General features: G+C 54.5%; 3 protein-coding genes and 1 long non-coding RNA gene across 4 annotated transcripts; 1 reads left to right on the top strand and 3 right to left on the bottom strand.

Annotated features, from left to right (window-relative positions):
- Positions 1–9,828: 9,828 nt before the first annotated feature.
- Positions 9,829–29,661, bottom strand: RRP1 (ribosomal RNA processing 1). Its single transcript, XM_090272086.1, has 13 exons — positions 29,451–29,661; positions 28,059–28,141; positions 26,809–26,866; positions 24,661–24,746; positions 22,907–22,968; positions 20,101–20,230; positions 19,926–19,990; positions 19,515–19,702; positions 13,349–13,428; positions 12,626–12,723; positions 12,392–12,411; positions 11,331–11,444; positions 9,829–10,363 (listed from the first exon to the last, which is right to left on the bottom strand). Exons 1-13 carry the CDS (start codon positions 29,581–29,583, stop codon positions 10,134–10,136), a joined length of 1,347 nt encoding a protein of 448 aa, XP_090128212.1. The 5' UTR covers positions 29,584–29,661; the 3' UTR covers positions 9,829–10,133.
- A 299-nt stretch (positions 29,662–29,960) lies between these two features.
- Positions 29,961–32,573, bottom strand: LOC150020610 (uncharacterized). The gene is made up of 3 exons (XR_016510088.1): positions 32,469–32,573; positions 31,764–31,830; positions 29,961–30,716 (listed from the first exon to the last, which is right to left on the bottom strand). It is a non-coding gene; the product is annotated as an uncharacterized LOC150020610 (long non-coding RNA).
- A 191-nt stretch (positions 32,574–32,764) lies between these two features.
- CSTB (cystatin B) lies at positions 32,765–36,864 on the top strand. Its single transcript, XM_090272079.1, has 3 exons — positions 32,765–32,956; positions 36,123–36,224; positions 36,634–36,864. The coding sequence occupies exons 1-3, from the start codon at positions 32,876–32,878 to the stop codon at positions 36,760–36,762; spliced, it is 312 nt and encodes a 103-aa protein (XP_090128205.1). The 5' UTR covers positions 32,765–32,875; the 3' UTR covers positions 36,763–36,864.
- A 7,740-nt stretch (positions 36,865–44,604) lies between these two features.
- Positions 44,605–68,956, bottom strand: PDXK (pyridoxal kinase). Its single transcript, XM_090272075.1, has 11 exons — positions 68,661–68,956; positions 57,326–57,380; positions 51,857–51,961; positions 51,191–51,274; positions 50,656–50,702; positions 49,897–49,982; positions 48,809–48,854; positions 47,120–47,231; positions 46,024–46,160; positions 45,181–45,247; positions 44,605–44,911 (listed from the first exon to the last, which is right to left on the bottom strand). Exons 1-11 carry the CDS (start codon positions 68,745–68,747, stop codon positions 44,799–44,801), a joined length of 939 nt encoding a protein of 312 aa, XP_090128201.1. The 5' UTR covers positions 68,748–68,956; the 3' UTR covers positions 44,605–44,798.
- Between the last annotated feature and the right edge of the window lie 291 nt (positions 68,957–69,247).

The following is a 69,247-nucleotide window of genomic DNA, read 5'->3' as shown; positions in this document are numbered from 1 at the left end:
GAGCCACAGCTCTGGTCCCCACCCCCTGCCACCAGGTGCAGGCCCAGGCCCCAGCCCTAATTGGGGTGGGCATCTGAAGGACCATCGTGTTTGTGGGTGCAGATGGGCTGCGCTGTTTTAGGAGCACAGCGTCCAGGGTCAGGGAGGATAGAAGTGCATCAGGAACATTCCTGGTTCAGTGCACAGCAGCAGGGCATCCTGGTGGGCCAAATCTCGGCAAGGTTGGGCTGTTCTGGAAGCTTCTCTGGCCTTCCCACAGGTCCTACGCTCCCTTCAAACTGAACTAGTGAGTTCCTACTGCTGTCAGCTGAGGACCCCGACTGGTGTGCCCACTTCTCCAGAGATCAGACAGGTGTCAGGCCCAGCCAGTCCTGAATGCACCTGCACGAGCACCCAGGGCGGGGGGCGAGGTTCAGAGGAGGAAGCACTGAGCAAGGAGCCCACGCAGGTCTCCTCGGCTAAGCAAGACGACACACGTCACACCACATCCAGTGCCCATCGTCGCCTCAGTTCTGCTCAGTGAAGCCTGGGTCTGGCTGCGAGGCTGTTATTAGAATGGAGAGACGTTCCCCCAAGGAGACGGTGTTTCACTGCGGGTTCTCTCGGGGCTCCTCTCCGCTGCCTTTCTCTTTCCCTCCCCAGCACACGCTCACACACACTCACACGTACTCTCACTCCCACACACTCACATGCTCTTACACGCATGCTGACACACTCACACTCACACACTCACATGCTCTTACACACATGCTCGCTCACACTCACATGCTTTACACACATGCTCACACTCACACACTCACATGCTCTTACACACATGCTCGCTCACACTCACATGCTTTACACACATGCTCACACACTCACACGTACTCTCACTCCTACACACTCACATGCTCTTACACACATGCTCACACTCACACACTCACTCAAATACGCTTATATTCACACACACATGCTCACTCATTCACATGCTCACTCACACGTGCTCACACTTGCACACACACTCAGGATGTGAGCTCACACTCTAGCCCTTTATCCTCCTTGGCTTTGACACTCAAAGATGAGCTCAAGGCAGGAAAAAGAGGAAGAAAATGAAGTCTGCTCTTCGCCTGCTGTTTAACTGCTTAGTCTTTGCTGCTTCTGCCTGTCACCTGACAAGGCGCTCACCCAGTTTTTGTTTTATTTCTCCTTCTTAGGAGATGGAACTGATGAGCCCAGCACTGAAGCCGCCGGCAGGCATCTGAGGACAGCGGGAGTCACCGCCCTTCCCCAGTGGGGTGCGGTGACTGCAGGGTCCTCTCTTCCTGCGCCTCCCATCTTGCTAAGCCCCGGGGTGTGGCCATGTCACAAACTGTGTGTAAAGGACAAAAACTTCGATGCCAGGGAGGGAGGGTTGGCTGGGCTGGCGTCCTCGGGGCCAGGTGTAGGGAAGGTGAGGCTGAGCAGGGGAGCCTTGCTCATTTGGGCAAAAAATTTAAGAGGCACTAAAAACTTGGCAATTGAGATCAACAATACGTTAACACAATATTTTAACAAATCATAACCGATGCCAAAAAATTAACAATAAACAGCCCTGGTTGGTGTCAGTCAATTGGTTGGAGCATAGTCCCATGGATCAAAGGGTCGCAGGTTCAATTCCTGGTGAGGACACATACCCAGGTTGCGGGTTCGATCCCCGGTTGGGGCGCATATGGGCAGCAACCAATCGATGTTTCTCTGTCTCATCGATGCTTCCCCCTCCACCATTCCTCTTTCTCTAGAGCAATGAAATGATGTCCTCAGGTGAGGATTAAAAATCAACAATAAACATCCAAATATTAAATAAACACAAAATCTGGCCCTGACCCTACCGACTCATCTCAGTTACCTCCCCTTGACCCCTGCCTTGCCTGTGGGGAGCTTGTCCCTGCAAAGCAAGAAAAAAAGGAGGGGTCGGGGCTCCCCAGGTGGATTAGGGTTCTCTGTAGTCAGCCTTCTGCATGTCTCCCAACAGACGCTGCTGAGACGGCCCTGGGTACACCAGGATCCTCCAGCCACCCTGCTGTTCAAGCCAGGGGTATCCCTTTGCTATGCAATCTGTCCCTGGGAAGCCCACGGTGTTGGGTGGACTATGGTCTGGTATAGGGCTTGGTCACCTGGCTCTTCAGGGCCTTGGGGACCAGAACTGCACCCTCACCAGTCCTAGGGCAGGCACGATCTAAGAGCAAAGGTGGCTCCATGGCACCGTGCATGCTGGGTCGGCCACCGCACTGCCAGGCTGGTCGTGCCTGACTCTTTCAGGGGCTGGAGCAGCAGGGACAGAAGTGGCCTTGCCCTCGCGTCCCCTCCAGCAGCCATCAGTCACCTCTGACTCATTCATTCTGTGGGTTAACTGCTATTCCAAGCACCTTTCCTTGTCCCTTGCTGATTCTAGCTGTCTGTCTTATTTATAGTTGACTATTGAAGAGACGCAAATTACTAGTGTAACACGATCTTTAAATTTCGAGAGAGCACTGAAGAAGACAGGCCTGAAACGTGGGCTCGTGGGCCGCATGTCTCTGGCAGGTTAAGTGGTAAAACTGCCTCTTGTCTCTTAAGCAATGAGTGTACTTCTATGTTGCAAGAGGCCTCTCCAGAAATATTAGTTCCTTGAAATAAACCACTAATTGCATGTCCCTGGGGGTGGGGGTGACGATCCTCGGTCCTCCTCACCCATCACAGGGGGGGTAGGCCGCCTCTCCTCACACAGGTTTAGGAAGCGGCCCCAATGTCTCCAGTTCCATGTTCACCCCTGATGTCCTCCTAAAGCTCGGGGGCCTTTGTTCAGCACAAGCAGAGAGAAAAACATGATTTAAAAAATCAGATCGCTGATGCTTGCCCACAGCTGCTCGGTCATGGCGTGCTTCCAAATAGTTGACACACTTTCATCGACTCAATCTCCAAACCACCTTGGAGGCAGGCCCTATTGCCAGTCCCTGTGTGACAGACGGGGAAACCGGGGTCGGCTGTCTGGTTCCTGTCCACAGTCTGACAGCCCAGAGACCTGCGCTGGGCCAGCAGCTCGGGCCGGGGGCAAAATGTGCTGAGGCCCAATCTCTGCTGCATGCTCAAGTGCCTTACCAGAAAGTCCCAGGGTCTCTGGGCCGCCTAATAGGTAAGTACCTAAGCTGTGTGGTTTGTCCTCTGAAGTCCAAGGAGGAGCTTCTGAGGACTCGCAACAGGAGAGGATCAGCTGGCAAGAGGTGGCTTCAGCCCTGGGATAGAGACACGCAGTTTTGAATCAGGTAGAACTGGGGGTTTCCCGAGACGCCCAGGTGGGGCCTCTGAGAGGTGGGGGGAGGACAGCCTGGGAGCAGAACCAGCAGGGAGCGGCCAGCAAGGAAGCCTGGGGTCCTGCCCAGGCCCCGGCCTGGTGGGCGCAGAGCTGAGGGGCGTGGGGAACACCCAGGTCCCCTGGCTACCCACGTGGGATGTCACACAGTGTGAGGGCACCCAGCAAACGGGTCAGGGTGAATGGTGGCCCTCCAGGCCGTGACCGCGGTGGTGATACTGAGAGTAGGGGTGTGGTGGTGAGGAAGGAGGGAGGCAGGAAGAAGGAATTAATATTACTAAACACTAAAAATGTTTATATTTCTCTCCAGGTCAGGTCTGGGGAAGGAGAAGGCTGCCTGCCAGGGTACAAGCCCCCACAGGCTCCCTCTCCAGGGGAGCCCCAGGTGTGTGTATGGTGCATTCATATGTAAGCCAGGGCAAGGCCGTGGGAGACACGTATGTTGCATCTGGATTTAGACTTCCTATTTGTATAAACCAGAACAGGATAACTTACAGCAAAACTATCTAAATTTTACAACATAATTTAATTTTTGTTCTCATATAAAAATGCTGGGCTTTTTAAACACCTCCCATTTCTAAAGCCCTAAAGGGTGGCAATAAAATGGAAATCATAATGATAATCTTTTCCAAAGATTTCTTTTGTTTTCTTTTACTTTGTGTAGGAAAGCATGTTTTATCTCAAACACAGATAAAAGGAGAAAGAATCGTATACGCCGACCACCGTCACCAACCTAAAGGATCCCCACCCTCAAGTACTTGCCTGCGTGTCCTTCAAATAAGGACACTGTCCCACCTCCCCACACCACAGCCTCAGGTAGGGGACACGGATGCACTGTCACCACTAGCCCTCACTCCCAGGGCCAGTGGCGTCCGTGAGAGCAAACTGTCCACCTCAGAACTGGGTCTCCGGTCTCCCCTTTATAAACAGCAGCCTCCTCACACCCCCAAACTGGGAGTAACTCCTCAATATCATCAAATACCCCTGAGACCATCACACTCCCTGCACTGTTCCAGCAACGTTTTCAGTTTTCCTGTTTGTTTGCTTCTTTAACTCTTAATTTAAACAAACACACACTTCCGTCTGCTAGTTGCTCTTTTTTGCGATATTAACGCCTGTTTCATCCTTGAGACCCCTTCATTCACTGGGAGTGGCACAAAGGTGACTTCATTCAGGTTTTCTCTGAAGAGAAGCGCACCTTCATTGATTCTTGACTGCAGGGAAGGTCTGGGAGCATCCGGGCAGGAGGGGCAGGTCAATGGGTGACCTTGCCCTTGGTTGAGGTGAAGACTTGGGTTTCCTGCTTGGGAAACCCCAGGTGGGAGAGATGGCAGACGCCATAGGTCACCTGCCCCTGTTCACATGGCGTTTGGCATCCTCTGACTAGGAGGTGGGTCAGGGCAGCGTGGCCCTTATCCAGGTGAGCCTCTTGGAGGAAGTGAGTGCAGGCACAGGAGCCCTGAGAGCTGCTGCTCAGCAGGTGGAAAAGGGACCTGGTTGTTGGTGACCTCACCTGAGGCCAGCACTTCCAGAATCCTCTGGGGCTGAGAGCCCATGACTTCTGTCCTGCTGAGGCCAGTTTGCGTCCGGGCTGTTCGCTGAAGCATTCAGATTCACAGTGGCCCCACTTTTGAAATTCAAGCCCATCTTGGCTTCGTATCAGGGCAGAACCTTATTATAACTATTACCATCATGAAAACAAACCAACAACTGTCCATCAGGAGGCCATAGACATCTGGCTGCCAAGCAGAGGGTAGAGCTGCTCCTCTGCCCCCAGGATCCCTGCACGTCCGGAGAAAAGGACACAAAGTCGCTGACACTAAAAGCCCACCACTGTCACCACTGAATAATGGAGTCTGCTCCCTGACCCCCACGACGGAGAACAGGGAGTGAAATCCCAGGACTGGGAGGAGTGGGGGCTTCAGGCCAATGGGAATGAAGCAGCATTTTGATTGGTGCAAAGTGAAGGGGCCATGAGAAAGTTGGCAGCTTGGAAACCCCACAGCTGAGAGCAGTGGAGGGGAAGGGAGCCAGCCTGGCCAGGGGGTGGGAAGCCCTGCTCCCCACGGGCTCCCTTGGACGGAGCTGTGGGGTATCTGTTCTCAGAGTGCAGGGGCTGCCAGGATCAGCGCTGACCAGACAGTCCATCCCCACCCTCCCACCCAGGGAGAGAAACACCCCAGGACAAGGCCCAGGCAGCTCAAGTGCCTCAGAGCAGAGAGGGTGCCCGGCGGTAAAGGGGGACGACCCAACACGCGATGGCCCCGGGCCCATAAGGGAGGCGCAGGCAGAGACTGAGGGGTGCAGGGCACAGAGGCGGGACTGCGAGCTCAGCCCTGTGCGTGGCTGGGCCCTCCAGCCTGGAGACGGGATCCACGCAGGAAGCTCAGGTCACGGTCGGTGACAGAAAGGAGCCAGCACAGGAGCACACCTAGCGCACTCCGGCGAGACAACAGGGCCGGCCACGAGCAGCTTGGTCACACGCTTTCCTCCTGCGGACATGGGCCCACACCCAGGAGACCGGGCTGCAGGGCCACAATGAAATCAGGTGGCAAACAGGCCCAGGCACCATTTGTCCTGCACTCGTCATGAGCTCCGACATGAGCTCTTACCTGCCCCCTGCTGGCCCAGCCAGGGCTGGATGCCCAAGGCTTGGTCAGCACAAGCACCACTCCCCCCCCCCCCCGCCCCCCCACCTCGGGGATAGAAGGCAGGGACAGTCAGGGCAGACCTGGGAGCATTGCAGGGTGACGGTGAGCAGGGAAGTGCTGACTTGGACGGGGCTGTGGAGCTGCGGGTAAGTCGAGTATCCCCTCCCCACTGCCTGGCCGCTGGTCAAAGAAATCAGCAGCATGGCTCGGCAAGGCAGACCAGCTTGGGCATCCAGGGAGTTTGTGGCCACTTTCTGGCTTTGTTGGTCCTAATGCCCCCGGGGCTCCCAACATTCCTTCACTCTCTGGCAAACCTTCCAGAGCATGGAATTATCCAAGGGCAGAAGAGGGAAAGGGCCCCTGGGGCTTCCGCTTTGGGTCAGGTTCTGAGGCTAAGGAGAGGAGGACGAGACATAGCGACCTGGGGCAGGACTCTCAGGGGGCCCCAAGATGCCCACTCCTGACACGGCCCACGTGATCCCCTCCCCACCTTGGGTGGACCGGACCGAACCAGGCACGCTCAGACGCTGCGGGAGTACAGAAGTAGAGAGTTTCTCCTGCTAGCTAGCCTTGGGACAAGGCAGGGGACTGTGCATGGCCAGGGGAGCTCAGAGGGACCCTGGGTGACAGCCAGGAAGAAAAGGGGAACTTTAGACCCACAGGTGCAAAGAACTGAATTCTGTAACTGGTGAGCTGAGAAGGGGATCCTGAGCCTCATGCATGACGGCAGCGTCTCCAGGTTGGGCCTCAAGTGTTCAGTCACCGGTTATGCAGCAGACATCTAACTGGGACTGAATCAACACTTAGAAAGGAAAGGAGAGAAGGGGGAGGGAACAAGAGGGAGAGGCAACTGCAGGGAGGGACAGCGAGCTAGGCTACCAGGGGTATGGGACACCTGAAGGCCCAGGATCTAGCCAGAGACCGCAAACCACCTGCTGTCATAATGTGAAATTCTGCAGTTCAGACTCCTGAATGAGACCCATGGAAGGTGCGCCCAAGTGGGAAGGACCCGGCTAGGCAGGCAGCTGATAGATGAGTGACAGGTAGGGAAGTCGGTGAGCAGCTAGAGAGGTCGACAAAGGGACAGAGTGAGGTCACTCTGTGTCCATTTGCAAACACACCCCACACAGTGCTGTGGGAACAACTATCTGTAGCTCAACCTGAGTGGACACGTCCGGCTGGTCACCAGCTCCAAGCAACGAAACTCAGCTCAGAAAGGAACCGTGCCCAATGAAGCCCCAGCGCCAAGAGGCTGGGTCTCAGAAGGAAGCCTCCAAAGCACCACTGGATACAGCCCCTTCCAGCCGAAGCTGGTGTGGGAAATAGTTGGCCCAGTTTACAGGCTGAGTGTCCCGGCAATCTAGTCCCCCAGCCTGACCCAGGTCGTCAGCTGACTGGCCTTCCCTTTACGCAGAAGCCCATTTGGGGAAACATTCCCATTCAAGATTTAACTGATCCTCCCAGACTGCAGGCTGGGCCCCCTGCTTAGGTCCTTCCCATTTGGGCTGGGGCTGGCCATGTGACATGGATTTCCACTGGGGCCCTCCCGCTGGCACACTGGACTAAACAGGTATGTGTGTGTCCTTTACGTGCCCCTCCCCTGCCGCCACCAGTCTAGGCCTCAACATGGACCATCTGGAGGTTGGGTCCCCTGTCTTGCTGCTCAATTAACTTCTGGGCAAAGGATGAGGAGACAGCCCCTTGCTGCCAGGTCCTAAGTGATCAAGAGGCTATTTTTATAAGGCAGTTTGCTGGAGCTCCCTGAAACACTGGGGACACAGGGATCAGCCATGTCGCTTCTGCAGTGTTCCTGCCAAGAGGTGTCACTTGAGTCTAGACAAGGGGCACCCGCAAAAATGCACAAAAGGGGACGTGCTGCAACATCACCAGCCTGAGATGGAACCACTGCCTGGTCCTGAGTGTCAGGCAGAGAGAGGAACGGGTGCAGGTGGAAGGGGACTAAAGACCTGTGCCCACACGAGGGCGATTCCTAATGGGGAAAGGACTGAGTGTGAAGGGCGCCCCTCAACAGGCCTGAAGCTGCGCCCATCAGGAGGTCACCCTCAGAGAGGACACCCCCCACCCCCCACAGTGGGAACATAAAGTGGTGTGACACTGTGACAGTCCGGCAGCCCTTCCAACTTAGACACGGTTACCTCCTCCCTGCTGGCCCAGCAACTGCACTCGGCCACCCTGAGACATGGAGCGAACCCCCACACACACCGGACTGCGGACGTTCGCAGCAGCACTATTCCCAGGAACAGGGGTGGGAAGGATGAGGGGACAATCCCCCGGGCAGATGAACAAACATGCGGTCCATCCCCACAGCGGACTGCCATGCAGGCGGGAGGGAGTGCGATGCTGGCACACGCCACAAGGTGAACGCTGAAAGCGTGCCGGGGGGAAGAGGCCAGACACGAACACCGTGCTGTGTGACCCCTTTTAAAGGCCAAACCGGGTGGCCTGTAGAGACTGAAAGATTAGTGATCCCCAGGGACGGGGAGAGTGACAGCTAAAGATGTCTTTGGGGGTGAAGATGTTCTAAAATCGACTGTGGTGATGGTTACACAACTCGGAATACACTAAAAAACACTGATTCGTCCGCTTTAAGCAGGTGAACTGCATGGTACGTGACCTCTTCCTCAATAAAGCATTTTCAAAAGACACAGGAAATAAAATCAACGCCAACTTCTGAACACAAGCGTTCCTGAAGGACAGTGGTTGGCGGTCACGTTCAACTTCCTCTCAGGGTTCACCACTTGGCCCAGTGAGCACATTTCCTCAGGCGAAGCCGCCGTCGGTGGGACGGAGCGCCTGCTGTCAGTCACCTGCTGGCAGGCGTCCTGCAGGTCACGTCACGTCACGTCAGGAGCACAACGCGGTTAAACGTGGTTCCAGTTCAGAGTCCAAGGGGAGGACAGCAACAGCTGTGGTGCCGACGCCGCAGGGAAGGACTCTGGTTTAGGAGCTGCGATCAGCTGACGGTTCCTGCGCCCCCCGAAATTTCTGTGCTACGGCTCTGCCCTTTATCTAGAGTGGCGATTCATTTTGGGGAAAGGGAACTGGGAACCCAGATGACTCGGCCACTGCATTCCCTTCTTCCTGTCCGCTAGCCTTGCCCCCCCTGCCAGCCCCACCCCCCCAGCAGCTAAACTGAAAGGGGGTCCATATGGCGCTGGCGTCTCCTGGGCAGGGGGCATGCTCAGGCAGCCGGGACTTGGGAACTGGGGTCCAGGTCACGCCTCTGTGGGCCCTCTGGGGCGGTCCTCTCGCTGGGCTCACCCACACCTTGGCTGAGCAGTGGCCCAAATGCAGGATGTGGCTACACCTGAGATGGCGCCTACCTGTCACCTCTGCAGCCACGGCTGCAGCACTGCGACTGGCTGCCCCACCGCACTATGTCACATTCCCGTTTCCCCTCTAACTGGGACTCTGGGGCCAGGGGGTCCCCAGAGCACTCTCCATCTGGTAGTTGCCCCACCACGGCCCTTGGCCAGGGCCCAGCGCACGGGCAGCTGCTCAGGCCCCGCCCCGGGACGATCACAGGGTTGAGACTGAATTTGAAGGCGCTGAGAGAGGTGTGGGGAACGGCGGATCTGCCCACTGGACATCAGTCCTGTTCTGCCTGTGCGTCACAGAAGACGGAGGTGAGCAGAGAAGCTGCCCTACCCGCCTTGGGCAAGTCAACCCAAAGCACAGGCGTCCACTGTCAACTCAGACTTGGCCTCCTCTTCCAGAGTGTGAGAAATGTATAAACAGACTTTCTCCACAAAAACAGGTATAAAGTATAAGCACTATTCAGGAACTGGCACCTGCCGATCCCCCCAACCAGAACCCTTCCGGCGGAAGCCCAAGGTGGGCAGAACTCCATTTCTAGAACCACGTAGCATTTTATTTACAGCCATCTCGGCATGCAGCCAGTCCCCTGCCTTGCCAGGGAGGATTGTTTTCGGGGAGCTCAAGTCTCAGGGTTCCCCTAACCAAGTTCGGCACAGCAGCAGCACTCCCTAGCGCATGGCACTGGGTGACAGCCAAGTTCATTTAGTGCTGACCTTCTGACTGTGCCCAGAGTCTTGGGAGCATCGCGCACCTGACCTGTTCGCTCACTCAGCGGGGCGCAGACTGGGAGGGGCCACGAGGACCACGCTGTCCTGCCCAGGCCGGGCCTGGTGGCGTCATTTCCTGCTCTCCCAAGTCTTCTTTTTCATGCCTGGCTGCTGGCTGCGAGGCACCTTCGCTCTGGCCTCTGCCCGGGGCCACCGCCTCCTCTTGCACGCCCCTCTCTTGCCACGGCTCCCACGCTGCTCCTGGGGTGCAGCAGGGTCAGCCCCTGATCTCTGCCGCTGCCTCGTCGTCGATGATCTGGAACTCAGGCCTGCCCTTGGGTCCTCCTGTTCACCTCTCCCTGAAACAGCAAGGCCAGGTGAATGAAGGGCTGCTTCACACTAATACAGACTGTAGGTGGCAGCCCCGGGGCAGCACAGAGGACATGAGAGCACTGGACACAGAAGCGCAGACAGCCTCAGTGGCAGACACCTAACGGCCAGCCGGGGCCTTGGCCCAGTCTGGACACACTGGCTCCCGACCCCAGAAAGACAGCCTTAGGAAGAGCAGCGTGAGGACAGGATCAGGGAAAAGACGTGGCAGAGGGCGCTAGAGGTGATGCTGGGCAGAAGGGGCAGGCTCGGAAGCAGGGCTGGGAGCTGTGACTGGGCTTGGTGCGCACAGAGCCATGAGCTGGCGTTCGGGGGCTGGCCTGGAAAAGGTGTGCAGGCTGGGCCCGTGCCTGCCACAAGGCCCGGGTGTAAAACCGCACGGACAAAGGTGGCCTGGGTCGGAGCGGGGGTGAATGGAGAGACCCTGCTGCAGGCAGCCCTGAGCCCTGGTGGTCTGCGGTGGGCGCAGGACCCAGGGTGATCAGGTCACAGAGCAGCCCTTAGTGAGGCTGTCACATTCTCCCCACACTTGTGTGGAGAAGCTGAGGAAGGAGGAAAGGAGGCAGGGACAGAGGGAGGCCTCTGAAATCGAGGAGAGCACAGTGAGGTGAACCGTGTCAGAGGCTGAGGAGTGGATGGGTCCAAACCCACCAGACGGACACAGATCGGAGATGGAAAAGAATCAGGAAGCAGCAGCCCAGACGGACACTGCAGACAAGAGCGGGAAGACGGCAAGTGGCCCCAAGCAGCCAGACAAGCCTGAGGCCGGCACACAGGGCAGCCCTGCTGCTGCCGGGCATCTGGTCTAGGCCACCGCCTCTCCAGGACACGTGCGCTGGGGGTGGCCAGCGTGGGGAGGAGGGATCACACCTGCAGGCGTGCTCCCCATGAGTACGGTGGGTAAGCCCCGACACGGTCAGCAGGCAGCAGTCCTACCTGTCTTGTTTTGCAGCCAGGATTTGGGCAAACGTTTCTTTGCCTTCCTCTCCCGCCTCCCTCGTTTCAGTTTCCTGTAGGCCTTTTCTGGGATGTTATCCTCGGGGAAGAAGCCTAAGGATCAAGGCAAACAGACGGTCAGGGGCTAAGGGCAGGCCTGGTGCGGTTTTGAGTTCCCTGCTTCACATGAAATAGTAAGCAGCCCCTCCCTTCCCAAGCTTTGTGCCTGGAGGCCCATTCGAGAGCCCACAACAGCTCAGCCAGCTCCAAGCCATGCTCAGCACAATGCAGAAGAGCCTCTTAATGAAGCATTTAGGGCACGCCAAGGCCTACTTCTTAAAAATGCCTATCCTGGGAAGGGGCTCGGGAGAGCTCTCTAGGGCAATGGTGATGGTCTGTCTCCCGATGGGGTTTGAGTCACAAAGGCTGGGGCACCAGTGAAATCCTTCAGATGCTCAGAATATCCATACATTTCACTATGTGTAAATTTCACCTAAAACATGAAGTATTCTGGGGTCCGGCCTCATGGAGGGAGGGAGCGCTCAATGGGCAGAATCCCAATAGAACAAGGACAGTGGAGTGCTGATGGCCGAGGTGAGGTGGTAAATATGCAGGTCTTCACAGTAAAACCCCTTCAACTCTGCTGCATGTGTAAAACTGTTTATAATAAAATGTCGGGGGAAAAATGCTACATCCCCAATCATAAACCTTCCAGAAAACTGTCTTCAGAATACACAGTACCAGTTCCACCAACCACACAACGAGGTGTGGTTGCTGCAGACCAGCAGCCTTAGTGGGCCTGGGAACGCACTAGAAGTGCAGATTCCCGAGCCCCACCTGCCCTGGGCCCAGCAGGGAGTCTTCTCGTGCTCAGACCTGCGAACCACCGCCCTTAACTAAGACGAGCCGCAGAGTCCCGGCCCGCGTCTCTCCCAAAGAAACAGACACCACTCTGCAGACTATCGAGTTGGGAGGGTGAACCGACGTTCCCACGCTCTCCTGGAGAAGGGGGAAAACGCCTTCTCCTCGGGGCCAGTCTCCGTGTGTGGCCCAGCACTCACCTTCTGCGAGGTCCTGCAACCTGCAAGGAAGACAAGCAGTCACTCACCGCAGCTGTGGCCCCCGCAACCTCCCGCCTCCTGTGCCGGGGACATGGCGGCCACTGGGAAGCCCCACCCGGCCCGAGCACGGGCGCTGAGGGCTGCCCCTCTCCATTAGCAGAGGCCACCTGGGAGGGAAGGGGCGGCCCGGGGGCGGTGGAAGAGCAGGCCAGCCACCTTAAGAGAAACACTTACTTTCTGATCACTTTGTAGAGACGCTTCCTGTTCGGAGAAGGGGTGCTCTGCTGACTGGCCATTTCAAACAGTCTGTTGGCAATGGCCTCATAGTCAAACTGTTTCACAAAGAGACACCGTGGAGGCGAACAGTCAGTCCCCACCCAGGTGCTGCCAGAATGTGAACCAAGCAGAGAAAAGCCCCTGGACCACAGGGGCACACGCTGATGTCCGCCAGCTGTCCCCTCAGTGAAGGTGGCTGCCTATACCTCACCCCAGGGCAGCACTGCCCAAAGCAAGTGTCAGGGAGAGCGAGCCTCTCTGCAAATTTAATTCTTCCGGTAGCCACATGAAAACAAGTTAATTCTGACGAATTTTATTTAACCCAAGGTATCTAAAATCTATCTGATTCACAAGTAATCAACAGCTTAAAGTTATAAGTATTCCCCATTCCCTGTTCACCTGAGATCACGGGTCCTGTCCGCTGACCTCTGACTCCCAGCAGGGACCCCACTCCCGGCCCCCAGGCACGCACCACCTCATTTGTCCCAGCACCCCAGGAGGCAGCAGGAGCAGTCCTGGGGTGGCTGACAAATGGTGAAGCCTCTGAACCCACTCTCCTGGGGCCGGCCCCCAACCCTGCGCTCCTGCAGACGAGGAGACCCCCGAGTCTCAGCCAACAGCTGCCATCCTGCTCAGGGCACCTCTCCCCTTCCAGCTCCGCCCACAGGCCAGGCCACCCACCTGAAGGACAGTGCCCACGCTGTCCTCGTCATCTCCGGCCTGCTCCTCACCCACGTCCGCTTCAGTCCCCCAGGAGGAGCCTAGAATGAAAGGGCTCCGTGAACTCAAAAGACACACTCCGTGTCGCAGGCCCCCAGCACACACCTGGGGACCAACCCCATCTGCCGGGGCCCACAACCTGGGCAGAGTGCCCTGGTACAGGCTGGGGAACCGACAGCATGAGACGGTAGGGCACCCTGTGGGGGCCCCCAAGGGCCTCACGCTGAGGGGAGCGGGACCACCACAGGCCGAAACAAGGGAGGCGTCCCAGAGGATGCAAAGCCTGACCAGTGCTTAAGAATGGAATTAAGAGGAACTTATGAGTGGGCATCTTAGGCAAATGTGGTGTCAGAAGTTCTAGCTAAAGGGTAGCGAGTCCAGCCACGGCGTGGGCCTGCTGGAGACAATGTTTCAGATCATCTGGGGCTTTGCTGTCCCTGCCTCCAGAAGAAAACGCCTGGACTCCAGGTGGCCATGAGGGTCAGGTGTGGTGCCTGTGACAGGGTGACTCAGTGCTGAAGTGAAAGAGAGGGGCAGGTGGGACACGGGATGGCCAGAGAACATGCTGGGGGTGGGGGAGGGGGCTGCCTAGTAAGAAAGCTGAGAAGCCATCCAGGGAGGGCATTGACAGTTGGAGGAGAGCCCTGACTGGTGTGGCTCAGTTGGTTGGGCGTCATTCTACAAAGCGAAAGGTCATTGGTTCAATTCCTGGTCAGGGCACGTGCCTGGATTCAGGATTCAGTCCCTGGTTGGGGCGTGGACAAGAGGTAAAAGAGTGAAGTTGGATCCTTCCATAACACCACATACAAAAATTAACTCAAAATAGATCAACGAGCCCTGGCCGGGTGGCTCAGTTGGTTGAAGCGTCATCCTGTACACCAAAAGGTTGCAGGTTTGGTTGCTGCTCAGGGCACATATTACGTTGCAGGTTTGATCCCCAGTCGGGGTGCATACAGGAGTCAAGCAATCCGTGTTTCTCTTTCACATGAATATTGCTCTCTCCCTCCCTTTCTCTCCATAAGCAATAAACATATCTATAGGTGAGGTTTAAAAAAAAAAAACTAGATGAACAACCTAAATATAAACCTAAACCAGTAAGACTCTTAGGAGAAAACAAGATAAAAGCTTCATGACATTGGATGTCACAATGGTTTCTTGGATGTGACATGAAAGGCACAACTAACAAGAGGAAAAAAGAGACAAAATAGACTTAATGAAAAGTTTTTAATTTTGTGCATCAAAAGGGACTATCAACAGAGTAAAAACACAATTCATAATGGGAGAAGTTATCTGTAAATCATACATAAGATGAGGGGTTAGTATCTCGAACATAGAGAGGACTCCAAAAATTAAACAAAAAACCAACAAGTTCAAAAAACAGACAAAAGACTTGACTTGACCTTTTTCCAAAGACATATAAATGGCCAACAAGCACATAAAAAGATGTTCAATGTCAATAAGCATTAGGCAAATGCAACTCAAAACCACACCCACATACCGCCTCACACCCATTAGAATCACACTATCAAAAATAAACAGGAGCCCTGGCTAGTATAGCTCAGTGGACTGAGCGCCAGCCTGCAAACTGAAAGGTCGCTGATTCGATTCCCAGTCAGGGCACAGGCCTGGGTTGCGAGCCAGATCCCCAGTTGGGAGTGTGTGAGAGGCAACCACACATTCATATTTCTCTCCCTCTCTTCCCCTCTCTCTAGAAATGAATAAAATCTTTAAAAACTAAAATAAATAAAAAAACAAAAAGGAACTTCCGGCAAGATGGAGGTTTATGTAGAAATGCTGCGTCTCCCTCCACAACTAAGAAGGAATACATCTACCTCAACACTGGAGACAACCAGAAGTTCCAAAAAATCAGGCTGCATGGAAGTCCAACAAGCAAAGATATAAAGAAGAAATACTCATCCAGACAGACAGGAGGGGCGGAGCCAGGGCAGAGAGGATGCGGTGTGGAGGTGGTGGTGACAGCGACAGTAGCTATGGCTGTGGGTTGAAAGCACAGTCACACATTTAAAAAAGTCGGGAGGGACACCTGGGGAGTACTCCCAGCATAAGACCAGACCACAAAGCTCACGGTACCAGCTCTGGGGAAAATAAAGCCTCATTGTTTTTGATTGTGCAAACCAGTGGGGGTTGGGGAAAAGGAAAAAACTGCAAGTCTCTCAGCAGAGTCCACTTGTTTAAAGGGCCCCCACGGTCCTAGAACATCCACTGATCCACCCACTCTGGGAATGAGGGCCAGGACAACAGCTAGAGAGGCTTCATACAAACATGGGAGAAGTGCCTAGAAAAGGGGTGAGTGCTAAAGAGCAGCATTGTTCCCTCTCAAACCCCTCTCACACATACAGCGCCACAACGTGGTGAAATGGGTTGCCCATACTGACAAATACCTAAGGCTCCACCCCTTGCAATGTAACAGGTGCAACAGCTCTACCTAAGACACAGAGGCAAACAAATGCAGGAGCCTGTAGAATGAGGAGACAGAGAAGTATGGCCCAAAAGAGGGAACAGATCAAGGTTCAGTAAAATAACTACGTGACGAGGAGATAGCCAACCTAACAAGCGAGGAGACAGATAACCTAACAGACTCAGAGTTCAAAACATTGGTGATAAAGAATAAAGATGCTCACAGATTTGACAGATATGCTTGAGTACGGCAAATGCAGAAGGGAATAAGTGAAGGCTATGCTAAGTGAAATAAAGGAAAATCCACACAAAACCAGTGGTGAAGGGAGGAAAACCAGGGTTCAAGTCAGTGATTTGGAACATAAAGAAGAAATAAACAGTCAACCAGTCAACCAGTACAGAACGAAGAAACAAGAATTGAAATAAACGAGGAGAGGCTGAAGAATCTCTGGGAAAACTTTAAATGTACCAACATCCGAATCATAGGGGTACCAGAAGGAGAAGAGCAAGAAATTGAAAACTTATGTGAAAAAATAAGAAAACGTCCCAAATATGGTGATGGAAATAGACACACAAGTCCAGGAAGCACAGAGCGTCCCAAACAAGCTAGACCCAAAGAGGACCACACCAAGGCACATCATAATTAAAATGACAAAAGTTAAAGATAAAGAATCTTAAAAGCAGCAAGAGAAAAGCAGAGTTACCTACAAAGGGGTGCCTATAAGACTATCAGCTGATTTCTCAAAAGAAACTGCAGGCAAGAAGGGACGGGCAAGAAGTATTCAAAGTGATGAAAAGCAAGGATCTACAGCTAAGATTATTCTATCCAGCAAAGCTATTATTCAGAATGGAAGGGCAGATAAAGTGCTTCCCAGACAAGGTAAAGCTAAAGAAATTAAGCATCACCAAGCCGTTATTATATGCAATGTTAAAGGGACTTACTTAAGAAAAAGATCAAAACTACGAACATTAAAATGACAACTCACAACTATCAACAACAGAACCTAAAAAAATAAAAACAAAAACTAAGCAAAAAACCAGAACAGGAACAGAATCCTAGGTATGAGGATCATTTGGAGGGTTATCAGCTGGGAGGTGGAAGGGGGAGAAAGGGGGAAACGGTGCAGGGACTAAGAAGCATAATCGGTTGGTACAAAATAGACAGGGGGAAGTTAATAATAACATAGGAAAGGGTGAAGCCAAAGAACTTATATGCATGACCCATGGACATGAACTAAAGGGGGTGGGACTGCTGGAGGGAAGTAGGGTACTGGGCAGAGGGGAGCAAAGGGAAAATAAATTGGGGACAACTGTAACAGCATAATCAGTACAATATACTTAAAAAAATAATAAACAGAAAATGATAAGTGCTAGCGAGAACGTGGAGAAATATGAACCTTGGGCACTGTGGGTGGGAACATAAAATGGTGCAGAGGCTGCAGAAGAAGTACAGTGGTTCCTCAAAAACTTAAAAATATAATTACCATGTGATCCCGTAAGCCCACTTCTGGGTATACGCCCAAAATAACTGAAAGCAGAATTTCAAAGAAGTACACTGTGTTTCCATCTGATCTCAGTGGGTAAATTCAGAGAAGCCTGAATGGAGAACAGCAGGAAGCGGTCCTGGAACAGCGCTAAGCAGCAATTCCGCACAGAAACTTCGGGAGATGCTGTTTCCCGTGGTCTGCCTGCAGCTGGGACAAAACTGAACCACGGTAAGCTTGGTGCTTCTGAAAGTGCGAGAGCTGCTAGCGAACCTTATTCTCCTCTATCAGGAGGAGGAACTGAAATTATTGAAGCTCCTGCAGAAAATCCAGGACTGTCAGCAAATCCTGCTGTGGGGACGGCTGGCTGGCCCAGATGACAGAGTAACTCTTAAGAACTAGAAGCACGTGAAAAACGCATAAAATCTACCGAAGAGTGAAAACCCCTAAATACAGTATGAAACTTCTTCTAGCATAGTTGTTTTAAATTAATGCTGGATAGAAGGTTTAAAATAGTAACCTTTAGTAACAACAATAAAAAAAAGAAACAATTATACTGCTGTAAGAAAATACCCCTTAACTTTCTAATGATTTTGCGGGTAAACACAAAGTGCCTCTTTTTCACAGCACCCTATGAGTTTAGGCTAGGTGACAGTTATAACACTCAGAACTCCTGAAATTATCTGTGGTAAACTCTACTCATAAAAATTACGTGATTCAAGGATAACATTGTTACCTTAAGCCTTATACAATATTGTAACTGGCTTACATTTGCCTCTGTGGTGCGGTCAAAATAATTAAAGATCTTCCCAGTGGAAATAACCGGCAGTGGAGGAAAGTTTTTTGTTAGTTGTTACAGTGTCGCATGATGAACAATGCATCTCAATTTTGCAATATACTGAGTTTACTTGTGCTATTTTTATACAGTGAAACAGCCTTGCAGCAAAAAAGTTTACTAAAACCTTCAACTTGTTCATTAAAAAAGAGCTACACTGTACACCCGTGTTCACAGCATCATTATTCACACAGATAAAATGTGGAAAGGACCCAAGTGTCGATCAACAGATGAACAGATAGGCAACACGTGGTCCATGCACACAACAGAACACGATTCAGCCGTAAAAAGGAACAAAATCCTGAGACAGGCTCCAACATGGATGAACCTTGAGGACATTACGCTGAGTGGACTAAATCACAAAAGACAAATAGCCTAAGACCCACTAATAAGAGGTTCATAAAGCAGTAAACTTCATAAAGGCAGAGTAGGGTCGTGGGTGCCAAGGACTGGAAAGGGGAATGGGAACAGAGTTTCAGTCTGGGAAGAGGGACAGTTCTGAGATGGGACAGTGGGGATGGTGGCACATGAGTGTGCTTAATGCCAATGAACTATGTACTTAAAGATGATTCACACTGTAAACTCTTATGTGTATTTACTACCAAAAAATGTCGGAGGTGGGTAAGAGTCCTGAAGCTGGTGAGCGATGACACGCCGGCCACAGCCGCAGGACACGGTGTGCAGTGCGCACAGCACAGGCCACCCAGCAGGATGGCTGAGGTCCCACGAGGACTAAGACTGGCCAGGCTGGCCACCACCGCTGCCAAGCACCACAGACCCTGCCCCCGCAGCCCTCCGTGGGACACTCACTCGGGGGATGTTCTGTTCGCCCGTGCATTCACTCACTGACACAGAAACCCATTCACTCGCGCGCTCATTCCCTCTGCTGAGACCCCCGGCCTCTGCGCTGATGCTGGCGCCGGGGCTGCAGCGGTGACCAACAGAGCTCCGTGTCCTGCTGAGGTCGACGTGCAGAGGGGAAGGTGGGCCAGAAGCCACGAACAAGTGGTTTCGGTAACTGTATGTGACTCATGCCAGGAGGTGGACAGCGAGCGAGGGAGGCAGGGTTGGGCTGGCAGGCTTTGCTTTAAGCAGGGGGGTCAGGGCAGGGCCCCCAGAGTGACAGAGGGCAGAGACCAGTGAGATGAGAGGAGCCAGGGGAGTCAGGATAGCGACCACTAAGGGCGGGCCAGGAGAGTGAATGACGTGTGCGCTTGTTTTTAAAGAACACATGCTGCTGGGCCAAGCAGACTCCAGGGGCAAGGGCAGAAACAAGGGGACCAGAAGGAGGCGAGTGCAGGGACCCTCTGAGACACACTGCGGGCTCCAACCAGGGCAGGCTGGCGCAGAGGTGGCCAACACGCCCTGCTGAATGCACTATAATCCTCACCTTTACGTGGCTTCTCAAACAGCTTCTTGGATGGCACATCCTCGTCCTGCCCGTCACCCTCTGACATCTCTTCCTCCTCCTCCTCCTCCTCCTCCTCCATTTCATTCAGTAGCTCTTCAATGGCAAACGGGGCCTGCTCCACAATAGTTCCAAAGATGCCTCCAGCGATGTTATGCAAAACCAGGGAGCTGAAGGGGAGGCGGGCAGTGAGGTGGGACCCCCAAGGGAAGAAACTCTGACTCCTGGGACCATCTTCCCCCACCCACCCCCCAGTAGCCCCTCCGGTGATTTTGTCATTGGACGCGACTCATCCCCTCTTCCCAAAAGCGTACAGCAATGTCCCAAAGACAATGCCCCGAAGAACTCAGTGAAAAAGAAAGAGACCAGCCAGGGGGAGCCCCTGCCACTTACTCCTTGGTCTGGGCAGCAATTCTGCAGAAGGGCTCGATGAACTTGAGGTTCTGGTCTGCTGTCAGCTATAGGGGAAGAGAGGTGGGAGCTGCCTTGGTCCCTCACTCACACACACCCAGGGAGAAGCTCAGCCGCCAGAGCCGCCAGCCCGCTGCCCACGCTCCCGCCCCCTCACCTCGTGGGCGCCCACTTTGGCCAGCTCCTCCAGGAAGATCTCGATGAAGTGGCTCTTCACCCCGTTGGGGGCCTGGCTGTCAGGGTGCAGTATCTCCGTGGTCAGCAGCTCCATCAGCTGCTCGATCTGCCTGAAGAAAGAAATGGACAAATACAGCAGCAGCCACGACAGGCACCAGGGCAGTGGCTTTCTCTGCCGACATGGAGCAGACGCCCCGTCTCCCACCACACCGACTTCCCACTGCGCACGTGTGCGTCCCGGCCCACAGGGCCCTTGCAGTTACCGATTTACGCGACCTGCCAGCACAGAACATACAGGACTGAAGCTCAGCTAGAAAGCACAGGATGCGTCAGCACTCACGGGCCTTCCGTCTGGCCTTTTCCAAACAAGAGCAGGGGAGGCCTGGAGCAACGGCAGGGTCCAGACGCCACCAGCACCGTGTCTCATGGCCCTCCCTGCTGTCCTCCCTGGGAACCGCGAGGGAAGGCAAGCAGGACCCAGCAAACACCGAGAAGGGAGCTGGAGGCCACAGCAGGCGGAGGGACTTGCGCCTCGTTCTGCTGCACTGAGCGCGTGGCCTGTGGAGGTCCCGACAGGCCTCCCCCGGCATGGTGGCCTCAGCGGTCTCAGAGGCCTGGGCTTCCAGGTCAGAGAGCCCCAGAGACCAGCCCTCAGTGGTCTAGGTGCATCTGAACTCCTGGGTACCTGGACACGCAGGTCCCTACACCTGAGCAGGAAAGTGCCTCGGTGACGTGGTGCAGCAACGGTGGGGACTCACTGACTAGGGAAGGAAAAGCGAGGCCTGGGACAAACGAGCCAAGGCCGGAGCAGGAGCAGGAGCCTCCTCCCGGGGCTGCTGAGAATGCTCGCCAACATTCACCAAAACACAGACTGGCCACAGATGCTGCACGAGGACAAAGGGTAGACGCGATCACACCGGCAGCACAGGGCACCCCTGGGCAGCTGGAGGGGCCCAGCACTTCAGAATGATCTCTGCGCTGAACTACCAGCAACAATGAGGACGAAACCGCCTCCGTAACCAATAAAAAGTTAACTAAAATGCAGCCGTTGCTTTAACACTTAATTCTGCTTCAGTAACTAGCTACCTCCTGGGTAACCCACCGCCCAAGGTCCTGGGACGAGTGACACCCCAGCCCCAAGGTCCTCATGGGGACTGAAGGATGGAAACCACTCAAACCTGAGGCACTCCCGCCCCCCAAAAAAGTCGCCCACAGAGATTCTAAACGTGGAAAAATTCAGGTAACTGCAGTCCAGTTCTAACTGGTCTTTTTATATGGGGGGCGTGGGGAGTGGGCCAGGCCCCGACCGGTGTGGCCCAGTTGGTTTGGGCCTCATTCCGCAAACTGAGGGACACATGCCTGGGTTGCAGGCCAGGCCCCGGCTGGGGCACGTGTAGGAGGCAGCCAATCGATGTCTTGCTCCCTCTCTTTCTCCCTCCCTTCCCCTCTCTAAATATAAATAATAAATAAAAACTTTAAAAAATAATAATAAGGCCAGGGCCACCAGTTGGTTACGTTGGCTTTCTGAGGACAGAAAGTCCTGCCATTCCTTGGGCTGTAAGCTGCATTGTCTGGTGCAGTAGCTATTCTACCATGAGGACTAGGTTAAGCATCCTTATACCTGAAATAAACTCCTTTAATGTACACCTTTTAACTATAAATCAATTCAAAATACACTGTTTTGCCCTGGCTGGTGTGGCTCAGTGGATTGAGCCCCAGGCCTGCAGCCTTCGAATCAAAAGGTTGCCAATTCCCGGTCAGGGCGCAAGCCTGGGTGGAGGGCCAGGTCCCCCCAGTTGGGGGCAACTGATACATGGATCTCTCATTCACTGATGTTTCTCTCCCTCCCTCCCTCTCTCTCTCTAAAAGTAAATAAAATCTTTTTAAAAAAAATACATTGTTTCCAAGCCCCTTTCGTCCTGCGACAGCCACCCCCCCCCCCACCACCACGCAGCAGCAGACCACTGACACAGATGTCTCTGATGCATCAGCAGTAAAATAAAAGGCAGTCTTGCAAACGTCATGTGCCACTTTCAGACCATGTGCACAGAACAAGGCAACATCTTAAAAATTATCTGTTAAAATTGCTTTTTAATGTCTTAAAAATTCTCTTGAGTTCTTTCGATTGAACATACATCACTCAAAATTAGAAAAAAATATAAAGAAACCCAATTTTAAATTAATTTAAAAAAATTTTTAATGTGAACATTCAGAAACCCACCTAGTATTGTGGATCTCAAACTGGCCCACCCCCACCCTGGGAGGTTTGGGAACCTGCTCAGGCCAGGCAGCAGGAGCCCCTCTCCACCCCTTGCTTGGTCCCTGGGGTCTTCAAGAGAGGCTGAGGGAGCAGCTAAGACCCAGCAGAGCCCAGAAGCCCAGCCCCCACCCCACGGCAGCGGAGCCGCTCTGCTGGTGGCAGCAGAAATGCAGGCCCCTTGCAGTTTGGGGCACACAGATTAGCCCACCACAAGCACCACTGTCAAAAGTGACAAGTCTGGACGAATTAAATATTTAGAACTGGAAACAATGACCACTGATAACAGAGCTAAACACACTAACACAATATATATTACAATGAGAGGACTCATTTCTAATTTGCAGAACTTACCATCGAGGTTGAAAACAAACATTTCCATGAAGACATGCAAACTACAATTTTTAAAACACCTTCATTTTAAGCACCATCGGGCCACCCTTTAACGTAAAGGCCAACATCTCTGAACGACAAATAATGCAAAGAGAACACATGAGAAGCAGCCTCAGGACACGCTGCGAGTACCGACCTTTCTTCCCATCCCCGCGTTCTCAGGGCCGTCAAGGACTCCTTCAGGACCAGCCGCATGAGCTGTGGCACAAAAGGAGACCCCGTTAGGGGAGCCCAACCCAGACTTTCCCAGATAGCTCCTCTGTCCCGTGGTCATCTTCGTGCCCCCCACGCACAGCAGGTCCCCTGAAGCTGTTGGTGGACAGGACGGCAAGCCCTCAGGACCCTGGGCCTGGGCTCTCCGCTGCTGCCCCAAATTCCCAAGCGCACCAGGAAGCCAGGCTTACGGAGGCCACCCAGGCAGCAACTGCAGTGCCATGAGCAAGAGCTGAAGGGACCGGTCCCTGTTTCAGGAGTGAGAACTGGCAGTGACGCACAGGTTCCCCACAGGAGGCAGGGGCCCCACAGAAACAGGGTCTGACAACTAGAACGTCTTCTCCCCATGACAGAGAGGAAAGGTTTGCTTTCTCTCTTGATCTGTGTGCAGCAAACAATCCCCCTAAGCCTCGTCATTTAAATCAAGCCCCAGTGCCTGCCTTGCAATCCCCAACTCCCCAGTCCCATGATTCACAGCACTTCCGGCCCGGCTCTCCTCCCTTCTGCATATTAACCCAACATGCCTGCAGAGGGGCCACTTGTAGTCAAAGGCGAAGAGGACAGGACAGAGCACACCGGGAGCCAGGACTCCTGTTCCCAGGACAGTGGAGGCCTGTCCTACATGGGGACACCTGGGAAATGGGCCTCAAAAAGCAACAGAATCCATCCTACCCAAGGGTCCAGTGAACACACCAAAGGGCAACAGTGAGCTGACTCACGTAAGAGCTCCTCTGTCTTATTTATAAACCTGAATTTTGTAAAAGGGCAGTGCCTGGCCCTGGGCCCCGCTTCCCTGCCCGTTGCCTTAAGTGTCCATCCTCCATCCCTTCTCTGCTCTGTGCCTGGCTGGCATACAGTGTCCACATAACCTTGATCCAAGCCTGAGCAGGTGGCTGATCTGACAGATCACAATTCACTGCCACCCAGAGGGGACCAGTCCTTACGTGAGGCCTGCTCACTGCTTTGGTCAGTGTGCCCAATGGGTCACCTGCTCTCACAGAGCAATACTGTCCCTGCATCTGGAGACTGTCCCAAGTCCCAGTGAACACCACTGCAGAACAAGACAGCAGTTCAACCTGGCAGATGCAGCCCAGCATTTCTGAGGAGAAACCAGTAACCCCAATTCCCAGGAACACAGCATCGGAAGCAGAAAAGGGGATGCCGCAGACAATTACATTACTGTCCTCGCCCAGAAGACGTCGGCTCAGAGGCTGGCAGCCCAAGAGCCTCTGTCTAGGCACGAGCCCCACACGGCTCAGCTGGCATTCCCAGCTTCACCACAATTCTGCCCCGGAGGGCCATGGCAATCCTCCTCCTCTGAACTGAGAGTCTGCGTGGTATTTCAAGGACTGAATGCCTTGCCCACCTGCCAACCCTCAGAGGCGGGCAAACATTACACGGCCCCAGGCACGAGCACCCTGAACAAGACCTAGGCTCCCCGCACAGCGCACCCAGCTTATGGGTCGCAGTCGTCAGGGTGGCTACACTGCTCAGGGGCCTTCACCTCTACCCTGTCGGGCGGGAGGCTGAGGCCAGACCACTCTCTGCTGCACCCCCAGCCCCCCCCCAACTCCGCGGGACAGCCCAATGGGGTGCTGGATGCTCAGGCCTGCCCCCGACACCTGCCACCCCTGCACCGCAGGGGGCCCTGCAGAGGGGCGCCAGCAGCTTCCTCACCATGTAGAACTTATCCAGGCGCAGTCTGTCTACGCCCTCCCACTCGCGATTCATGGTCTGCCAGAAAGTCTGAAGGAACAGGTGCTCTGGAAGAGAAAAAAGGCCAGGAGAGAATCACGGAGGAGCGCGGACGCCGCTGTGGGGAGCAAAGTGGAAGACTATAAAGAAGCCTCGTAAGGATGACACGCGCAACCAAAGCCCGGGCTCTCGGCCCGAGTCTGCCGAGCCGTGAAGCAGGGCCACAAATCTGGCCCGGGAACGGGGCTACGAGGAGCCTCAGAGAGAAGAGCGGAGCTCACCACAACCCTGACCCACAGCCGCATTCTCTGCAGAACAGGCGCAAGGAGCAGGCAAAGCCACTGGCAAGAAAGAAAGGAGGCTGCTCAGGACCCTTCCTCCCCACGTCCTCAGCCTCCCCGTGGCTGGGGCCGAGGCCCTGCCCGACACCCCTGCCTGACCTCGCTGCTTGCCCCACTAGCTGCACTAGCCAACCCAGCACAAAGCCCTGCTGCTAAGGGCCATGCCAGAGTGCCAGGGGCTGAGCTGTGTTTCTCAGACTCCTGTGCTGGAGCCCTAACCCCCATACCTTGGAATGCGACTTTATTTGAACTTACGGTCTTTAAAGAGGTAACTAAGAAATGCACAGCCCTGACTGTGTGGCTCAGTGGATTGAGCTCTGGCCTGTGAACCTAAAGGTCACCAGTTCGATTCCCAGTCAGTGCGCATGCCTGGGTTGTGGCCCGGTCCCCAGCTGGGGGGTATGGGAAGGCAACTGATCGATGTTTCTCTCACACATGGATGTTTCTCTCCCTCCCTTCCCCTCTCTCTAAAAATAAGTAAATAAAATGTTTTTTAAAGAAGAAAAAGAAATGGGCAGTGGCAGCTTGTCCTGGGCTAACCCCCAAACCTGTCTCCAAGACCCCTTTTCCTCTGACTTCTCAGTGAGCCAAGGCAGTCCACCGGCTCTCTCTGCTGTTGCTGCCTCTGTCTGAAGCCCTTCCTTGTCTCACTGTCCTCAGCTTTAATAAATGTACTCGCAAAATCAAAAAAATAAGTAAGTAAAGATGCCATTAAAATTAGCAGAAGGTCCCTGGTGTGGGGCCTCACCCAATCTGACGTTCTTATAAGAGGAGATGGGGACATAGGCAGACACAGAGGGACGGCTACGTGAGGACACGGGGAGAAGACGGCATCTACATGCCAAGGAGAGAAGCCCTGCCCACGCCTTGACCTCGGGACATAAGGTGGCATCTCTGCTCTCCTGTCAGCGGCTCCTCCTACGGGAGACGGTTGGTTAGATGGCTCAGTCATGGACGGGCCTGTGTTCACTGCCTCATTCAAGTGTCACCAGGGGAACGCTCTATACTTGGCCTTTTGCTGAACACAAAGGCTCTTCTGCAGGCTCTTAGAAGGCAAAAAGTATGGATGACAGCCGGGTGAGGATTGAAAACAAAAACTAAAACAGAGGCTAGATCCCCTCCTCCACTAATTACTCCAATGCAGTCAGAGACTCACCTGAGTTGAGAACGTCGTTTGTGTGACTATTTGTGCACCTCCTCCAATTTTGATCCTTTGCCTACTTGGGTGTAACTGAACTAAACCCACCCCCATAGTTTAAGCCTCACCAGTAGTGGTCTTAGTGCCTAGGCCAGTGACACTGCCCGGCCCTGGCTACCCTCAGGGCAGTGTGGGAAGGTCGAATGTGCTGGTTCCCAGGCCCTGCCCTCAGCACTGGACTTAAGGCGACCAGGGTCTGGACATAAAGACTTCTAAAGACTCCCAAGTGACCCCAATAGGGAGGTAGCAGGGTAGTGAACTACTGACCTTGGTCAGAACAGAAACAAGAGTTAGGAAAGCGCACTGAGGAACTTCACAGCAGATGAAGTTCAATCAAGCAGCTTGGCAACACCACACTAGCTTGCCATTTCACTTCTAAAACGTAAGAAATCAGCCCTTTAGACTTCTGAGCAGGTGTATTTTAGGTAAACAATTTAATCCATGTTGAAGTGTTTCACACAGAAGCCCCAGAGGACACCAGCTACAACGGGACCTCTCTTGTGCTCTAGACCCTAGAACCCAGGCCTTCTGTGTGTGGTAGCAGATTGACTCCCAGCGATTCGGGCCTTACCAAAGAGTAAGGATACTCACGTGCCTCTGTGGTCTGAAAAGCATGGATGAGCTGCGAAATGGTCCTTCCTAGTTCCTCCTGTGCAGGAAACAATAAAAAACTCCCTCAGTCACTGAAGAAGCAGAAAGACGAACACACTCAACTGTCCACTCACCACGAGAACAGGTTTCCACCAGCCTCTGCAGCCCAGCGTGTGTGAGATCTGCAAGCTGCACCCCTACTGTGAAAGACCTCCCCCCACAGCCAGGGCCAGCAGGACCTGGCAAAAAGGGCAGTGACTGCCCTCATGATCAAGGCTGAGCTCCAAGCAACAGAGGTTGACTGTCAAAGGAGGGGACAAGAGAGGGCAGGACAGAGCAGGGAGCCTCAGGATGTGCAGCCACCTGACCAGCGGAAAGAGGGCCAACCAGACCCCTGTAAATTACTCACTGCCTGCCTGCGTCACTGGCCAAGCACCACCTACTGCACTTGCTGAACAGGTCATTCCAAAGCCTCCCCTGAGGCTCTAGTATAGTAGGCATGGAATACAGTACGTTTTAAATACTACCCCCACCACCCAGGGAATCTTGAAGAAGAATAAACAATTCATACTCTAAGAAACACTGTTCTAAAAAGGCTAGCATTTTAGGGCAGTAGAGCTGCTTTGGAAGATACCATAGTAATATATATACATGTCATTACATATCTGTCCAAACCCACAGAAAACACAACACCAGGGGTGACCCTGCAGGTAAACTATCGACCCTGGGTGACAATGATGTGTCAATGTTGGTTCATCGATTATAACATATATACCTTCTGGTGGGGGATGTTGATAAGAGGCAGCTGTGCATATATGTGGTGTGGGGCAGAAGGTAATGGTAAATATCTATACCTTCCTCTCAATGTTGCTGTGAATTAATGTCCTGAAAAGTAAAAGTTTGTTCCTTAAAAAGACAATAAAAAAGGCTACAAGAGAAATCTGTGTCTCAGAAGACTTGGACCCTCTCCTTTAGTTTCTATCATTTCAGGGCTCAATTTGTGATGTCTCACAAACACAAGACATAACCCAGGCTTCACCCATGTGATGACCTGCCCTGGTGATCACCTGTGTGACTGTGGCGCTCATAGCAAGTATTAACACTCACTCTAACCAAAGGCTTTGGCCCTCCAGCCATTAAAAAAAAAAAAGCATCAAAGCTGTAAGACTTCACCCAGGGTCAACCACATGCCCATCTGCCCTCCTACTAACACTGCTGCTCCAGCTTCTTCTGCCTTTCCATACACTCACCTGGAGGAGCGGCTTGTCCTGCATCCACATGCAGTAGAACAGTCCTTTCCACACCTTCAGCAGCTCGTCATGAGTGAAACCGCCTGCACCAAAAACGCAACACTCAGACTAAGTGAGCCAGGAACAAAGCCAAAGAAATGTCAATGCCTGAATGTTATGGAGCATTCGCGAGTAAAGAGGACACGAGGCAATTTAGAAGTAAATCTGTGGCTTTTATTTATCCGGCCAGGGACGGGTCTTCCCACTTTCAGAAGCAGAAGATGGGAGAGCCACCCCACCTTACAGACTAAAAGGTTTTTAAAGGCAAAAAACTACACTCATGTCCTTGGAGCTGCCAGATAAAAGCAGCGGTCAGGGGAAACTACACATACACACACTTTCTAATTTAGAAGGGGCTTCAGCTGATAAACACTTGGCACACCTGGGGTTGAGATAACAGCCAGGGTGAGCTAGCAAAGGGGGCCTCAAGGTTGCTGGGATAAGTGAGCAAAAAATAACCTGCCACTGGAGTAAAAAGCAAAAATGGCAAAAATAGCAAAAAGAGTAAAAAATGACCTATCACATGAACTAGACCAAAGTGCTATTACTGCCAAGGTACCCCTTCCAAGTCATCCTCCTAACTCACTACCCCAGTCCTAACCCACTGGGCCTGTGGCTGTAGGGACACCCGCAGGTAACTGTCATTTCATTCTTTCAATAAAAACCGAGAATCTACAAGCATCAGGCACTGCACCCCGTTTTGGGGGATTCAAAATTGAATGAGTCACCACTCCCTGAGCTGGCTGGTGGCTGGCTACACAGGTGAAATCTGTCCGTGATGTCATCCAGCGTTACACTTGGGATTTAATGCCCTTTTCTGTTATTATACTTCAAAATTCAAAAGAAAACGCAAACTCATCAGGCCAGTAAGGGAGGAAAATATATGTAAAGTCATTCAAAATACTTACTGAGTGCCTCACTGTGTCGGGCACCCTGTTCTGCGAGCAGTGGTTCTCATAGACTTTAGCACTAGCATTGGAATAACTGGGAGAATTTCGTAACACAGAGACTGCGGACCCCGCCGCCAGTTTCTAATTCAGCAGGGCTGCGACGAGACCAAGAATTGGCATTCCTGCCAAACGTCCAGGGGATACTGAAGCTGCTGATGGCGTACCACAGTTTCAGAACCACTGTTACAGACACCAGTTAACGAGCATGTTCTCTGCCCGCGCCGAGAGTGCACGACAGTGAAACTCACACAATCCAAAGATTACACAGAGAATTACAGTGACAAATGCCGCTGGGGGCAGTGGGAAGCACCGCCCGCAGCCCCGCCGGGCCACGTGGAGGCTCCACGCGACTCGGAGGCTGCCCAGCCCGGACTGCCCCCGCCCCCGCCAGCCACGCGCCGACCTGCAGCCCGCTGAGTCCTGGCGACGATGTATTTCCGGAGCTTCCTCACCGCCCGGTCCCGGGTCACCTGCTCGTTCCCTGCCAGGCGCTGTGCCAGCTGGATCTCTGGGGGTAGCTGCACCCGCGAAACCATGGTGACCGTCCCCGAGAGTCCCCGGGACGTGCGACAGCACCGCTTCCCCTGGGCGCGCGGGTGTGACGTCACATCGCGCAGGCCTCGACCAGGCGCGCCATGACGTCATGCGCCCGCGCCGACCTCGCCCGGACCGCACGCCACTGCCGCCTAGTGGCCGGACCGGCAATGACAGCGTCAGACAGTTGTAATGAAAGGAAGGTCCCTAAGCCTGTGCTCTAACCCGGTCGATGACAGAAGGCTCTTCTATTTAGCAAAGAATACCAGCGAGCACAGGCAGAGGAATGGCAGAACTGGATAAAACCCTGTGCAGCCCCCCCCCCCGCAAATGGCCTGCCACCACTGGCGCGGGCGCCCCCTCCCACGTAGCAGCATCCCCTGTGGGTAGTCTAGGCTGACCCTCATCCAGCTTTCAGGTCGGCAATCCTGGCTTTCAGGACACAGAGGAAGGCGGCGCAGGTGCACAAGAAGACAATCGCTACCCGACCCGTTCTGGGATAGTCCGCAAGACTACTGTCCTGATATCTTCACAGAGTTAATGTCATGGATGAAGGAATGGATGAATGGCTATATAAAGGAGAGGATACACAAATGCATACAGAAATCTTGATTGGATCTTGGTTCAAAGGAAAAGCTATAAATGTCATTTTGGGGGCAACTGGGAAAGCTTGCATATAGACTAGATGTTAGACTACAGTGCAGAATAGTTGTTTATGTTCTTAGATGTGTCTGCACAGTGTTTATGCAGTATGGACTCAGCAGACTTTTTCTGTGAAGAGCCACATGCTAGGGAACGCCAAGCCCAGGCTCTTTGATCTGCTAGGCTAGGAGGATGCAGGGCTACGATTTATTATGGAGCAAGGATACAAAGCAAAATCAGCACAGGGGAAAGGCAGGACACCAGGAGGAAGCTTCCAGAATCCTCTCCAGGTGAAGTCACACAGGCCCTGCTTAACTCCCCAATAACACATGTGAGGGAGCAAAATGGAGAAACACATACTTCTTTTACATTAGTGAAGCACAGGGTAGTTAACATTTAACATTTACAGTAAATAGAGATAGTATGTGGACAAGAAGGTAACAGGGCTTTTGGGTCATCCACCGGCGCCAGTGTGATTACGCCTCCAAGGGATCTGGGAAAGAAAATAAGTCTGACTTTCCAAAGTATGTTATCCTAGGTGCATGAGAACAATGGATAAGGCTTGGGGAAGGGAAAGATTGGCCTTTTACTAAGGAAGCTATATACCTGCAATGTGATTACCCACATGACCTGCCCAGCCAGGAATTTATGATCAGATTAACCTGTGTGGTTACTTTCAGGCACTGAGCTGCCAGGCCCACCATGTAGCCCCATGAGCTTGTCAGGTCTGCTATGTAGTCCCTTTTTTGTTCACACATTCATTAATTATGAGTGAATTGTGGGGGTCTCTCCATCCCCTCTCCCCAGAGCTCCCCCACATCTGGCCTCCCATGCTTCCCTAAAGTTACAGACCAGGCTCTTCCCTGGCAGGTACCAGAAAGGCTTGCTCCCTGACACACCTGCTCATGGGCCACTCCTGCTGGGGCTCTGCCCTGGAGCCCCCAGGAAGCAAGGCTGGGCCTGCTCCTGCAGTCAGCACCCAGTGGTAGGAGAGGCCCAGCATCCACTGGGGTGCAGCCCTGGGGTGGGGGAAGAGGGTGCAGCTGGAATGCCGCTCCCACCTCAGCCCAAGGCCCTGAGGTCACCTGTGACTCCTCTGTTGACCTATGTCAGCCTTTCACTATTTCCCTTAGTCACTTGGTGGTGACATCCAGAACGGCTGGCACAACAGGGGTTGCTGGGCCGGGCCCTGCAGATGAGGGGCACAAGGCAGTCCAATACACTCGGGAGTGGGTCAGGCAGGGCATGATTCTAGACTCTAGGATGCCTTGGCAGCTCCTGCCCCTGTTCCCTGGCTACTCCTGGTGCCCACTGGTCATAGGCTTCTCTCCCTTCTGCCCTCTGTGGCTCACAGGTCCAGCTCCCACTTGTCTCTGGGTCCCCGGCCCCCGACCTGGGAATCTTCCCTGCACAGGGCCAGGGCCACTCAAGGCTTCTCCAGGGCCCACCCCTACCCCCAGTCATGGGGTGACTCCTGATCTCCTCTACAAAACAACCCCCACCCCCCCACCCCCACTTAAAGCTACGATCGCCAACTTACCCTGCAGGGCCATGCCCATCTCAGCACCAGAACAGATACCATCTCCCCTGCTCATCCCTCATGAGGCCTAGGGAGCAAAACGAAGAAACACACACTCCTTTTACATTGGTGGGTACAGGATAGTTAACATTTCTCCTGCAGGGCCCTATAGAAGAGGGAAATTTCCCCCTTCTTCCTTTCTAGGTTTTTTTGGCTGGTCTAATAATTAATTGGACATAGGACAGATTAACAGGAGAAAAACAAATTTAATCTCATGCATATGGAACCCCATAAAGATAAGAGACCCAAAGACTGTCAGGCAGCTGATGTCTGTAACCACCCAGAGCTAAGGTCCGGATTCAGGTCTGTGGAGAGGAGGGCCAATCACAGGAAGATGGGAAGAGAAGATGTTTTATAGTCTGATGTCTGCCCTGCTCTGCAGGTGAATTTCAGGTTAAAAAATATCTATCATCTATTTACCTATCTATCTATCTATATTTCCCTGAACCAGACTCCCTATCTAAATGCTTTCAGGCAATTGAGAGGTGAAAAAGTTCCCTCGCCCCACATTGGCTGGGTCTCGATTGCCTTCTGCTGAAAAGTAATCTACAAGTCAAAGTGGCACATTTTGGGGTGGCCTATTCTGCTCCCCTTCAGCCCCCACACACATCCAGGGGTTCAGATTGGTGACAGCCCCCAACACTATCCCTGCCCCCTCCCCCATACCCGTGCGCGCAGAGCCCGATAAACCCCCATCGTCCAGGGCACCCCACCACCTCCCCAGATCGTGACTCCGCGGCCAAGAAGACCGACACCAAAGCCTTGGTCGGAGGGGACACGCACTCAGCACATCACCCCGGGTCCCTAGACAGTGCTTTGTGCGCAGCTCCCAGGTTGCGCAGTGCGCGCGCCCCTCACCCAGAATCTCCCCGTTCCTCTCCCCAAACCCCGCGTGCACCCGGCGTTCGAGTCCCGCCTCTCCCACTAGACCGCGCCCTCCCTCCGCCCACGCGTGGCTCCGCCCGTGCGTCACGTGACCTCGCAAATTTATGGCGGAGGGCTGTGTGCGCCCCTAGCCACAGTTGCGTTAAGCTGCTCCGAGTCTGCTGCTCCACTGTGTCCGCTGCCCAGCCATGAGCGGTAGAGGGATGATGTGCGGCGGGAGCTCCGCCACCAAGCCCGCCACGGCTGAGGTCCAGGCCGTCGCCGACCAGGTAGGCGGGCAGGGTCCTACCGAACCCGGGGTCGATCCGGCGCTGTCCGCAGAGGGGCAGCGCCCGCCGGGACGCGGAGATCGGGGCTGAAATGCGCGCATTTCGGACGTGGCCAGTGGGTCTAGGCTGAGACAGGGACAAAAGGCCCTTAGTTTTGGGGGGCCAATCCCTGAGGCGCTCAGAGGGAAGGTTTGTTGGTCCTCAGGCGCTTCAGGGAAAACTCATAGAGACCAGGAAATAGAGCAGGTGGGGTGGAAGTTAACAGTCAGTGAACCAGCGGAAAGGTATGCAGGGATCCTAAGCTTATACTCCTTGTGGAAGTTTGAAATTATCTCCAATTAAACGTTTTAAAACAAAACAGAAACCAGGTTGGGATGCAGAGGAAGAGCCTGGTTCAGAGCCTGGTTCAGACCCTGGGCAGCACTTGAGTCCCGTCCCTTGGTTTCCTTGTCTGTAAAGTGGGCATCACTAAGGTACCTTCACAGAAGGTTCTGGGGAAGGTGGAATGTTGGGGCCACAGTAAGGCTGGGGAGAAGTCGAAAAGTAAAACAAACCTCTTTCTCCCGTAAGTCGCCTCCCCGGCTTTCTCTTCCCTAACCCCGAGGGCGTGTGGTCCCCTGTCTTTGCTCTGGTGTTTTAGATCATCTGACCACAGTGCAGGGTGGTGAGTCAGTCCCACAAGACTTTAACAATGAGGAATTTGCAGGGACTGCATGGCAAGCCAACTTGGACAGAGGTGCACCCCAACACTGCTCACAGAGCCCGCCTCTTCCTTGCCGTTTCTGGTTCCCCAAGCCTAAGAAATTTCTCACCTGTTTCCTGAACTTTGTGCATCTCATTCAGGAGCGAAGAGTTGCTGTCCTGGGGCTCCTTCATTTGGTGTTGGTCACTTGAAAGTGACAAGTAAGAGAGCAGTCATTCTTACTGCTGGGAGTCAGTTCTTGAGGGTGGGCCATTGGCTGGTGGCTCTTAGAGGACTGGGGCAGGGACACCGTCTTGTGGCCATTTGTACTGACCCCTCCTCAGATGCTCTGGGCTGCAGGTGAGGAGCAGAGAAGTCACAGAGAGAGCCCCATCCAGAAGGATGTCAGCCCTGACTTCTGTCTCAGCCTCCCCGAGGAGAGTCCATCAGTCCTGACTTCGGTCTTCCCCGGCCCGCTGCCCCGCCCAGGTCCCCTGAGGGTTGGTAACTGGCAGCTTCCTAACCATCCCAGGGCCTTCTATGCTCCCCTTGGCTGTAGTCAGCCCGTCTTTCTCCTGGTCAACAGCAGTGCACCGTCACTGCAGGCAGTGGCCTCGCCTGGCCTGGCCTTGGAGGCTGTCACACTCACAGTCCCACCACCTACATTTGGGCTGTCTCACCATTCCTTGCAAACGGCTGGGGCTTTCCTGCCTCCACGCCAGAAACAAGCCAAGAGGGAAGTGATGCCTTCCCAGACTCCCTTGGGCTTGTCCGTTGTCTGCAGAGTTAGATCCCTGCAGACCAAACATGGCATTTGGCACGGACAAGGTAAGCCTTCAGACACAGGTAGGCCCGAAATGAGAACCCTGCCCCAGGCATGGAGAGGGCAGAGGAAGGGCAGGATGGGCCTGCCCTTGCCCTGACTCACCCTCCCTCCTGTCCTTAGCTGCCCCTCCCCATTCTAATCCCCAAGAAGGGCCCCTCCCTGAAGGTGCAGGACAGTCATGGTGACTCATGGGCTTGTGTGAGGGTGATTGATCCCCCTTGGCTCCCACCAGATGGCCTACTCCCTGCAGCTGCTTTAACTAAAATCCCCTGACCCTCCAGAACTGGTCTAGTCACTCCAGCCAAAGTCAACATGCTCCTGTGCCTACTAGTTAATCAAGATAGCAGATTAGACTTTAAATACATTAAGAAAAAATACATTAAGAAAACAAACCTGCTTTCTCCTTCCTCCATAAAGATGCTTGGTTAATAAGAGGCCAAGATCCTGGGGGACAGGATTGAACAGGATTGATTCCTGTTTGAGATTTAGGATTAGGATCAGCCTCTGCCCAAAGGCACGATGTCCTCGAGGAAGTCACCTAAAAATGCCAGACAACACCCTTTACCCGCAGAGTGCCTTCTCTGCCACCTTATCTGTTACAGGAGAATTTAGGAACAGCCTAAGTGCCCAGCAGGGGAAAGTTAAGAAAACTAAAGCACATGTATAAAATGGAAAATTGAATCTAAAAATAAAATTAACTTAAAATTTTTAAACTGTTTTTAAGTTTTTAATTTTAAAAGTAACTGCATGCATGTTCAGTAAAAAAGAAAAACACGGTATAAACTTATATAGGGTTGGCCTTAAAGTCCACTTAGTTTTTTCTGTAAAATAAAAGACCCATTTTTCATTTTCACCAATAACTTTATTGATTTGGATATTTTGAGGGTGTCAGCTGTCTCTCCTGCATGGTAGGACATTGATCTCAATTAATGTCTCAATTTGATCGCTATCAACTACAACTGGTCCACCCGACGGTGGAGCAACGTCCAGCGAGAAATCTCCAGCACGAAACTTCGCAAACCACGTTTGACACGTTCAGTCAGTCACAGCACCTTCTTCGTACACTAATCTTTTTTTTGCATTTCAGTTGCGTTTTTACCTTTCTTGAAATAATAAAGCATAATATGCTGAAAATGTTGCATACCTTCTTCCATCTTCAGTATTAAAATGGCTGCACAAAACTTCACCAATTTTAATAAGTTTTTTTAATGCACGCTGATAAGACAGCTGTTACAATCCAATCTAACAAAATTGTTTCGAATGGAGTTAAAGACAACTAAGTGCTACTAGAGCCATCTTACAGAAAAAAAAAAAAAATGAACTTTTTAGCTAACCCAATATATAGTGTCATAATGATGAAAATGTAAAGATTTCCCACACCTAGAGAAGAAAGGGCAAGTGAGGTGCTGAAATCATACCTTTGAAACTTCGGTGGAATTAAGAAATCGTTTGCCGTACTCGATCATTAGTGTGAACAGTGTAACATGTCTCCCTACATTGCAAGGAACAACGGCATCATATAAAAATCTGTAAAGGGCCGGCCTTAGAGGTCAATTTGTAACATTTAATGTGAGAAAGAAACAAGCTCATGCGTCAGTCATTGATTGACTCTTGCAGGAAGGGAGCCACTGAGTTCTTCCTTCTGTCCCATCCCCTAGGTGAAGTCCCAGCTGGAGGAGAAGGAAAACAAGAAGTACCCCGTTTTTAAGGCTGTGGAGTACCAGAGCCAGCTGGTTGCGGGGACTAACTACTTCATCAAGGTGGGGTGTCAGCTACCTGGGTGCTCATGCAGACCTGGGTGGCAGGGGACTTGTAGGTGACAGGACAGGGGTGCTTTTAAATGGGGTTCTGTGGCAGTCCCCGGCTGCAGGGCGTTTGTCCCCTCTAAAATGAGTGTGCATGCTTGCATGCAGGCCTCCATGGAGGAAGGGACTGAGCCTTGCGGGCAGCTCAGGGCTCTGATGGAGCAAGTATGGGGTGCCAAGGGTCTGGTTGGGGTGATGGGTGTCTGCTACGCCCAAAGGAGGAAGGTGGGAATGTCATCAACCTAGTTGCTGAGGCCCTGAAGGGACGCGGCCTCCGCGCACCCCGGGCCTTTCTCAGTCCAGGCGAGCCCGGGGACTTAGGTCAGAGGCAGCACCTGCCTTGCTCACTCGATTCTCTCTGCAGGTTCAAGTTGACGATGATGACTTCATACACATTCGAGTGTTTCAAAGTCTCCCACACGAAAAGAAGCCCTTGGCCTTGCACAGCTATCAGACCAACAAGACCAGGCAGGATGAGCTGAGCTATTTCTAGTTCTGGATTTTGAACTGAGCCCATCGTCCTTGTGGTTCTCTGTCCTCTCTGACCACGTGTCTGGAATCCTAAACGAACGATGTCGCTACACTGTGCCACGTCTGATGGGGAGGGGCTGTTCCTCACCAGTCTGGTGTCTCTGTTTCTGACTTTATTAGTGTGATTTTCTTCCCAATCAATGATCTTAACTAAATTGCTTTCAAAGAGGGCTTAGATTTATCTCTAAATACATATATTTTAAGTCTTTATACGTTTCCTTCTTTGTTTTGGATGTTTTTCTTCGTCTGAAACCACAATCACCATATAGAAGTATCCAGACATGTTTACAAAGTTCTTTCACAGCCACTCGCTGGCCTGAGCCAGCTGGAGACCCCTTCCGCCTGGGGAGGAGAGTACAGCCAAGTTGCTCCACATCACAGGAAGTGGGTGTTAGACCCAGGATGCCGGGAGTTTGTTCTAACTACAGCTCTGCACACTATTGCCTGGACTCCGTGTCCTGTCTCCAGGCCTTGGACTCCCCCATAAATAAAAGGATTCGCATAAACCCAATTCTAGACCATTAGCTCTAGAGCTGCTCAGGCAAGTCGCACACTTGACGTTTCTGTAGCAATGCGATACACAGATGCAGTGACATTGCAGGTACCAAAGTGTCGTGCAAACCAGCTGTGCAGCTGTCCCGGACACGGTCAGCCTGGAAGGCTGTCCAGTTCATCCACCGGGCAGTGCCCATCAGTGAAAACAATCCACTTGTTGGTTTACCCTGTTTGTATAAAATAGAATTAAAAAGGGTGCCCCCGATGTAAGAGTGATGGCTGATGAAATGTCTATGTGGCTCAGGGTCAAGGTAGAAAATGTGTTCCTGAGGGTCAGGGTGGGTCTGACACTGCTGAGACCCCCACCCAGCTTCTCTGCACTGTGCGGCATTTTGAGCTCAGGCCAGGCTGCCTGGGTCGTGCGGCCGTGAACAGCAGGGAAGGGCGGACTGGTGAGCACGCACAGCCTAGAAGGCGGCAGTGAGACATCTCTGTGTGTATCCTAATCTCTCCAGGAACTGTGAGAATAAAACACTTCTTAAAAAAAAAGATTTTCTTATTTTTAGAGGGGAAGGGAGGGAGAGAAACATCAATGTGAGAGAGGAACATCGATCGGTTGCCTCTCACACACCCTGAACCAGGGACCTGGCCCACACCCCAATCCAATCGCTGACCTTTCGCTTTGCGGGACAATGCCCAGCCCCTGAGCCACACCAGTCAGGGCAAGAATAAAACTTTCATAACACACCCTTAGTTCTGGTGAACAGTAAAGCAGTTGTGCACTGACGCCCGCACACTGCCCCCGTGGTGATGAGACACTGGTGGTGGCAGTTGCACAACAGGAGGCATTAATGCCGCCCGGCTGTGCACCTGAAGATGGTTAGGTGTGTGTCGTGTGAATTTCACCTCAATAAAAACAGTGCAGGACAGTAAACCAGAGCCAGTTTGGGAGACACCTTTGGCAGAGGCTTTGGGGGACAAACGCTGGGCTGGATGGAGCTCTTCCATCTGCCTACCAGGCCCAGACTTTCCTCTGCCTGCCCTGGGCTCTGGGCATTGACCTGTGGGGACACCATAGCCCATTGTCCCCCAGGCTCTTGCTGCAGGGCTGAGGTTCTGGTAACTGAACTGGCCTGCCAGTTAGCACTTCACGCTAAGATGGTAATAGCTCCCTTTCCCTCTATGTGCCCTTTGGGGTGCTGACCAACGCCCCCTCCCGCTTCCCTTTCTGCATGCTTGTAAGTGGCCCCTTTACGAAGCATTCAAGTCACAGGTCAGTGCCATCTCGTTCCCCAGCACCAGGAAGACAGGGATCAAGGCACCTGCCCCACCCCCGAGAGTCACAGGCGGGTTTCTCCAGCTGTCCAGGTTACCTGGGGATGACCTGAGGGTTGATCTACGAAAGTGTGGGAGGGTGGAACCCGAGCTGCCACTACCCAGGTGTGAAGGAATTGGAACCCAGAAGGGGCAGTGACACCTGAACAATGACCATAACTGGTTCTCAGAATCTGGCAGGGATGGGCCAGGAAAGGGAGCCCTGCCCTCCTCTGATCCCTGGGATGATCTAGTGGGAACCCTGAGGGCTGGGAGCCCGCTGCCTGGGGCATACAGGGCAGGGCCCAGAACGGAGCCCAACCAGGGCGGGTCAGGCGAGAGGGGGCACGGAGGGCAGGGCAGGGCAGGGCGGGCCCTTTTTCTAAGAGGGGCGCATTAAGAGACAGCAGTGACTATGGCTTGGTTAATGTAGCGCAGGTATTGCACAGATAATTAACAAAAGGGAATCGTGTGGAGAAAAGCAATCCTCATGCTTCACCACAATTGCCATGAAAATATTTATTTGTGGAGAATCATAAGTCGACAGGAGCAGCACACAGACAGGCCTCTACAATGCTGACCAGCCTTTTACACTTACAGACACGTCCAGACACGCAGTGCGCAGGGCCGGTCACCACGGGGCTAATGGAACCATCGCCTGAACCTCACAGAGATCGTTCCCCTCACAGCCGGGACCCAGGGGCCATGTGCCTCGTTCCCAGGCTGCATGGTACCCCCTGAAAAGCCTCCAGAATCTTCTAAGTTCCTACCCAGGAAAGACCAGGATCACACTGGCTGGGCTCCGAGTCAGCACCTCAGTACTCCTCTTGGTCCAGTTTTGCAATCGTTGGTTGAAATGCCAGCTAAAATTCCAAATTAGCCATAGCGTTAAAAGCATTCAAAACACCACTCGGCCTGCATGGAGGCTGAGGATTCTTTTCCAGTTCCTCAAATATCAACATCAACATCCCATCACCAAGCCAGTGACTGCGGCGTCGGCTCAGGGCGGCGCCACTGCGAAGGGCTGGCCGCCTCTCTCCAGCTGACTTGCAGGCCACAATGTCCCCTCCAGGGCAAGTGACTCAAGGCCTAGGGAAGGCGTTCCCTACAGAATGGGCTTCCTGTCACACGAAGACTGGAACTGGCCCATCATGGGGAGGAAGGGAGGCTGCAGGTTGGAGGCGTCATTCACCATGACACCCTGAAGCAGGGCTCAGAGACTGGGCGGGAAGCCTCGCTCTGAGCACGGGGCTCTGCCTGGCTCAGAGGGATAGCTTTTATTTTATTTTATTTTTTTTTTAAGATTTTATTTACTTATTTTAGAGAGAGAAGGGAGGGAAAGAAACATCAATGGGAGAAACAGTTGGTTGCCTCTCATACGCACCCCGACTGGGGACTGAACCTACAACCCAGGCATGTGCCCTGACGGGGAGTCGAACTGGAGACCCTTTGCTTTGTGGGATGACACCCATCCAAACCACACTGGTCAGGGCCAGTGAGAAAGCTTTTCAAACACCTGTTTACTCTGCCAGCATTTAAAAAGAAAATTCTAGAAGAAGGCTTCCATTAATATAGTTTGAAAATATTCTCTAAGCCGGACCTAAAGTTACTCATTGATCTGTCTTGCGAACAGAATGGATACATTGTGTTGTGAGCTCAGACCTCTAAATGAAAGGCAGGAATGTCGTTTGTAAGACATTGTTTTTTAATCAGTTAAAACAGAAAACATTTTGCACCGAGAATAAACTGCAGATGTTCACAAGAAGACACATGCACTACAAGAACTGTGAGCGCCAGCCCCTCCCCGAGCGTGGCAGCTCGCCCTTGCGTGGGGGTTTCCAGACGGCAGTGACAAGTGATGCTGGGAGGAACCTCTGGAGCGTCGCCAGGAATGGGACACACGCAGGGCCCCCACTACTGCACATCACTGCAGACTGCAAAGCCTGACTCCCATCGTTGGACAGAGAAAGACTTACACACTAAAGAAACACCCCACAGAAGCGGAGCTGAGGTTTGCCAAGGACCTCTCCCTGCCTACCACCCCTCTCCCTCTGCTCTCGCTGTGTCCCCCTGCTGGCAGAGGCTGGAAGTGCACAGCTGGATTCTGAAACCAGAGCTGTTCTCTGAAAACACACAGGATCTCATGGTGCTCTTCTCACCAGCAAACCTGCCAGCTACCCGATTCTGCATCTGTCACAAAGCGACAGACCACAGCACACAGACAACAACTCTGCACACAAGTCCAAGGCCACACAGTGCGGGCCCTTGATCACTGTGCTGGGCAGAACTGAAGACCATAGGTCTCCTTGGGGAATGATGTCCATCCAGACCACCTAGGCCCAAGTCCAAGGCTTCCCTGGCCTAGGGCAGTGGACCTGGTCTCCCAAGAGCCACCCTCCACAGGGCTGGGGGTCTTGAGTACCCACTCAGCTCATCCACCTGACATGCTCCCTGCAGGGACACAGGAGCTGGCTCAGAGGATAGAGAGAGAGGAAGCTCCCGCCGCTTGGCAGTGGGAGGGGATGTGGAACAGAAACAGGGGGACTCAGCAACAGTGCCATCGGTGAGCAAATGGAGTTTGGGGACAATGTGGCTCCCAGCCAGACGCAGAAAGCCAGGCCACACTCAACAACATCCCCAGCTGCACATAATCCACTGTGCTCACTCACAAACTCCCCTCCCCGCCCCTCCTTTCAGCCCAGGTAGCTACTGGGAGCTCCCGGGGAGATGTGTGTGAAGGAAGCCCGAGAGACCAGGTGGGTGGAGGGCCAAGAAGGAAGACAGGGATTCCTGGCTCTGCTGGCACTGAATACAGTCCAGTCACATGGTGTCTCTGATTCACACAGATGTGGACCTGACGCCCCAGGCAAGCAGGTGGCCCCATCCAAAGTTAGGAAAGACAAGGAGGTGTGTGTGCAGTGGAGGGCCAGCGGCCAGAAAATGCTTTCCTCCTTTTGTGTCCATTTCGAATGATGAACACGAGGTTCAAGCAGGGACAGGAGTGGTCCCTGGACACCCCTCCCCCACCCTGATCTCCAGCCGATCCCATCTACGCCCCAGAGCCAAAGATCCGCCCTGAGCCGCATCAAAGGGGCCTCGGCCCAGGGGCCTGCAGCTCCCACCCTTCTCACACGGATGATGGTGGTGGGGAGGTGACGGTCCCTTCAGGTCTCAGGCACCATGGTGCAGGCCATGCGCTCTGGCCCGCATTCCCAACACTAACCCGCTCTCCACTCCCTCACAGCAGGGGAGCCAAGCCAGGCTCATTCCACTGGAGAAGTAAACGTTTTAAAAATTGGTTCCAACAAGTGTAAGCGCAAGGCAGCAAACAGGCGGTGTTTTTACCATCACTGACGCTGATGGCAAAGAGGAGGCGGACTAACACAACCACCTTAGCAGGGCTTGGCAATGGCTTAAGACTGGTTAGAGGAAAAGGGATCCTATTTTGGAATTCATCTTTACAGTCTACAGGAGCGGGTTTGAAGCACAGCTCTCTGACAACTATCTCCCATGTTTACATAAACGATCATTTTGTGAGTCCCAAAGCTCTGTAAGGTAAAAACAAAGATCAATTCTAATCTGGACCCAACCGGTATGAAAAACTTCCAGGGGCCGTGGTTGACTTCTGGATGGGAGATTCCACACAAAGACAGCCACCCCCACCCTGGCCTCTGCTGTCCAAGTGATAAGACAGAACATGTAGGTGTAAAGATGAGCCAAGACGGCACAAGCCCAGCAACATGCGTGTGGGAACTGGGGCTCAGCCTCCCACAGGCGTTCCGGTGTTTCCACAGGAGCCCCACACTCTACAGAGGCTCTCGGGGCCCCCAGTTGCCTCCTCTCCGTACAGACAGCTCAGCCCTGTCTCCTTGTGATGAGGTTTTACAGCCAAACGGCACATAAGAGAAAAGTCTCAGGGCTGAGTCCACGGCCCTGCAGAAGCTTTGTGGGTGGAAAATCTCTTATCCTTCCATGTATAACACAGGGAAGTAAAAGAATGAAACCTCACGGCGTGGGGGGCGGGGGGGGACAAGCCTCTGAAATAAAACGAAAGAACCAAGAATCGAGTACTGTTGGCAGAGTGTTTCCCTTCAAATTTGTTGTACACACGGAATACGCCCAACAACCAAAACCCTATTTTCTCGGTGGGTTTCCACCATCTCATGGAAGACAGACATGTTTGGGCTCTTTCCCCAGCCCTATACTGGCTCTTGGTAGTAAATTTAAAAAAAGCTCTCCCTCCCAGAGCACCCTGGCGCCTTTCCCGTTTTCTTCTCCCACAGGTGCACACCTCTGAAACTCTAAGAGACCGCACAGGACTTGCAACCAGGGGAGCGATGGGCAGCCGCAGCTCGTCCTGGGCTCGCCCCCTGAACCTGCCCCCTTTTCTCTGACTTTCAAGCGAGCCAAAGCAGTCCTGCCTAGGTCTCTCTTTTGCTTCTTCTATCCTAAGCCCTTCCTTGTTTCACTGCCCTAGCTTTAATACACATACTTGCAAAGTAAAAAATAAAATAAGAAAGATAAAGCTTTCATCATTGGCCATCTCCCCAGCTCTGCTTGGCAGTGGCAGTATTGTCCACGAAAGGCGCTGCTCAGGCCCTGGGTGACTCTGGTTGGTCCCTATGTGCACCCTGTTGGGGAGGCTGCCCCCTGCTGGGCTGTGGGCCACCCCTTCCTCCTCCTGGTCCAGAGGACCCTGCAGGGACCAAGAGGGCAGGCTCTGCCCCAGGGCTCAGAGGAGCCTGGTTGGCACTGATGCCCTGCCGCTGGCACAGGCCACCGGGGGCACTACTGCCGAGGTAAGACACTCAGAAGTGAGCGGCAGGGGTGGCACAGGGAGCTCAATGGAGAGTGGCATCTCTTCTTTTTAGGGCATTTTCTACAAAGCGAAGAATGTGCTACTCAGGAGATGTGCGGGCTCCTGCTAGTGTGCACAGAACCGTGGCGGGGGGACGGGTCGGACAAAGGCTGACCTCGGAGAGTTTGCTTTCCCAAGGACCACATCCGGGCCCCCATGTCCTGTATCTCCCTGTCCCTTCCAGGCTGTAGGCTCCCAGGAGGTGCAAACCTCTGCATCCCCAGAGTGGGAGAGCCAGGTGCTAAGATCAAGGCAGGCTGAGTCGTCAGGATGGGCACCGTTGCCTGTAGCCATGCCTAGGGTACCCCAAAATTCTGGGTAAATGGAACAAAGGAGGTCACACTGGCAGTGAACAACTGCTGTCAGAGCCCAGGGGTGAAATGAGTCAACTGTGTACCCTGCCCTCTGTACCTGCCTGTACACTAACTGCGGCACAACGCGCGTCACTAGCAGCAGGTGGTTAGTACGCAGTTCCCAAGCTGCTGTGCCAGAAACCAGGTGACTTTTCCAAGAGGAGCCCAACGTGGCATCTCCCCAGACACCCTCGGCCCTGCACCGGCCTTCCCTTTAACTGCATCTCCGCGCCTTGCTCAGCAGGTCCCTAGAGACAGTTGTGGGTTGCAGGGAGGTCCTGCTGATACTTGTGATTGGTGGACTGACTTGAATTTTGGGGTTTCGGGAAGGTCCCTGCCAAAGTGACTGTGCAGGCCTGTGTGTGTCCAGGCCAACTGGCATTAACCTGTCCATACAGGGAAACAAAAGCAGAACATCTGAAATGCCGGGGGACCTACTGAGCAACAAGGAAACCAAAACCCTGAAGCGGGAACTGAGAGGAGAAGGTCAGAGTGACAATTACAGTATTTGGCATAACTCATCTGAATGTGCATGATTGACACTGAACTCGTTCTCAGAGACAAACAAGACAGCCCCCACCACCCCGAGGCCCAGCCCACCTTGGACAGGGGATAATTCAACGCTGGGAGCCGAAGTGACTCTCTCAGGGCAGCGGTCCCTCCCACCAAGTACCACCTCCCTAGCTGGGAGGACGCCCCCAAGAGCGTGACCACAGAGCTGGTTTTCTAGGAAGGCCCAGGAGCCTCGGTGGGCGAGGGGAGCTGGTTCTCCAAATCACAAATCTCTGTGATCACTCGGTTATTTTTAAAAAGCACGACTGGCACAATTTCACAATTAAGACCAGTTGATGCTGGACACTCATGAAAAAAAAAAATGTCAAGTTTCAGTCACAGCTCTAAGGCAGACGTTACATTTTCACAGGGATGAAGACGGACACACCAACACGCTGTGCGTCAGGAGGTGGGCCCACGAGGCCCTCACAGCACCGTGGCCTGAACGACGATCTCCGGGTTCTCAATGTCCCTTTTGCTCTGGACCATCCTCAGTTCCAGCTGGGCCGGGCTGGGCTTCTGGCCATCCCCAGCCTGGGCTACAGAACAGACAAGGTGTGAGCATCGGGGGGCAGAGCAGGGAGAGGATGGTCCCTGGAGTTCCCAGCTCAGATGGGAGCTCCACGCCACGGCCCACACACCCCAATCCCAAAGGCCAAGGTCAGGGGGACAGTGGGAGCCAGGAGGACCCCATTCACAGCGGGATCGGTCACACCGTCACCAGAGTTGAGCCGGTGCTGCCTCCCGCCCACCTCTCTGCCCAAAGCCCCGACGCAGGGGTCCTCAGAACGGGCCCTGCCAGTGGTACCTTTCGCGCAGTTGATGGTTCGCTGCAGAACGTGGTGCATGGCTGACACCGTCTTCTCACAGGCCACCTGCAGGGAGGAAGAACTGCTGGGGCCCCGCCACCCCTGCGCCCGCCCGCGCCCCATGCTGCCCACAGCGCTCCCTTTGCCCTGCAAGCACCGCTTTAGCAGAATCCATTTCCAGACCCTGACCGCCGAATTCTCCCTCCCTTGAGTGGATCCAGCTAGCCAGAGGCCTGGTTCGTTTCTCCTACCACCCCCTTCACCCACAGCTGCCCTTCCCCCATTGAGGGGACAACAGGCCTCATCCAGCCTACATCTCTACAAGACTGATGGAGGGCAGACCTGGCTGTTGGCGCATGGGGCATCAGCCAGCACAACTTGGTAAGGTTCCGCAAGGCTGCACGCGGTGCAGAAGGCCAAAGAACATGCTTGTGAGTCCTGAGCGGGACTGCGGAGCGCACAGGAAAGACCCCGCACCCCAATTTACTAAATCAGCCCAGTGACTACATTTGAGGACACACTCGCATGACAGCTCTGCTGGAAAAGGCTCCCCGATACCGAGGCTGCAGCACCTCGGGCCTGAGCTAAAGCCCGCACAGTTCAGCTGGTGAGGGCTCCTTGGGCTGGGCCTGGCACCCTGCTCACGAATGAGGGGGACAGTGAGCAGGCCTGGGGCTGAGACTCAGCCCAGATGTGGGACATGACACAGAAGCCCCTGCCCACCCCGCTGCGCCCCCTCCAAGCTCACGGTAACCCTCATCCTCCTCCAGCTTAGGGCACTGTAACTGCTCCCCACAGAGACCAACAGATCAATGGCAGCAGGAGGGGCGCGCCCTGCTGACCTTGAGATTGTTGGGATGCTTGTGTGTCCATGCCAGGAGCATGGCAGCAAAGAGATCCCCGGTGCCCACGAAGACTGCGTCCACCTTATGAATGTCCACGCGGATGCGCTCGGTCACCACGGAGCCATCGGGGTGCCCTGGAGGATAGCATGGCTCACTGGGACCCCAGACCTTTGCCAGCAGGGGCCAGCCCAGGCCTGGGCCCCAGCCTGCCCTCCTCCCCAGCCGTCCCCTGCACTGCACATGGTGGGGAAAGTCACCATGGACGCTCACTTGGACAGAACCTGGGGCTCAGGGCCTGCCCGGCGCTCCCAATGCCTCACAGGGGCCTCACCATCCCAGGGGAGAAAGTGAAGGAATACAGTGAATGAGGACGAGAGCCCTAGGTGACCAGTCAGGGTGGCCTGGGGGGACACAGTGTAGCTGACGCGGGAGCCTGAGTCAGCGTGGTGCCTAGAGCTATAGGGACTGTGAATTTACTGAAGTGGGGCTGTGTGTGAGCAGGTGTGTTCTTGCACACAGAAGCAGAGGCAGCAGTGAGAAGGCGCCTCTGGGGCTGCTCTCTGGGGCCGTGGGTGTGACCCCAGCCTCCTGTATCATTTTAACGCTGTGCAGAGACCACCCACCCAGGTGGCACCCCCCCATGATGAAATTATGAACACAGCAGAGCACGAAGCCCCCCGCTGCCAGGGAGGTCAGCGCCGGTCCCAGCTCCGTGGGGGTCAGGCGTGCGGACACCTGGTTCCCGGCAGCCTGCTCCAGCAGGGCTGTTCCCTGTGACCCCTGTATGTAAACTTGGGACCTTATTCTTACACCGCTGGTGCCGTCATGAGTATCAGGGGTTGCTCAGCGACCGTGGGGGTATCGGCACCCCAAGTCCCACTGCACCCCGACTCATGGAAACCCTTCCCATCCTGTGTTGTCTCTTCTTTCTCAAGATGGGGGTGGTGCAGAGAGGAGTTCAGGAAAATGACTCCCTGCTGAGACAGGCGTGGCTTGCTTTCTCCTGACCCCCACCCTCTCCCAGAAGCCGGGTGGGGCCCACGGTGCCAAGGCGGGAGGAGGTCCATGCCGTGGCGGGCGGGCTGGGACTCACGGGTCCTCTGGCTCCCCAGCGCGATCAGGTAGTCACTCCCCCGCGGGGAGGGCAGGCTGGAGCTGGTGATGACCACGGTGTCGGGGCCCATCGAGTGCAGCACGTCCATCACCTGCCAGGCACAGGGGGCACGTCAGCCACTCCCAAGTCTACTGCGCCAGGACTCCCGGAGGCCGTCACCCCTGCCCCCACCCCGTGATCCCAAACAGCCGGGCCGGACCGGCGCTCAGCCCTGGCACGCTCTCACAGGGTTGGGCCTAACAGGGAGGGAGGCAACAGAGGCCGAGGACCTGGGAATCTCCCCTGACCGGCCCTTGCCTGTCTGGTGACAGCTTTGCCAAGTGACAGCTTCGCCAGGTGAGAGCCGCTGTCCCTATTCCCTCCGGCACGAAGTCTGAGGGGACGCGCCTGCCGGCCCCCATGAGCACCCTATGGGTGCCCATCTTCTGGAGAGAGGGGCCAACCAAGCTGGGCCAGCTATCCTTCCTCATCTGGGCCCCACACACAGCAAACACTGAGCAACAACAGTTCCCAGCACCCGTCCACTCTGAGAAGCCACTCACTCATTTATTCATTCAACAAACACCTATTGCCATGAGTCCAGCAACCTGTTGGGGGCTGGAGGCTTCCTGTCCTTGAGGGCACAATGCCTTGTGACAAAACACCCACTGAGGTCCACTCAGACTTCGGGAAAGTGCCAGCTGAAGCAGAGTGGGGGCCAGGCCTGGAGAGAGCTGGAACGGGAGGCGGGAGGGCCTGGTCACAGGCAGGAGGCACGTCACAGGGCCTTCCACGGGACAGTGCCAGCCAGCTAAGCCGCTCAGGACCCCCACCGTCTTAGGAGGCCCCTCTGAGAGCCCGGGCAGGCTCCTGTGCTGACTAAATCGTGCACGCACATTTGGAAGTTCTGGGGCCAGGGCACCAGTGTGGACTCCAAGCCACGGACCCCGGGCCTAGGAGCCTGCTTGCCCGAGTCCCAGCGTGGCAGCCGCGTCCCTTCCCTCTCAGCCCAGCGCCTTTGGGCTGGGGGTCACATGGCAACGAGGAGCCGACCTCTCGTAGGGGCTGTAGGAGGGCCTGTCTTCCCTGCGCCACTGCCTCAGAGCAGCGCTCGTGACCCTGCGAGTGGGCACCCTCTGCTCTAGAGCTGAGTGTGGGCTACGGGAGATGGGTCCCCCACCGCACACGCACACATGTATGCACACACACATGCACACTCGGGCCAGGCCAGCTACCCAGCCCCCACCCTGCGCCAGGCACTCTGGGGGTTCTCCACACGCATTTCCTCCAGTTCTCATAGTGAGGGGTGCCTGTACCCATGGACTGTTTCTTTCCCACCCCAAAGCCATCTGGCTCGGAGGCCCCAGAGCGGGAGGAGGGCTCCCCGCCCTGGACGCCGCCGCAGAGCTTCGTTGCGGCCACCCCGGTTAGCTCAGGCCAGGACGGCTGTGATGAGCACAGCAGACAGCGGGTTAACCCAGACCTGATGAGCACGAAGCTGCGAGTGACCAACCAAGTGGCCGAAATGAAATTTACAATGCATCTCCCCGCCCTCAGGTTAGCTGACCGGAAGCTGGGATGCTGGCCACAGAGGGTGCCCACCTCCCACCTCTGTGAGCATGTGGCTGTCCCCTCCCCACTGTGATCAGTGCCACCTGTCCCACATCCAGACCTGGAAGGTCTCCTTACCACTAAGGCTTCTTCCTGGCTGTGGATCTTCCGGCCGCTCAGTAACCTGAAAGACAGGCAGGCACAGGTGAGACAGCGCTTGTGGGCTGGGTCCTACCTGTAATGTTCCCACAACTACGGCGGAACAGGTACCCCACCCCCAACTTCTGCAGGGAACTAACTCAGAGCCTGCTGGCCACCACAGGCCATCATGCCACCATGACGTGTCTGGGGACCGGTCAAGAGTAAACTTAGTTTTAAATGGGCACTCACACTCCACAGGGGATGCCAAAGTTCCAGACTGTGGTTAAAGTGTACACGTAACAACATAGAGAATAGCAGCACACGGCCCCTTCAGTGACGCCTGTCATGGGAAACGGGGCCAGCCAGGGTGACCCACATCCACGGGAAGTCACAGCTGCGGTGGTTAGTGTACCACAGCCACAAGAGCCCACCAAGGGTTCAAATCCTCAGGGTGAGCTCTCATCCCCAGGACGGGAGGGCCTGGGTCAGGGAACCCCAGGCCCCCAATTGTCCAGGAGCCCCCTCACTCCTACTTTAAAGAACAGCTTTGGAAAAAGAGGGGGCCAGGTTGACGGTCCAACAGACCCAAACTGCAACCACCTGGGCGCTCAGCTGCACGCCCCGCGGCACCGGCACCCGGAGATGCCCCTTCAATGTGGTGCCTGGCCCTTCCACGCATGAGGTGGGCGTGCAACCCAAGAAAGACACTCTGAAACTCGACACTGGCCATGGGGGCTGCACACTCCTTTTAACCCTGGGCTGGCTGCCTGGGTCAGCTGGCATGGACTCTACCCTCTGGCAGCCACGTGCCCGAGCCCCACTTCCCCCTCTGTGTCCCCAAGGGTCCTGCTGTTCAGGAACATAGCTGGGGTCAGCGTGATCACTATAGGAGTCTGAGTAAAGTGATTGCACACTCCCGTTGACGGCTAAAAGCCAGGTGGGCTGGGGGGCCTCATCATCCTGGGGCAGGACCTTCTCAGGAGCTGAACGCAAGCCCCAGAGGAGACGTGGGGACGCTGCCAGCCCCGCCTCTGTCGCTCTCCCGTGGGGAGGTCTGAAAGCTTTAGCTGTTTCTAACCACTTACTCGGCCTCGAACTGGTTGGGAGTTATAATGTCTGCAACCGGCACCACCTTTTCTTTGTACACAGGAAGGAGATCCTCCGGAACGTACTGAAGGGAAAGGACAGGGACACAGGCTGACGCACACGAAGGAGGAGGAGGAGGAGGAGGAGACAAGACCCAGAACATTCAAGTCCAGGCTAGGCACCCGTGAGACTGGGCACCCGGCCACGAGGGGTCCTGAGGGAGGGCCGGGCGAACTTCCACCACTAACATCCTCGGCCGCCACAAAGGCCACAGGGCGATGACACCAGGGTGTTCTGCCTTCTCCGCTTCATGTTGTCACCCCTCTGTCCCACTACAGGGACAGTAAGCTACGGCCTAATGCCTGTCTCGGTGCCTGTCTGTGTACGGCTTGTGGGCTTAGGGCAATTTTAACATTTTTTAAGCGTTCAGGGCAAAGCGAAAAGAAGGTTAACACTTTGGGACACAGGAAAATGACAGGAAATTCAAATCTGTGTCCGTATATGAAATTTTATTAGGAAACAGCCGTGTCTGATGGTTTGCAAACTGGCTGCTTTTGGCTACAGCAGGGTTGTGTGGCCCTAAGATACAGACTCTGGCTGCCTATGGAAAACCTCCCGTGCCAGCCCTGCCTCCTCCCAATGGGGGTCCCGCCCACCCTGGGAGCAGCCTCTGGCCCAGTCAGAGCGCTGGTGTCCTGCTTTTGGACTGACAGCAAGAGCCACACCCGCCATACCTACACGTGCATGAAATTACTAACCATCGAGCCTTCGCTGTCCCACTTGTCCCCCATCACCGGGTCACACACTGTGGAAACACAAAGGGCACCGATCAGCAAAAGATGCGCCTTCCACGTGATTTTTGTCGTTCACCTTCACCTGCACCTGAAAGCCTGGGAAGCACGGCCTCCCGTCCTCACTGACCTCATCCCCTGGCGTTTCCATTCTGCTATCCAGGCCACCCCAGATGTCCAGCCCACTGCACCCCTCCAGGGTGGGGACATTGCGTACCCCAGCTGCTATGACCAGTAGCCCGGTCTTCACACACTGACACTGATCCAGCTTGTTCACCTCACAGCCCTACACAGACGCCAGGTTCATGACCAAGATGTTTCTAAACCCAGGTTCTGAAGGCTCACATCCCCAGGGACCCAGCGGATTCAGCATTTACAGGCTGGGAGATGGACCACGGAGTTGGGACGCCCAGCAAGAGGGAGGCTGAGCACCCACACACAGGCCCCCAGGGGTCCCCACTTCAGTGGGTGACAGACAGCCCAGCGCAGGCCCAGTGCCTACCGTATACAAGCCGGGAGTTCTGCCGCTTCAGCTCCCGCACGATGTCCACCACCATGGCCAGAAAGGACTTGTCCCTGGTGTATCCTGTGGGCAGGAGACCCAGCCACCCTCACAAAACAGAAGCTCACAGCAGCCGACCGTGGCAAAGCGAAATAGAAGCACCATCAAAACCACCCTGTGGCCAGGGTGTCCCCTAACAAATGCCGTCCATGAGAGTCACCGGGCACTTCCCAAGAGAGATGCTGAGTCGTAAATGAAATGAAGACACCACGGTGACAGGGTTACACGGCACATTCCTCTCTCCTGCTCATTTTGAGAGTGAGAACATTCACTTTTAACCATGTATACGAACACACACAAGTACTTCTTCTTTTAAACCAAGAATGTGTGTAAATAAGACCAATGGACAGAGTGGTGGTGTGTTGCTTACTTGGGAATGGGCCGACCCCTTCCCAACACCCCACCGGACCCCATCCCACCCCAGGCACTCTGCAACCCCAGTGTTGTCCCAGAAGTGTGACTTGGCTTGGACAAGACCTAGTTTTCCTCGGAGGAGGGAGGGACCAGGGACAAGCCCGGGGCAGGGGCTGCTCTGGGACTTCCAGAGCCCACCGCGGCTGTAGCAAGGCTTGCAGGTCCCAGCGCCTGCTCCTTCGGGGTCCTTACCTGTGAGCACGTAATCATATTTATTCACGTTGTTCAGCTTCAGGCCTTCATACAGCTCATGGAGCTCATCTGAGTTCAGCACTTGACCCTTCCAATGCGCGTAGCCTGGGGGAGAGCAGGGCACTCAGGGCCTGGCACACAGCTTCACCCGATGGCCCAATGCAGCCCAGACCGTCTCAATGACACTGGCGGACGGTCCCCTTCCCGTGGGCTGACACAGGGACTGACTGAGACCAACCAGGCATGGTGTCTCGGTGGGTGCCAGGCAGCCTCCCAGTGCCCCCGACAGCACACCTGGCTCTGACACTGTGGCTTAATTACTGACATCAGGGTCACACTGCCCCCTGCCAGTTCCCTCTGGAATTAACCCAAGGCAAGGAGGTCATCAGCTCTCCAGGCTGGCCTATGGATCCCTGTGGGACCTGTGTCATATTGACAGGATGTGGGGAGGGACACTGGAAGGGACACACAGGGCCTGCACAACCATGTAACCTCTCCCTGTCTTTAGCGGGGGCACCTGGGTTGTGTCCCCACATGTCACAGTCACTCGCTTTGCCAGCTTCTGTTGTGCCTGTTCCCCTGTCCAGGCTGAGTTATTTGATCACTGCACCTGGGCACCATCGCAGGTAGGGACTCATCAGGTCCCAGCCCTACCCACCTCCCCCACAAGACCAAGACGTGGCCAAAGCAAGTCTTGGATCAAATCCTGACCAAGAGCCAAAGGAGAATTAGAAATGGGCCCAGGTGCTTGAGCTGCTTTTGGCCCTGGCAGGTGAAGTGTTCACTGCAGGAAGGCAGACACATGAGCGTCCTGGGGGAAGCCGTGTGGAACCCCTGCCCACAGAGGCTCGGATGGGGGCAGGCCAACAGCTCCCGGTTCACCAGGGGCTGATTCCTACAACCCTCCATATGGACGACGGGGCAGGGACCCCGGCACAGCCAGGCAGCATAGTCTGGAGAAGGGCGACGGCGCCCTCTGCTGGCAGCTTGTGTGCATGAACGGGAGCCACCCTGATTCCGGAACAACTCCAAATGTCAAGGTGCTTCTGCAGGGGCGTAGGGGTCCCTGGGACGTCCAGCTGGGGGCAACCATGTGGCTGTATGTTCTGTGGGAGACACCAGCATGAACTCACACAGGAGGGTGAGTCTGTCAGACGAAAAGTCTGACTGACTCCGTTAACTGGGGACCCTCACGGCCATAAGGGCCAGGCAGTGAGTCCAAGATGAGCTCCCCAGCGCAGCGCTGCCCCCTCCAGCTCAGGTGACCACTAGGAGCTGGCAGCCTCTGTCGGTGTCCCAGGCAGGTGTTTCCTCAATGAACGCTGGGCCCCTGGCACAGCGGTGGTCTGCCCCAGGAAGACCAGGGCTATCCTACCACCCAAATTTGTTACCCCAACCTCTTTTAGTCCCCGAAGCCTCCCTGCCCCAAACCCATCCATCTTTAATGATTGATACACTCCCTCCCTATCCACAGCAAGGTCTGCGACTGGCATCTGGGCACCACCGCTGGTCTGAGAGAGAAGATTCTCAGGCCCTACCCAGACCTGCTGAGTCAGAATCTCAGGGGAGGGCAGCACTCAGTTTTAACAAGGCCCCAGCAGGTGCTTAGACACGACACCCACTAATCTGAGAAACACTGACCTAGAACAGAGGTCAGCAAACTGGCCCTCAGGGCAAGTCTGGCCAGCCCCATGTTTGTGTATAACCTACAAGGCAAGAGCAGAGTTCACTTTTCTTTTTTATTTAAAATTTTTATTTACTTATTTTTAGAGAGAGGGAAAGGGAGGGAGAAAGGGAGGGAGAAAAACAATGACATGAGAGAGAAATGTCGATCGGTTACCTCTCGCACATCCCAGCCAGGGACTGAACCCACAACCCAAGCATGTGCCCCTGACCGGGAATCAAACTGGTGACCTGACCTGACAGTTCGCAGGTCAATGCCCAGCCCTGTAAGCCACATCAGTCAGGGCAGAGTTCACATTTTTAAATGGTTGGGAAAAAAGATTTTATGACTTGTGAAAATGACATGAAATTCTATGTTCAGTTTCTTATTTTTTCTTTTTCTTTTTTTATCCTCACCTACAGACAGGCTTACTGATTTCAGAGAGAGGGGAAAGGAGGGAGAAAGAGGGAGAGAAACACTGACGTGAGAGAAACGTCAGTCGGTTGCCTCTCCCACTTGCCCTGACTGGGACAGAACCTGCAACCCCGGCATGTGCCCTTACAGGGAATCAAACCCGCGGCCTTTTGGTTTTCAGGATGTTGCTCCAACCAGCTGAGCCACACCAGCCAGAGCTGTCAGTTTCTCAAGTTTAAGCTTCACTGAGACACCCACACTGTCTCTGGATCCTCCAGGCTTCAATGACATAGAAGTTGCAAAGGCTCAATTATTGTTACCTGGCTCTTTACAGGAAAGGTGCCAGCCCGGCCCTAGGATACCCCTCATCCAGGAAGTCAGGCTTACTGTCCTCAATCTTTTTTGTCTGTCTGTTTGTTTGTTTTTTAATCTTGTAATATCTGGTTTAGAATGTCCTCAATCTTAAGAGTGATTTTGGACTCAAGTTACAATGAGCTCCCACGTCACACCCAGTAGGACAGCGAGAATCAGGGAGACAAACTCTAACAGGTGTTATTGGTGAGGGTGCGGAGAACTCAGAGCCCTCACACATCACTGGTGGGGACGCAAAATGACGCAGCCAGTTTGGAAAACAGTCTTACAGAGATAAACACAGAGTCCCGATCTGAGCCAGCAATTCTACTCCTAGGTGTACAACGGAGAAAACAGAAAATACATCCACCAGAACACATGATGACAAATGATCATGGCAACGTGACCCGTAAACCTAAACGACCACACATGGATGGATGGACACCAAACCACGGCAGGTACATAAGGTGGAGTATTATTCAGCCTAAAAAGGAACACAGCTCTGACATGTTACAACATAGATGAACTTTGAAAACCTCAGGCTTGGGGCCAGCAGCTAGTCACTAAAGGCCACCTATCATCCGATTCCATTTACATTAAAGTCTAGTGGGCAAGTCCACAGACAGAAAGCAGGTTGGTGGTTGGGGGAGGGGGGAATGGAGGGGACTGCTAACAGGTATAGTCGCCTCCACTGGGGCATGAAAACGTTCTGGAAATATAGTGGTGAGAGCTGCATAACTGTGACTATGCTAAAGACCACTGAATCGTACACATACATGACTAAATCAATGCTATAGTATGTAAATATCTTAATAAAGATGTGTTTTTAAAAAAAGAAGGCATTTCTGACCTGGAGGAGCTAGCAGATCACAGCTAGCAGGACCATGGGGGCCAGTAACTGGCCCTGCTCAGGCGTCCCAGCGCGGGATCCATGGGGCCACTTGTTGAGCAAGGTACAGCTAGTGTGCAGTTCAACTCTCGAGGGGGGCGTGAGCTGCACGCTCAGCGCACAGTAGGACCACAGGATGGAAATAACACATCAGCAAGGCTGTTGCCAGACACCCTGAGAGGCCAGTGCTGGACAAGGACACTCACAAATGCGGACGAGCTCTCTGAGTTCCCACATGGCCCCTGCAGCAAGTCTTCCCTGCCGCAGTCAGGCCTCGAGAGATGCTTGCTGTAGGTGACAGTGATAAACATAAATAAATAAGTGCCTCCTGTTCTTAAAAAAAATATCAAGATTTTTCACGTCCCAAGTCCAGCACAGAACAGATGGGTCACTGTGGGTGTGCTGTAACTCACAGTGGGCAATATGACCCTGCTGCTTGGGGGTGGGTGGTCATGTGGCTCCTCATGTGCCAGGTGCCACATGCCACAGTGACACAAGAAGTGGGTTGGAGAAACTGGCCAGCCTCACCTTTGAGCAGCAGGATGCGGGCGGGGGTGAGGGGGAGAGGAATGGGTGAAAAGGGGTGCATGCGCTCAGGGGCACAGTGAGGCCTCACCTGGCTACTCCAGGTCATGGGATTGGCACCTGAGCCACAGCTGTGGCCTTGGGGTGGCCCTCTGATTAGGCTGCACAGACAGCCGACCCTGTGGGCCCAAGCACAGGGCACTCAAAGTCACCCACAAGTCGGAGCTGCCTGAGAAGGCTGGGGTAGGGGCAGGTGGCTCTGCTCTATGGGTGGGGAGGCCCTTCCAGGAACCACAGAGGGGCCCCACTGGGAGGGAAGCTCTCGTCCTGGCCCTAACCATGCCTGTACCTGTGGGGGCTCCCAGGCACATGGCGGTCTGTTCTTCATTCATCCCTCCAGGGGCAGGCAGAGGCCTCCCTCTGCTTTAGACCCTTAGGATGCCCAGTCCACCATCACCTGAGAAAGTCCACAGGAGCCCAGAAGAAGCCAATTACCACTGAAGCCTCCAGAAAGTCCCCTCCCCTCAACCCGGAATCTGGAGCAAAGGGCAGCAGGAGTTTCCAAGCTGGGTCTTGGCTTATGCTGAGCTAATGGCATGATGGCACAATTTAATATTCATCAAGTTTAATTCCATCATTTAGTGTCCAAGCCAGTTTGGCTCATTTACTTAAAAAAAGAAAAAAGGGAGGATAGTAAAAACAGCCAGTAAAAACATGTGGGATTCAGGGAAGTTTGCTGAACTGACTCAAACATTTGGAACGTCTCCAAATTTCAGCGTGCCTAGCACACTTAGCAAAGTGAAAGCAGAAAAGGATTTTTAGTGAGGACTGTAGCCTTTTCCTCCAAACCGGAATGGAATTCTTCCCTCCCTGTTCATGACAGTACCCGCCTTCCCTGACAAGAAGAACTGCACCCCAGAGACTTACAGGAAATCCTTCCTGAGGGCCGAGGCAACGGTGCTCTGCCAGGTGGTTCTGGGAAGTTCCATGCTTCCATTCAGAGTAATCTCAAAGAGGCAATGTGGGGACATTTCCAAGGACCAAGGAAGTTTTGTCCTCCTGCCTCTGCGGCCATGAGGAGCATGGGGTCAGGGGGTTCGGGGACCCTGGAGAGCAGGGGGATCGTCTGACAGCAGGGCCTTCTAAGGGCACTCACCTTCCCACAGCCTTCAGCCAATAACTCTGCTTGCGGGCTTCTGTGTCCAGAAACCCTCAAGGTCCCCATGCATGGGCTCCCCCAGGTACCCGTTTCTAATAGAGAAAGTCAGCATCCACCCACATGTCCGCCCACAGCATAGGGGACTGTCCCTGTGGCCACAGCATCATAAGGGCATGAGCCCTAGAGTAGGTGCCAGGATCACCGTCCTTGTTTCACGAAGGAGGAAACTGAGGCGCCACCTCCCCTGGTTACACTGCCTGCCCGGGTCAGCCAGCCCAACGCCACCAAGCTGAGACCCAGATGGGCATGCCACACCTGCAGACAGCAGACGCCAGCCCTGCCCCCTCACACAGGGCAGCTTTTGCAGGGGGCGGCCCCTCGGGCTCCATCAGATGTTGTGACGAGGCCCCAGATTTCTAAAGGGGCATTTCTCGCATCCACATTCAACTGAGCCAGTGCCTTCCTTACCTGTGTGGTTTGAAAACTGGACAGAGTTCACAGCGTCGATCTCAAACCCCAAGACCTGCAAGACAGAGAAGGAGCAGGTGTGAGAGAGCTGCCGGCTCGCAATGACCCACAGCAGGTGCCAGACCTCGGCTCGCAGGCCAGCCTGGAGGAGGGGAGCCAGTGCATGCCCAGCTGGGACCAGGAGGTTCTCCCTGAGTGAGGACCCATGTCCCCTCTCTGTGTGGTGTCTGTGTCAGGTGATAGCTCCATTCACTCCTTTATGTAGGAACCGTGCTGGGAAGCAACCAGCCTGAAGGGCTGACATGGAGTCCACGCGCCACCAGCTGGGACTCAGTGCCTCTGGATCACTTCTGGAAATCCCACCTAACAGAGCTCACAAAGAAACCCCTGAGGCATCTGTCTGTTCAAGCCCCCAAACAGGGCCATGAGACAAAAGCCCCCAAGGCAAGGTCAAAGGTGCCACTCACTTGCCTGGAGCCTGGCTAGCAGCCTCAACAGCCCCTGTTAGCTGGGAGAAAGAAGGCTCCCAGACCAGGGCTGAACGTCCCCTGAGAACGGTCACAGCCAAAACTTGCTCCCTGACAGTGGGGGGATTGCACACTGGCCTGGCCCTCGCGTGGGGTCCTCTGGCCACCAGGGCTTGGCTGCCTCAGGGGCCAAGAGGAGCATTTCTGAAGGGCGAGGGGCAAGTGCTCTGTTGCCATGGGAACCGCAACACAACCTTTGCAAGCCAGTTTATTTATAGCACACAAAACAGGCGACAGCAGAAAAGTTAAGCTATCAACTCGTTCAAAGGTAAATTCATAAAAGGTAGGAGCTTTCTTTTAATGAAAGAGAAGAGAAAGTTATGTCTAAGTGGCTGGACGTCTACACAAGCCAACGTTGACAGCTTGCTCGCTGGTGACATGGAGAACCCGGTAGTGACCTTGACACAGCACAGGGCTGGATGAGGATGTGCTGCTCTGACGCACCCACCTTTCCTTCTGTCCATCTCCCTCGTGCCTGGCTCTAGACCCCAGGCCTGGCCCCCTGCCCACCCCAGAGGGTGCTCACTGGGAGGTTCACTGCAGAGGCCACTGAGGGTCACCACGCAAGACCCCATCCCACTGAGCCACATACAAGCAGTGGGAAGCCAAAAGCCACCCAGGGGTCCCGCGCAGGGTGAGGAGTTGGGGACAGGCCCACGAGCTCGACTCTGATGCAGGAGACGGGACTGACCAGGCTGAATAAGGGCAAAGAGGCCAAGGAGTGGGAAAGCCCTCTAAGTCAGCTCCAGGACTTCTAGTTGATCTGGCCCACTGACCTTTACACCTCTTCCTCCCCTGAGCGCCCCACAGGAGGGACAAAGGACACTTTTAGAGGGCTGATCCACAAGCCAAAGAAAGGTAGCAGAGGGCAGGCAGTGGAGGAGGGACTTCAATCAACTGTGGAGGAGCTGAAACTGACACTTCCCGAGCCCCTCATTAAGATCTCAGTGCCTGCAGGGGACACAGGTAAGAAGTGGGTCCGTCCCCTGAACAACCTCCCCAAGAGGGCAAGAAAGTGTGTGAGAGAGACAGCGTAAAAGACAGAGACAGAGAGACAGAGAGACAGAGAGGTTGTGTGTGGAAGGAAAGACAGAGACCGAGGACAGGACTGCCGGGACGGGACGTGGCCCCAGGGGCCCGGCCGCCGTCCCTTCTCTGCACCAGCAACTTCCACACCCTCTTTTCCGCCTTCCCCTGAACACCATCAACCAGCCTCCGAGTCTCATCTTAACGTTCAAAACAGACAAAATGATCTCTGGTGACGGCAATCGGGAGAGCAGCGGCCTCAGTGAAGGTGGCAGCAGGGACGGGGAGCGGGTGTCTGTGCGCCGCTCCTGGACCATTTCTTTACGGTGGGGGGCGGTCACGCGGGTGCGTTCACCTTGTGAATTCACTGAGCTACGTGCTTAGAATTTGTTTTTTGAAACATGTTAAGCTGCTATTACGAGTACTTAAAAGGAATTAAAAAAATCAAGTTTCATTCAAGTAAAAAGTTAAAATTGGCACTTTGCACATTTCCTTGCCTGCTTTCCTGGCCTCCTGGACACAGATACAGTTTGCAGCATTTCAAATCCTTCAAAGTTCTAACCCACTCCATGACCCCAGCAACGACGAGCTCTTGGGGTTCCCAGAAAACTAGAAGAGTGCTTGCACCTTAAAGTCTTTCCTCATTTGTTAATGACAGTGATGATGGTTTTTAATACCGCTGTTGACTGCTGTTCACTTTACGTGGTTGAAATATTAGTTATATTTTATTAAATATTTTAGTACACACACACACACACACAGAAACAGATTTGAAGCCACGAGGACACCAATCCTGAAAATCCTGCCAAAAACATCCTCTCCATGGCTTCTGGATGTGGATCATTAATCCTTTAGAGCTGGCAAACACGTAAGTCGCTATTTTCTGCTTTGAAATAACAGTGAGCGCTAAGCACCCGGCTGCCATCTCCATTTCAAAGGCCACCAGTGATGTGGGCATGTTCATCTGGAGCACGTGCTCTCTGGGGTTGCCTATCGAAGCACCTGGGCAGAGCTGAGCAACACCCAGAAGAAAGTCATTGCAGGGGCTGACCTGCAAGATGAAGCCCGGGGACCCTAGAGAAAGGGCTTCCTGTTCTTTGCATACAGGCTCCAGCTCAAACCCACCCTTCGTGCTGGGCCCTGTGTCTCTGGAACTCACACCCTGATCAGCCAGTGGCTCCTACTGGGCATTGCCAACAGGGGGAGAGAGAGTACTGGGGGGAGGGGAGGGCTGCGCCCAAGACGCTCTCCATCCCTCGTCCCCTGGCAGTGACACGCACACTGTGGTCTCTCCGTCACTCTCAGCAGGCCTCATCACCCACCCCTGCAACACCCCCTTCTCCTGCCTCTCCTTCTACGTGACAGCCACCCCGCCTCTTCTCTTTGACGCCTCGCCAGCCGCTAAGGGCGGGGCTGGGCTGCTGGCAGGGGCCTCCTGCACCGCGTGTGCGTTTCCCTTTCCTGTTCCCTCGATAACAACTGTCTATTAAATCCTCTGTGAACATAATTGCTGTGGTTTCTGCTTCCGCACTGGGCCTGTCTGCTACACCTCGTCTTCCCCCATCCCCAGGGGAGCCAGAAACAGACTGATTCCTGGCCCAGGGGTCAGTGCAGACAGACAGACACACACACACACACAGAGTGAGCAGCTGGCTTCTGCCTGGCATTTAGCTTCAACATGTGGGGCAGATCTGAGTTCCTGTCCCTTGCGAGCCTGCACAAAAATCACGGGACGTGGGGAACAGACCAAGATGCCCCGTGGATCCTATTGACTGATGAGACCACCCCAATCAGACCAACTGACAGGACAGGTTGCTGGTCCCTATATCCTCACGGGTGAGAACAGACACGAAGCTCAAACAGCCTATGGCGCTCCTGGGGGTGGTAGCACTGTGAGGCCCCAGCGGCCCGCTCCCTTGTGCACAGCACCACCCCTGGCAGAAGGCAGAGTATCCACGTGAGCCTGTTCTAACCACCCGTGCCCTTCAGAGGCAGGGAGTTTCCGGCTGACGGGCAGACAATGAGTGCGATCTGGATGGGAGGACTCAACACAAGTCCCTGGTTTTGAAGACGGAGGCCCTGTGATGAGCCAGGCATCTGTGCACGTCACTGTTACATACAACCAGTATTAAAAACACACACTATCATCTTAAGAAAAAAGAACTGACTAGCGCAGCCCGGGGCAGGGGGCAGGGGAAGGAACCCCACCTCCTCCACCCCTCGCTGCAGCAGGAACCCCCAGCACTGCCCTCCTCCCCATCCCATTGGTCAGGGGCTGGGTGCTCCTGGAATGCCACCCCACCCAGTCCTTGACAGCCCAGTGCAGGCCTGTTCAGCGGCTCCTCCCTCCTATTCCTAGGAGTCTCCACACGGCCATTCTCCTCGCCCCTCCCATGACCCCCAGATGTACCCCCTGAACCCCAACCTTTGAGGGCTTACTGCTGTCCGTGGCAGGAAGCCGGACCCCAGGACTGCACGTCCCACCACCAAGCCCAAGTCCGTGAGTCGACGCTGTGGCTGCAGAGCCGCTGGCCACTTTCTGGACCCTGACCGCTCCGAAGCCTGTGTGGGCTCCTCCCCTCAGTCCAGGACACCCTTCCCTTGGCCTCCAGGCCCTGTCCAGAACCTCGCCTTCTCGGCCTCTGCACCTGCACTTGGTGCGGTTTTCACGGCTTTGGGGCTCCCTGCCAACCGTGAGCCCCCCAGGATGAGCGCACCATCCCATGTGCCTCTGAATTAAGGCCGGTGGTAGCGAAAGCCCCCCCTCAGGCTCCAGCAGCAAACGCTCTCCCACTTCAGAAAAACTAGGAGCCTCAGCAGAGAAGTCCGCCCCCACGGAGCAGGTTACAACTTCACTCCGGCTGCTGAAAGACACGTCAGCACCACTCAGCTGAGGAGTCAGGGGACGCAGATCTGAGAGGGGCCACCGAGATTCACAGCCAGCCAAAATTGGGGCGCTGCTGGGAAGCCTGTTGGTGCTAATCCACGCTCGGTACGTGGCAAGGACCCTCGATGGCTGAGGAAAGAGACGTAGAGGCAAAGCAGAGACGCGTCCTGTGCATCTCGACCGCCTCACTCCAGGGGCTCAAAGCCCAGCCAGTGGGATGGCCGGAAAGTGGCTCCAGCTCCTACCCCTGCCAGCATCTGTGTACCCGGAAGAGCGCCCCAATTCTCCAAAATCACCGAGCCACAAAGATCAATGACAGAAACACAAGGGAGCCATCGTGGTCTTCAGTCCACACAGGCACCCATCTTCTGCCCCAACACAGACCTCAACTGGCCTTTCTGGGCACGACACCCCTCATGGGCAGCCACACATGCTGAGGCCTGAAGCAGCGCTGCAGTGTCAGCCTCAGTGGGTGACACAGGTCCCCGTGGCCGCACACCCACCCTGAGGCTGAATCATCAACCCACAGTGCCGACAGTGAGACATACCCAGCTCTGCAATCCGCCCTCTTCACAGCAGTGGTAAGGAAGTGCTGGAATGTTCTAGGGTGGCCACGGGCCCCACCCAGACCACAGGGTTCCTCCAGGGGAGAGTTTTGTCTTGGGCAGCAGTAGAGGTCCCTGTCTTCAAAAACGCTCACTGTGGCTTGTTTTGCAAGCCTTTTTTGCCACTTTTATAGGAAATTAGAATTGAGAAAGAGGGGACATGAATGTGTCATATGCCTGTTGTCATCCTGATCAGCATCAGGGCTGAGTGCCTCCTGTCTCTTCCACCACCGGTTACCAGTCAGCCCTACAATTCAGCTTATCTCCCACCCACCATCCTCTGACCTCCAATGGGAACACCTACTGGGGACAGCCCCGTCTCCCCTGAAGCAGCCTCCCTGGTCCGCCTTAGGTCCCACGGCCACTTTTGTCCCCTGGCTGTGCCCTTGCCTCAGCCATCACAGACCTGGACCCCATCACTCAGCCCCAGGCCTGCCTGCACACGGACCAGCGCAGCGACCCCAGTCCCCGGTCTCCACGTCCACAGCATTCAGTGCCAGGACCACACTCGTGCCAGGCCCTGCGCAGGGTCCGCACGTCAGCGGGTCGGGTTCTACTGGGTGCAAGGCTGCAGTGCAAAGCCCTAAGAGAGGGGGTCTCGTCCCAAGTTCCCAGTGGCACCTGGGCAAAAGTGGGGAACAGGGCAGCCGTTCTGGGTGGCCCATGTCCCCACGCCTCCTTCCTTTCTCCATGAGAAACTCCACTGATTCTGTTCCATAGCATCACTTTCCCAGATCACTCTGTGAATAGAACTGGCTGATTCTAGTTCAAAAGTTCCATGCAGGTGTGTACCAGGGGACCACCAAGCCCATGAGCCGCAGAGTCAATCAGCCCCCACAATGTGGAAGCCACAGGCTGACAAATGCTCCCTCTCCTTCCAGAGAGGGCAGTGCTGCCCTGGGAGGGCGGCCCCTAAAACAGAAAACACAGAGCACAGCAATGCCACACAACAAAACTACACACACATGTACACAGATGCTCACCTATGCCCACAAAAGTATACTCATATGCCCCCACATGCATGCACACGTGCATGCCCATGCCCACAGCACATGTATGCACACGCATACCCACACACTACGTGCACACACTCATGTTCCCTCACAACCCCCACATGCAAGCACACACACACATGCACCCACCTATGTACCCTCAAACCCCCACATGTGTGCATGCACACACACACAATGGAAAGAAAAGATTAGAACCAGTTAAATTTTTGCTTTTCTCCATGACAGGCAAAGAAAAACAGAAACTTAAGTCCCAAACTAAGAAATCAAGATATTACGCAATTCTTGACTTGCCTGGAGAAACAGCAAAAACAACACCTATGTTACTGGCCTGAAGCACATCAGGATCAGAGCGGGATTCCAGAAGGAAAGGGCAAAGTCACAAAGAGCATGGAGGGAAGAGGCAGGTCTGTGAGGTCTGGAGAGCACGAGGGATTGTTCCAGAAGACACTCAGCAGTGTCCCAAACCTGGTGAGTCACTCCAAGGACATGCATGACCGCCACAGGGGGCAGGAGGGACACACGCTTTTTGGTGGCAGCTCTTATACTGTTTGTTAATAACATGTCACCATGAAAACTGTTAAGACACTAAGTCTTTTAAAGGGTAGGGTGCCATTCTTCCAGCATCTTCCAAATGCACTTCTGCTGGAGAAGACCCTTTCTATCCTGGGAATTCTGAGGACAAAATGGAAAGATCTTCCAAGGGCCTGATCAAGAGACCCTCTGAAGAAGGTTACCTTGCAGCTCAAGGGGTTCTCAAAGGTGAGAGGTTGGAAATAGCCCCTTATGGCCCTGAAGCAACCCTTGGGGACCCAGTGGTGTCTCCAGGAGAACCTGGAATGAGCCGCCCACACAAACACCGTGGCTCCCTGCAGCTCTGTAGCTTCTGTTCTGCTCCAGCTGTCCCCCCTCCACATCTGCCACACTTGCTGTAGCCGAGGGAGTCTGAATCCAGGTTCCCCAGGCAGGGCCCACTCAACACGCATGGCCCACCAGCCGACCACTTCCTGCATGGACGGTCAGGAGTCAGAGAACGAGGCTCATTTCTGCAAACGCCACACTGATCCATCCCCCAAAGTGTCTTCCTGTTTCAGTGACACCATATTTAAATGGGTTTTGAGCTAAGGCTACCTCCTCTGTCACTGGTCACATGAACATGTTGTATAAACCTGAGCTCAGAAACGAACCCAATGGACTATGGACCTGAGCTCAGAAGTGAATCCAAAAGCAGGGTCAAGGTTCTGTTTCCTTCTCTTTTGCATAATGTTTTTCTGCCCATGGAACGGGCTGCCGCCTGCCCGAAACTGTGAGCGGTGTGCTTTGGGACCTGGCGAAAAGCAGTTTGGGAACCTCAGCCCTGAAGCCCAGACTCTGCACCATGCGGACCACAGAGAACCTCGGGCTGAGTTCCGTCCAAGCGGAGCCCTGGGAGCCAGGCACCATCTGATCGCCAGGAGGGCTGTTTTCACTGAGAAAGGGAAGGGTGTCCGGGCTGCTCCGACCGGATCAGCACCCAAGGGAACACAGTCAATTCCTAACCAAGGTCTTCTGTGGGGCTGGCCACGTATATTTCCAACAGTTCCAGTAAGGAAGATAAGTGATTATTGAAGGCAGTACCAATTCTCTCTACATCCTCATAAATACGTAGAAATAATTGTTTCCAGACCCCTTCCCACGACTCCCGGCTCCAGGTGCTTGACGCCCCTACCTTATCGGAACATTCTCCCCACCTGATGTAAAACTTCATCCCTGAATGAAAGTAACTCACTGAAACTGCTGTGCACAGCTATATTTCCCCGTCCTCTTGCCTACACAAGCATCTCCTCACTTAACCTAAAGTTGGACACTTCCAAGCTTCCTGGACACCTGTTCTTGGGCATGTCCTCAGTTGGGCCCAAATAAAAAACTCTTTGCTTAAATCTACAAAGGCTCAAGTCTTCTTTTCATTGACATAGCTTTGCAGATAAGGCTTAGAAAGGCTCAGAAGGCAGGACCAGGTCCCTGAGCTGAAACTCCAAGACCAAGACCAGGGGACACCAAATCAGTCCCCACAGGCAGCCTCTCCAGTCCCCACCGCACACAGTTACCAGTCTCTCTCCAAGTGGCATGAGGGCAAATCTGCATGGCCCAGCCAGGGATGACCTTCTCCAGTCATTTCGAAATTCTCTTTCCATACCTGGCCATGTGAAAGAGCCAACTTTGGAGCCTCTAGCTGTAGGGCATCAGTATTAGGGGGACACCTCCATCCCGTGGTGGCGAAGCCTGGTGCAAGTCCATCAGCAGGCCAACCCTGCCCATCTCCCAGCTCCTCCCTGCTCCAGGGGTGCTCAGATGTGGGGGTGCAGAGCAAAGTGCCCGTATGGGTCCCTGGGGAGCATCCTGTAGAATAAGTCATGCTACCAGAGCTAAGCCTGGGCTGAAAAAAGCCTGTACAGGCTCTGGTCAAAGCAGTATTGAGTGGGCAAGAGGAGAAAGACTCCAGTGACCTGAGAAATTTCTGGCAATTGCTCTTGCCATGGGATGAACTGTGTCCCCCAAAATCTGTGTTGGAGCCCTGACACCCAGCAGCTCAGAATGGGACACTACTTAGAGATGGGGCCTTTACAGAGGTCACTATTAAAGTCACTAGGGTGTGCCCTGATCCAAGGTGACTGGTGTCACCATAAAAGGAAGAGATGAGGACACAGACACACATGGGGACAACCATGTGAGGACACAGGAAGAAGGCCCCATCCACACACCAAGGAAACAGGCCTCGGGAAAAACCAGCCCTACTCACACCTTGACCTCAGACTTCTAGCCTCCAGGACTGGGGGAGAATAAACGTCAGTCATCTGAGCCCCCCAGTCTGTGGTATTTGTACAGTCACTGAAGCTAACACAATTCTGTTTGAGATCCAGCTTTGGGGGGAACATGCTCGGAGGACCACCATCCCTGGTTTTCCCCGTCCACCTCCCACCCCAAAACTACATCTTATTTCTGTAGTTAGGATAAGGAAGTATTAGGGCAAAGGACACAGGGAAGGAAATATGGGCTCAACCAACATCAACTCCAGACAGGGCTTCCAGCCTCTGAGGATGCCCCAGGCATCTGGTCTTCTGCGTGGGGAGAGGTGAACAAAGCACCTCTGGGTGCTGCTGGTCCACCACATCCTGCAGCAGGCACCTCAGAGGAGTATGCACATGCCCCATCTGCCCTAGTCCTAAAACAACCTGGGAAGCAGCATCACAGCCATTCTGCAGATGAGGCAACTGAGCCCCAGAGGGCTCAGTGTAGAAGGTGACCTCTTCCAGGTCACTAACCGAATGAATGACCCCCTGCTTTCCATGACCCCCACCCTGCCATGCTTCTCCTGGGCCTCATAAACCTTGAAGAGAGGAAGTGCAGGACTAGGTTAAATGACAAAGGTGTCACCCCCACCCCCATGACAGGAGGAAGGAGATGATGTGACATTATCCCCACTCCCAGCCTATGTCCCATAAGCCCCAGCAACATGCCCACAAGTAAAGATGCTGGGCCCTGGGGAAACCCCAGGTAAAAACTGCAGCTGTGTCCTTAAGAGGCACCTCCCCGGGTGGGTGGTCTGGAGGAGCTGCCTCCCTTGGATAATTGGAAAAGGATGGTTTTGGTGTGGAAATTGAGGGTCCATGGCTGGGAGTTCAGGAACAAGGGACATTGCTGCAGGACCCTGGTGAGCAGAGGAAAGGAACGGTGTGCCCAATGGGAAGAGAAAGACGGGACTGACCACAGGCGGATAGGGAGGAGGGACGGGGCAGAGGGCACAGGGAAGCCAGCAGGGGACCGCACAACTTCTGCCAAGGGCAGTCCCCATGGCTCCCTGGCCAGTGCCAGGCTGGGGCTGCTCTCATTATTGCGGCCACAAGCTGAAGCTGTTCTCAGAGCCTCTGATTCCACCTTCCTTGGCTGCCCCTGGTCTGCTCCAGGGACCTTGCAGCTCCACAGAACCCCACCTCCACCCCCTGGCCCAGCATAGTCACACCCCAGTGGCCCTGTGTACACAATCTGCCTACCTGCTATGCCTCCCCTCCCCCAACAAGCTAGGAGCGAGCAGGTATTCCAGAGCAGTGGCCAAGAATGGGCAGAACAGGAGGGACGAGGGCCAGACCTGTGGAGCTGCTCACACATCAGGGGTGGCTTGGTCACCTTGAGCTTCAACCTTTGTACCTCTCCACCTTCAAGTCTCTGCGCCACTATTCCCTCTTCAGGTTTTAGCTGTGGCAGCCTCAGGTCAGCCCTCAAACTCTACGCCAAAGCTCTGGCCCTTCCCATGGTCTTTCTGGTCAGCTTGTACCCTGCAGGTGGCCCTTTATGTTCTGTGGGGCTCCATCCCTGGAACCTGCCATACCTGCTCCTGGCTCAAATATCAAGCAAAAGGTGGGTAGTCCAGAAGAGCCCCCACCTTGCCAGGACCACTCAGCGCTCCTGCTGGGCCACAAAGCAAGGACATGCCCAGAACCATGGTATTGTCTCTTGACCAGCATGACACCCCATTGCACCCAGGCCTCCTCCTGCCCTTCCAAGGACCACCCACTTCAGGGATGCAACATGAAGTAGCAAATGCTCAGCCAGCGAGCCAGGAGGAAATGGTGAGCCCCTTACCAAGGACAAGTTGGGGAAGGCGGAGGAAAGCCTGTGGGAGCAGCCAGCATGGAAAGATTAACACATTTAAGAGCAGCTTCTGGAGCCAAACCCTGCGAGGGCCTGAACTGGTCTGCGGGCTTTTCTTCTTCACAGTCAGCACCTGCAGGTAGACCCTCTCTGCCCCATCTCCCTCCCGCAATGGTCAGCGGCAGGGTGGAGGCTCACTCTAGCCGGCGGGGCCTCACTGTCCGCGAGGTTCCTTCTGCTCCTGCTCCCAGCATCCTGACCCACAGCTGGCAGGGACAGAACGCGGCGCCCAGCAGGTGGGCACTGTAAACATCTGCCCATCCCGTTCCCTTCGCTCCGAAGCAGCGTCCCAGCCAAAGCCCCTTCTCTCACGCAGAGAACCCCATCTGCTGGAGCCGGGAAGCGAGAAGGGGTGGGAAATGCCGGGTGCGCAAGACTCGCACCGAGGCTTCATGCTAACTCGGCGCCGGCGCCCGGCCCGCCAGCAGGAGCCCGCCAGGTGCTCCCAGCCCGTGTCATGCTCTCCGCGCTCCAGACTGGCACCTGCGCCTACCTCGGTGGCCGGCCAAGGTCACGAGGGCCGGCTGTGGCCACTCCGCCACAGGTCCACACGGCGGTGCGCGGGAACACCGCGCGTTACGTAAGCCGTACCTGCAACGGGAACGTGGCCGCCCGATTGCCCACGTAGCCGCGGACGACGTGGCTCTGGATGGAGAGCACCCGGCACTCCTCCTCCATGCCGGCCTGTCAGGGCGGCGCGGGGCCGTGCGCGTCAGCGTCTCCCTGCTCGCAGGGCTTGGGCTCCGCTAGTGCTTGGGTTCCGCTGGTGCTTGGGCTCCGCTAGTGCTGGGGCTCCGCTCTGACCCCGCTCGGCGCAGGCGCTTGGCTCGGACGCCAGGCCGCCTCCCTGTGACCTCAGTGCGGCTGGGAACCCGCGAGTCGCGCGCTGCGCCGGGGCGGGGGCGGGGCATCCAAACAGGCCACGCCCACCCGGTCCCTCTTCCGGGACTGGAAAAATCGAGACCTAATCACACCCTGCCCCCCAGCTATTCCCTGTTCTACCCTCCTTCCGGGCCTCGGCGACCCACGCCACTTTGCGCTCCGCCACGTGGGAGGGGGCAGCCACTTCCCCCCCCCAATCCTCCAAAAAACAAAAAACAAAAAAACGCTGGGTTTGCACTTTCAATTTTAACCAGAAAGGGCGCTGTAGCGGCGCTCATTCATTCGAGTCATTGATT

This window comes from Furipterus horrens, unplaced genomic scaffold (assembly GCF_987537825.1).
Source record: "Furipterus horrens unplaced genomic scaffold, mFurHor1.1.pri manual_scaffold_1, whole genome shotgun sequence".
In the NCBI taxonomy this organism is placed as follows: domain Eukaryota; kingdom Metazoa; phylum Chordata; class Mammalia; order Chiroptera; family Furipteridae; genus Furipterus; species Furipterus horrens.
Note: the sequence above shows the minus strand (reverse complement) of the source record. Positions and strands in the feature narration are given on the sequence as shown.

Excerpts from the sequence above, each read along its gene's own strand:
- RRP1 (XM_090272086.1), bottom strand. The coding sequence starts at position 29,583 with ATGGTTTCGCGGGTGCAGCTACCCCCAGAGATCCAGCTGGCACAGCGC. Across the intron at positions 24,747-26,808 it reads TTTTCAGACCACAGAGGCAC|AGCACCTGTTCCTTCAGACT; the intron begins GTGAGTATCCTT and ends TTTCTCTTCCAG. Across the intron at positions 11,445-12,391 it reads GTTGCAGGACCTCGCAGAAG|GCTTCTTCCCCGAGGATAAC; the intron begins GTGAGTGCTGGG and ends CTTGATCCTTAG.
- CSTB (XM_090272079.1), top strand. The coding sequence starts at position 32,876 with ATGAGCGGTAGAGGGATGATGTGCGGCGGGAGCTCCGCCACCAAGCCC. Across the intron at positions 32,957-36,122 it reads TCCAGGCCGTCGCCGACCAG|GTGAAGTCCCAGCTGGAGGA; the intron begins GTAGGCGGGCAG and ends CCCATCCCCTAG. Across the intron at positions 36,225-36,633 it reads GGACTAACTACTTCATCAAG|GTTCAAGTTGACGATGATGA; the intron begins GTGGGGTGTCAG and ends TTCTCTCTGCAG.
- PDXK (XM_090272075.1), bottom strand. The coding sequence starts at position 68,747 with ATGGAGGAGGAGTGCCGGGTGCTCTCCATCCAGAGCCACGTCGTCCGC. Across the intron at positions 51,275-51,856 it reads ATATGATTACGTGCTCACAG|GATACACCAGGGACAAGTCC; the intron begins GTAAGGACCCCG and ends TCCTGCCCACAG. Across the intron at positions 44,912-45,180 it reads AACCATCAACTGCGCGAAAG|CCCAGGCTGGGGATGGCCAG; the intron begins GTACCACTGGCA and ends TCTGTTCTGTAG.